The sequence below is a fragment of the Primulina tabacum genome, chromosome 12 (genome assembly GCF_025594145.1).
Source record: "Primulina tabacum isolate GXHZ01 chromosome 12, ASM2559414v2, whole genome shotgun sequence".
Lineage (NCBI taxonomy): Eukaryota > Viridiplantae > Streptophyta > Magnoliopsida > Lamiales > Gesneriaceae > Primulina > Primulina tabacum.
Window position 1 is genome coordinate 23501095 of NC_134561.1, and position 72089 is coordinate 23573183.

The 72089-nt window shown below is 38.1% G+C and overlaps 1 protein-coding gene and 1 long non-coding RNA gene across 3 annotated transcripts; one reads left to right on the forward strand and one right to left on the reverse strand.

Moving 5' to 3' along the window:
• Positions 1 to 25869: 25869 nt before the first annotated feature.
• On the forward strand, positions 25870 to 29236 carry LOC142520838 (uncharacterized). The gene is made up of 2 exons (XR_012814006.1): positions 25870 to 27365; positions 28641 to 29236. It is a non-coding gene; the product is annotated as an uncharacterized LOC142520838 (long non-coding RNA).
• Positions 29237 to 29966: 730 nt separating this feature from the next.
• On the reverse strand, positions 29967 to 33411 carry LOC142521209 (putative pentatricopeptide repeat-containing protein At1g69350, mitochondrial). 2 transcript variants are annotated; one of them, XM_075624432.1, is made up of 2 exons: positions 32132 to 33411; positions 29967 to 32053 (listed from the first exon to the last, which is right to left on the reverse strand). In XM_075624432.1, exons 1-2 carry the CDS (start codon positions 33177 to 33179, stop codon positions 30933 to 30935), a joined length of 2169 nt encoding a protein of 722 aa, XP_075480547.1. In that variant the 5' UTR covers positions 33180 to 33411; the 3' UTR covers positions 29967 to 30932. The 2 variants fall into 2 exon arrangements, with proteins under 2 accessions (XP_075480547.1, XP_075480546.1); XM_075624431.1 differs by having other exon boundaries at positions 29967 to 33411.
• Positions 33412 to 72089: the final 38678 nt, after the last annotated feature.

Here is a 72089-nt window from a genome sequence, read left to right on the forward strand (position 1 = left end):
GGTAATGATTATGATTAAGTATGGTCATTATTCCTTTTATGGTTTATTATGATGATCGTTTGGGGATATGTGATGTAATGGTGATGGTTTATGGCTTCAAGATATGATATGAATGGTATTTAATGATATAGAATGAAACAAAGAATGGATGGGTAGGATAGAAGGTTCATCCTTAGCCAAATAGGTAATAGAAGTGCTAAAACGGTATGAAAATGTGGCAGTAGTTGTGGTTTTTAGCATAATGTTTTGTATTGTGATCCAAATGATGTGAGGCCTCTTTCATTAGAAAGAGAAGACATAAAGCTATAACTTTCATGTTTTGAGTTTTGTTCAAATCATTGTGGAAGACTAGCCAAAAGCGCCCCGAAGTGTGTCCTGTGTATCGTCGTTCCTCCAGTGACACATGTTGGGATATTGAGCATAACGTTTTACTCAGACCTTCAAATGACATGAGGTCAATTGGAGATGCAAGCCAAGATATAGAGCTACAACTTTCTTGTTTACCACTTTTCCAAATAATGACGGGAAAAGGCATTTCGGAGGCGATCTTTGAGGCGGCTGTGCGCAGAGCGGCGCCCGAGCGGTAAGAAATGACCGTCCGAGCGCCCAGCACAGTACAAAAGCGTGTTTTGGGTGTTTTAAGGTATAAAATCGGTTGAAACACAACTTTTCCTCATTTCTCTTCTTTCCTTTCTCTTCTCCAACGATTCCAAGCTAGGGTTCTTCATTTTCTTCTTATCCTTTCTTTCAATCAAGCAATTAATCTTCAATCCGGAGTTCGAACTTCATCTTTTTAGTGAAAGGGACAAAGGTAAGTGGTTTTTCTTCTTGTTCTTGAGTTATTGAAGATGGTGGAGTTAGGGCATGATAGTTGTGATTGATGTATTGGATTAAATGGTCATCTAATGTTGTTATTTTAGTGTTGATGGTTAGTTATTGGGTTTATTATTGTAGGATCACCATCAAGGTTTAGGAAACCAAGTGTTCCAAGTGTTGTAAGTGGAATCATTTCTTCAATGCATCACATGATCCTATATGTATGTGTTTTGATGATTTTGTGATGTTAACTCCTTTCAAATTCCATTCATGATATATATATGTAAATATGTATATATGGTAGTGAAATTATATGCATTTTTGAAGGGAAGGAGTTAAACTTTATATGATGCCTCAAAGATGTTCGATAAAATGTTTGAATGAATTTTTATATGATTGAATGATTGGATTGATAGTGATAGTAGCGTTGTTGCCTCTGGCAATTCTAAATCCGCAATGTAATTGGCCAATTAACGATGAAAACATGTGCTCTCTTATAAGATGCATTTTATGCAGAGGTACGTGTCCCCCCTATAAGATTCGTTTTTACGAAGAGGGTTAGCAATAAATGAACTATCCTATAAGAACTATCAATTCTTCAGTTGATCAATGAAATGAATATCATCCCTATGTATTATTGTATTATGATTCTTGACGGATGATATTAATGATGATTCGACGTTTATGAAATGAAATGGTTAATGTTTTCAAGAAAATGAAATTGAGGCTATTCCTTTTATGTTTTACAATAAAATTATATATATGTATCTTGTTAGTATTGATTCCATTTGCTGAGTTTTATACTCATTCCAGTTATGTTCATGTGATGCAAGCACAGGTAAGAAAGACTGATCATCCTTGAGTTGTCGAAGCAAGAGAAGGGATTATGCCAAACTTTGGAGATTATAATTGGATGCTATTTTGTTTTGTTTTGGTTATGGTTATTTTGGGAAATATTGTAAACCATGTTTTGGTTTTTGAATAAGAAATATGTGTAGATACTATATTAAATGGTATCTGATGTATATGAAAATCTTTTGCATGTATTTTATGTGTTGCTTGAAGCAGGTGGCATGTCCTATTTGTGTGGAGATGCTGCCCAAAATTTTTTAAAAGTACACACTTTATCCAAATTATATTTTAAAGCTTCCGCACTAATTATGCATTTTAGTCACGAGTGTTACATCACCTTTGGGTAGAGGTCTTATATCAGTGAAGTTTGTTACACATTGTATACTGCAGTATGATGGGAATGAGATTGAGCTAGATTGTATTGTACTCGGTTTGTCGGATTTTGACTACATTATCGGTATTGATATGCTGACCAAGTACACAGCTACTGTAGATTGTTTCCAGAAGATTCTGAGATTCAGACCTCAAATGGCTGATGAATGGAAATTTTTCGGTAAGGGTTCTAGAGTTAGAATTCCTTTGATATCTGTTTTGTCTATGACTCGATTATTATAGAAAAGAACAGAGGGATTCTTTGTGTATTTAGTAGACGTACTGAAATCGAGCCCGTCATTGACAGATCTGCCAGTGGTATGTGAGTTTGCTGATGTCTTTCCAGATGAGATTCCGGGTTTGCCTCCAATTCGAGAAATAAACTTCAGTATTGAATTGATACCAAGAACAGTTCCTATTTCTAAAACTCCATACAGAATGGCACCGATTGAACTGAAAGAATTGAAAGAGCAGTTAGAAGATTTAATGGCCAAGGGTTACATCAGACCGAGTGTTTCTCCTTGGGGTGCTCCAGTACTGTTTGTTAGAAAGAAAGATGGTTCAATGAGACTCTGCATTGACTATCGGCAACTGAACAAGGTTACGATAAAGAATAAATATCATTTGCCTCGTATTGATGATTTATTTGATCAGTTGCAGGGTTCTTTTGTTTATTCCAAGATCGATCTGAGATCTGGATATCATCAACTGAGAGTCAGAGATTCTGATATATCGAAGACAGCTTTCAGAACCAGGTATGGCCATTATGAGTTTATAGCCATGCCGTTTGGTTTAACGAATGCTCCAGCTGTATTTATGGGTTAGATTAACCGTATATTTCAGAGATATCTTGATGACTTTGTGATTATCTTTATTGATGATATTCTGATTTATTCAAAGAATTTGAATGATCGTGCTGAGCATTTGAGAACTGTATTGAAGATTTTGAGAAATGAGAAACTGTATGCCAAGCTGTCTAAATGTGAGTTTGGCTGAAACAAGTTGTATTTTTGGGACACATTATATCTGGAGATGGTATTTTTGTTGATCCTAGCAAAGTTGAAACTATGATCAGTTGGCCTAGATCGACATCAGTGCCAGAGATACGCAGTTTTATGGGTTTATCAGGATACTATCGTCGATTTATAAAGATTTTTCCAGTATTGCTAAGCCGATTACTCAAATGACTCAGAAGAATGCCCCATTTTTTTGGTCAGAGGCGTGTGAAACTAGTTTTCTAGAGTTGAAGAAGAGGCTAACCAGCACACCTGTGTTGACCATTCCGTCAGGTATTATTGATTTTGTTGTTTATTGTGATGCTTCTCACAGAGGATTGGGTTGTGTTTTGATGCAGTGAGGACATGTTATTGCCTATGCCTCGAGACAATTGAAATCACATGAGACTCGCTACCCGATTCATGATCTTGAATTGGCTGCCATCGTATTTGCATTGAAGATTTGGCGACACTACCTATATGGTGAGAAATTTGAGATTTATTCTGATCACAAGAGTTTGAAGTATATATTTGCAAAGTCATAATTGAATATGAGGCAACAAAGATGGCTTGATTTACTGAAAGATTTTGATTGTGAAATCAAGTATTATCCAGGAAAAGCGAATGCAGCAGCTGATGCACTGAGTCGAAAGGTATGTTCTTTATCCTTATCGACGATTGGTGTTTCGAATTTGATTGAAGATTGCTGTCTTTCTGGATTGGTATTTGAGACAGATTGTCAACCTCTGAGATTATATGCCATCCAAGTTGAACCTGAGTTGATTGTTCGAATTAAAGAAGCACAGAAAGTTGATCAGAATGTTCAGAACTCGATATTGTTGGTCAGATCAGGACATCAATCAGAATATCAGGTTTGTGAGAATATATTATATGTGAATAATCGTCTAGTTGTGCCCGATGTTTCAGATTTGAAACGACAGATATTGTCAGCAGCGCACAGTAGTCGATTTAGTATTCATCCTGGTGGCAGAAAGATGTACAATGATCTGAAGAAACAGTTTTGGTGGAAACATATGAAATCAGACAATGGAGAGTTTGTATCCAAATGTTTGAATTGGCAACAGGTGAAGTAGAAAGAAAGAAACTAGGAGGTCTATTGCATAGCTTATCAATCCCAGAATGGAAATGGGATAACATTTCCATGGATTTTGTTACGAAGCTACCACGATCCTCCCGAGGTTGTGTTGCTATTTGGGTCGTTATTGAAAGATTGACCAAATCAGCATGCTTTATTCCGTACAGAATGACATACAGATACGACCAGATGGCAGATATTTATGTCAGAGAAGTGGTCAGATTGCATGGTGTGCCGAAGTCTATCGTATCAGATCGTGATCCTCGATTTACTTTACATTTTTGGCACAGTTTGCAACAAGCTCTAGGTACGAAGTAACATTTAAGTACTGCATATCATCCTCAGACAGACGGACAGTCAGAGCGGACTATCCAGACATTAGAGGATATGCTGAGAGCTGTAGTTCTAGAATTTGGCACTAGTTTGCAAGATTCTTTGCCACTTTGTGAATTTTCGTACAACAACAGCTATTAGACGAGTATAGAGATGGCTCCGTTTGAAGCGTTGTACGGCAAGAAGTTCAGATCCCCTCTTTATTGGGATGAGATATCTGAGGTACCTGAATTTGGACCTGATATGATTCGAGATATTACTGAGAAAGTGAAGCTGATTCAGCAGAGAATGAAGACAGCTCAAGACAGACAGGCCAAATAAGCAGATATTCGACATCGACTGTTAGAATTTGAGCAGGGAGACAGAGTATTTCTGAAGATTTCTCCTTTCAGAGACATTGTCAGATTTGGCAAGAAAGGAAAATTATCTCCTCGCTATATTGGGCCATATGAAATTCTGGAGAAGAAAGGTACTCGTGCCTATCGACTCGCTATTTCTCCTTTTCTATCTGTTATACATGATGTCTTTCATGTATCTATGCTGCGGAAATATCTTCCTGATGCTTCTCATGTTCTTCCACCAGACGAGGCAGAACTTGATGAAACTCTGAGTTATTTTGAAAAACCGATTCAGATTCTTGACCATAAAGAAAAACAGTTTAGAACGAAGTCTATTCCGCTTGTGAAAGTTCAGTGGAGTCGTCATGGCACTGAAGAAGCTAACTGGGAAACTGAATCAGATATGAAACAGAAATTTCCAGAGTCATTTCATTGATGTGAGTTTTCTTGTTTAGCTTCTGTTATATCTCCTTCTTGTTTGTGATTTGATTGCCTGTGATTTCGGGGACGAAATCAGATCTTAAAGGGGGAGAATTGTAATGCCCGAGATTTTATTCTATTAATATGAGATTATTGATTATGAATTGCTATGATTATAGAAGGACCACTCCGAGGCACGATTTGAGATAGCATGTGACATTGTAGTGTGCGAGGACAGAAGGTCTCGCGCATATGCACGACACGAGCCGCTCATATGCGCGAGCAAGGCAGAAGACCTCGCGCATATGTGCGAGAAGAGGGCGCGCATATGCACGAGCATGTGAAGAAGACAAGTTCCGAGACAGTAGGTCTCGCGCAAATGCACGGGGACAGGGCGCGCATATGCGCGAGCTGATGAAAGGTAAAATGCCGAGACAGAGAGTCTCGCGCATATGCGCCGATGATGGTCGCGCATATGCGCGAGACGTGTTGTTTGAAGAGTAAGCCACATATCCTTGCCATGCATATAATATGTAATCTTCTTTCATTCCTTCAGACCTTCGGCAAGAAAGAACGAGATAAGTCCATGAAAGAATTTTTATACTTTTCAATTGAGAAACTTGATTGTGCAAGATCCAACCGTCGGATTTTCGATCCAAGCGTAGTTTTGTTCTTCTCTCGTTAAAGGATTTAAAAGGACATAAGTTTTCTTATGTTTCACTATGATTTGAAAATATGGTATTGAAGGAATTATGATTTGATCTATATTATCTGTTCTTGAGATTGTTGTAATCGTATAATCGAAACCGAATCGAAGAACGGATACCGTATGAAATTGTTATCATTTTCGGATTGAATTTGATTGAGATTATACCGATTTGAGAATATCATATTGTGTTTGTTATCGATTATGAGTTATGATTTGTATCTGTTGATATGGTATTGCTGGGTATATTGAGATTGTGCCGTTATGCTTTTGAAACAGAATAAGATTGAATTCTGATCATATCCAGTATTGATTGAGTTGTATGTTGATATTGTACTTCTCGAATGTCATTGCCAGATTGAGTGTTGACAGCTTCGAATTCAAGACTTCGACTTCGTCAGATCGACAAAAGAAAGGTATAAATCAATATTAAACCGGGAAGATACGACTCGAGTCAGAGATAGCTTGAGTTTCTCAAAACCACATACTTTGTTGTATTGCATTGATGTTTGCAATTCATGAGATGGATATGCTTAGTCTATTGATTTATAGCAAAGCATGTATTGAGTCTATGGCAGATGTGCCATGTCTTTAGCAGAGGTGCCAAGTCATTGGATATTTGGTTATATCAATGACCAAAATTCCCTTTAAGGGCCACGTGGAGCGAACCAAAGGGTTATTGGATTTGATCCATACCGATGTGTGCGGTCCGCTTAGCATCATCACTAAGCATGGACATGCCTACTTCATCACTTTTACCGATGACTTTTCGAGGTATGGTATGTGTATTTGATGAAATACAAGTCTGAAGCCTTTGAAAGTTTCAAAGAATTCAGAAGTGAAGTAGAGAAACAGTTGGGACGAAGCATCAAGTCAATTCGATCGGATCGAGGTGGTGAGTACTTGAGTGCCGAGTTCCAAGAGTATCTTAGGGAGAATGGGATTCTCTCAAAGTGGACTCCTCCTGCTACACCACAGTTGAATGGTGTTTCAGAGCGTCGTAACCGGATTTTGATGGACATGGTTCGGTCTATGATGGGGTTCACGGAGTTGCCGCCATCCTTTTGGGGATATGCGCTTGAGACAGCGGCACTGTTGTTGAACAATGTCCATTCAAAGGCAGTTGATAAGACACCATATGAGATATGGATGGGTAAGCCTCCCAAATATTCTTATCTTAGAATATGAGGATGTCCTGCTTATGTGAAGCAGGCAGTGGGAGATAAATTGGATAGTCGATCCATTTTATGTTACTTTGTGGGATATCCAAGAAATTCAGTTGGATATTATTTCTATCATCCCCAAGAAACAAAGATGTTTGTTTCTAGGAATGCAACCTTTTTGGAAAATAAATTTCTATTGTATAGAAAAGGAGAGATGATAGAACTCGAAAAGGTTCGAGAAACACCCACAACTGTAGAACCCACACCCAAAGACCCAAGAGAGGAGATACAAGCTCCTAGAATATCCGAGAGAGTCTCGAGACCACCTGTGAGGTATGGTATGCTTCTTGAAGAGGGCCATGATGAGTGATAAGCCCAAATCTTATAGAGATTTTAGGGATTCTATTTTATAATATTTGTGCTTATCTAGAATTATTAGCCCTAATTTTGTGCTTATCTTAATTAAGTTTATAATGATTGTAGATTTGAATAGAAGAGGAAAAAATGCATAATTTGAGAGATAATATGATTTTGCAAGACTTCAAAGGCAACAAAATACCAAGAGGAATGAAATAAAATATTCTTGTATTTTATTCTTTGATAATGTTGAAATTTTGGAAGAGAATCTGTGCAGATATTGAGAGAAGAAGCCTCAAATTGAAAAATAAAATATTATCTACAATTTTAAACATGAGAAGAGCTTCAAAGATTTAAAGGATGAGGCCCATGAAGAATTATAAAAGAGTAGCGTACGTGAGCAGGGAAAAGGAGGCGCACAAAAGAGAAAAAATCAGCGCGGAAGAGAGAGGCAGAGAAGCAAGGAGGAAGAGAGAGAGAAAGCGTACAAAGACATGAACAGAGAGAGAAAAGAAGAGAGAGGTAGAGGAGAGAGAAGAAAGGAAAGAGAACGGAAGTGAACAGTAGGGAGGAGATCCGTAACACCAGGGAGTAAGAAGAGAAAAGAAATAGGGAGGAAGACAGATGCAAAAGCTGGAGAAATTCCTCATCACACGCCACAAATCACTGAGAATTTTTCTTATTCCTTCTTTCTTTCTTTTTTTCTATGAACTTAAATATGACTTTTCTCTTCTATTTTGAATTCATGGAATAATTTTCTTTAGGCTAATACCACAATAGGGCCAAACAATACTTTATTTGATATTTGTTTTATTTTCATTATATTATTTTTCTATATTTTAATTATTGATTGATGTTAGTTTAATATTTCTTGTTAATAGCCTGATCAACTATTTATATGCATGTTGATTAATCACGAATCGGAAGATGATTGATTAAATATAGCAACAAAGACGTCATCAACACATGGTTAAATTGACTAGAAATAGTATTCGGTTTCAGTGTGCGGTTTTAGGTGAAAACTAAAATTCCACGAAGATTTAATGCATTTAGATCTAATTAATTTCAATAAGAAATAATTGTACTGTTAGATTTAAATAGGTTTATTAACTCGAGTAATCGTTTAATAAATAAATTTGGGGATTTCACCGTGATTGTAAAGAATTAAATAATTAATTGAATTTTAACAAGTGTCAATATAGTAGAGTTTGGTACCGTTGTGTGTCTTAGTTATTTATTTGAATTTGAATCCCTCCTTGATATTTGAATCCCTCGTTTTTAATTAAAATTATTTTATTTAATATTTTAGATTAATAATCCACGTATCATCTTTTTATTTATTTTGTCTAGCTTAAGTTAAGTGATATAAATTCTAGTAATTAAATATTAGTCTCTGTGGGATCGATACTTGGACTCATCATCCATTTACTATAACTTGACATAGTCCGCTTGCTAGATTTATTCCCAACCGAAATCGTCGGTCAAGTTTTTGGCACCGTTGTCGTGGACTAATTTATTTAATATTGGAATAAATTGCTTTATTGAGACTAGACATTTTTTTCCCAAAAAGAAAAGATAAAAAAATCTTCTGTTTTTTTCTAATTTATTTGTTTTATTGCGAGGTACTTCAAGATGGATCATCGGGAAGTGTTCACGAATTTTGCCCAACAATACTTGGAACCATTCTATGTTACTTGGGGGAGATTCAATGATCTTGCAAACAAATTTCGGTTTCATGATTTGTCAAACTACACTCTTATTCAAATTTTTTATTTTGGTTTGGATGAGGCAACAAGAAGTTGGGTAAATTATGGAGCTTTGGCAACTGGTAGTCACTTATTTAATAGAGAATACAACAGTGCTATGCACTTGTTAAATGATATGGCAGATTTCGACTACCACTAGCATTGTGATCCTTCACTGTAGGGTTAGAGTCGCCAATATCCTCCACAATTTTGCCCCGATTTTGTAAACCAACCATTTGAGCAACAAGAAGAGCGTAGTGCACATTTAGATGAAATCATGGTCCAGTGGAAGAAGATGGTCAACTCTTTGTGCTTCATCGATGAACAGATTGAGCTTCTAATGCAACAAGTTTCTGAAATCCGCCAAGAGGACGAAGCGATTTTTGCTGATCAATTAATGACCAATCAGGCATGGGTGAATGATGACAACTCAAACAACCAAGGTTTGGAGAGTGATTCAAATCATGTAGAAACTTCATCTGAATCTGATCTTCCACAAGTACTTGAGCTGAAGGAAGAAGAATTCTTCGAGGAATTCCTATGCGAAGATGAGGCAGAAGTGAAGTACGAGGAGTTCCTATGCAAAGATGAGGCAGAAGAGAAGTTGGAGGATGTAGAAGAACACAAGTCGAAGGATTTGAACTCGTATATGGTCTTAACATATATTCCACCAACAGATTATTTATTTCCATCAACGCAAACTCAAGAATATTACATCCTCTACGAGCTTTATCATGGATTGGATTGTTCTTCCCCTAATAATCAATTTTTTCCGAGTGTTGTTGGAGCGACGAGCTTACAATGTCAATATCATGCCAAGCTTGAGGGCACACATAATCAAGACCCATATGTAATATCGTATGATACTTATTATGGGCGGAAGCCGCTATTTGAAGGCTGCTTCTCCATAGTCTAGCTATAGACAAGAAATTTAGCGCTTGCTGGGAGGCAACCCAGTGATTTATTTTATTTCGTTTCATTTTATTTTTTTTTATCTTTTCAGTCTATTAGGTTAATCCTCTATGATTTTGGTGTGTGTAGAGAATTTTGGAATGAAGTAAGATGACTTAGACTCTGGAAAAGCTAAACTATTGAAATAAGAGATTACCAGCACTGAGGAATTCTACCATCCCCATGTTGTACTCCATGGAATTTAAAGCAACACTGTCAGGGAAGTGTTCTCTTGCTATTCTGCATCCAACTTTTATATTTTTTTTTGAATGGCATGACACTGAGGACAGTGTAAATAAAAAGTGTGGGAGGAATTTGTGTTTGGTTTCACGTCACAACACTGAGCATGTGCTTAAATGTCTAATCCTCGAACATGAAAAAATTTTTTCTGGTTATTCTTTGATAAACCGCACTTGTGATTACATGACATATTAATTGACTTTCTATATTTTTGAACACTCAAGAAATTATATCATACCTAGATTTGATTGAGATGAGCTGTAGTTGTAGCCGAAGGATTTGAGCACAAACTAATTTTGTATCATGTTTTGAGACATCATCTATGCACTTTGAGTCATACTTATATGAATTAATTGTGAATTAGCAAGAGGTGAGCTCATGAAAAAAAAAGAGAAAAAAAAGAAACAATCTAGAACTTGTCTGATTATCTTTCGAGGCGAAAATACGGAGGAGAATGACTTAGGGATGATTTAGGCGATCTTTGGACCGTTTGGGCCTTTCGAGCCTACCCAATGCATCATTCATATCCCTAGTACTCCCTTTTGAGCCTAATAAATCGAATGAAGTGTGTCAAAGACATACAATTAGCCCCCATTCGTATTCCTTCAAAATCCCACATCAACTACCCAATTTTAGCTCATACACTATGTGGGGACCCGGGCTCTAACTCAGTTCTTTACGGGATTAATCGGATCGTTGTTAGAAAACGTGGGTCAAATTTTTGCTTTTTAACTTTAAATGAAATGTATATAAACCAAGCATAAGTATTCTCTTTATTTAATTACAACAAACGTAAATACATGGTTTGTCCTAATACATCCATACCAAACTAAAGTTCCATACCATACAATCTCCAAATCATAAGTAGTACAAGTCTAGTACAATAACCACTAGCAGTCCTCTGTGCCCGAAGCCACCACTCTATCTCAATCTCATCTCGGTCGTGACCCTGATCCTGCCCCACCTGTTGTTATGCACACATACAGACATAACAACAATCGGAAACTCCGGTGAGAACCAAGGTGAAAATGTCAGGATTTAAGCCATTGATGAACTGATCCGCGATGGCCTCGTCATTTCCTGCCACATGGGGTGCAAACCGAAGCAAGGAAGAAAACTTGGCAACATATTCTTCAATGTTCAATTGCCCTTGTCGTAGATTTGCAAATTCTACCCCTTTATCCTTTCGATATGACACTGGAAAGAAACAATGATAAAATTCATCTTTAAATACTTTCCAAGTAATATCGATACCTCGATGTTCTAAGGCTCTTTTTGTGGTCAACCACCAGCTTTTCGCAACTTCTTGCAACTGATGCCCGATTAGCTTCACTCTTCGTTCGTCTGTATAGGCAAGAGATTCAAACAACATTTCTATATCGTCTAGCCAGCTCTCACAATCCACTGCATTCTCCGTGCCCTTTAAGGTAGGTGGATGGAATGATTGAAATCTCTTCAACAAGGTCTCCATAGGTGTCGCAGTAACATCCATCTGAGTACCTGACGTACTACCCTGTTCTGGCACTTGACCTGCAGTCGGTTGTGGTATTCTTCTAGGCGGCATATCTGATTATCAAAAGATTAGTACACAAGCCCTCCTCTGATCATATGCCATTGATCCAGAATCGGTTCTGATTCAGTCTCGACAATTATGTGCTGTAAATCAACTCAGATACAATACAACATATAATAGGGAAAGCATTAAATCATGCTAGCACATCAAAGGCAAGGAAGAAGACTCGATCTACCCCGCTCATCCTATCTTATCTCAGTCTAAAGGACCTATCGCTCTGATACCACCTGTTGTGGGGACCCGGGCTCTAACTCAGTTCTTTACGGGATTAATCGGATCGTTGTTAGAAAACGTGGGTCAAATTTTTGCTTTTAACTTTAAATCAAATGTATATAAACCAAGCATGAGAATTCTCTTTATTTAATTACAACAAACGTAAATACATGGTTTGTCCTAATACATCCATACCAAACTAAAGTTCCATACCATACAATCTCCAAATCATAAGTAGTACAAGTCTAGTACAATAACCACTAGCAGTCCTCTGTGCCCGAAGCCACCACTCTATCTCGATCTCATCTCGGTCGTGACCCTGATCCAGCCCCACCTGTTGTTATGCACACATACAGACATAACAACAGCCGGAAACTCCGGTGAGAACCAATCCCAGTATAAAACATGGTATGCATGCATAAACAAAATATAAATCATGAAACAACTATCATGAATAATATCAAAAGCAATAGGTTCCATAGTCTATGAAACCAAATCAATATAAGCATGCAATATCCATCAAATCATGTCCTTACTCAATTCGACTCTACTCTAGGGATCTCGGTGTGAATAAGACGTCGCTGTCTGTTACCTACCCTCCCAATCGGGGTAACGGTACGTCTCATTCCTAGATTTCGGTCATGTCTGTATCGAGTGTCTACACATGGAGTCGAACTGCTCCAATGCGACGATACTACCGAACATCTAGTTTGACAAATCTGTCAATGACTCCTATCTCAAGGCTTGAATATAATCTATAAACAAGGCATAAACATTCAAAATATAAACATAATCTAGTATGTGATTTTGTTGGGAAACTCAAATTGAATCTCATTTGAGTTGTGTCTCCCCAAAGTCACATGAATTATACCTTTCTTGTTGAACTTTTATCGATGTCGAGGTCTCGAAGTCGAAGTGAGGCACAATGAATCTGAAATGGTAATGTTCAATAGATACAAGATCAACATTCTATTCAATCCATACATGTACGTAACAATATTCATTCTCGGTACATTTTGGACGGCATAACGACGTATTATTTCGATACCGATCAACTCAATAACACATATATGATATCAACAATTCCCAATTCTCAATAATCATCCACCACACTTCAAAATCTGCATAATCTCCTATACACATTTTCTGAAAATACAAAATAATCACATACGATAATCTTTCTTCGATCCGTTTTCAAATATACGTTCGGAGACATCACAAAAATACATAATAACCATCAATATCTGATTTCTTCAACATCTTAACTTCAAACATGTTGAAAGTTAACAATACTTACTTCCTTTTGTAGCCAATAGCAAGAGGAGTACGAATATCACCCCGGATCGAAAATCGGATAACTGAATGTGAGACAATCACAATTCTAAGCTAGGGAGAACTTGGAGCTTTTCTGAATCTCTTTCTCTCGGTTATTGCTGATGGAGATGAAGAAATGAAAGTGTTACACATTATATAGCTCATGCCATGTGTCAACTTAGTGTGCATGCTGGACTTCTCGTGGATATGCGCGCCCTTAACTCGCGCATATGCGCGAGACATATTGTCTCGGCATCAACACCTCGCGCATATGCGCGCTTCATCTCGCACATGTGCGCCAAAGTCTCTGGAGGTGTCGCGCATATGCGCGCCTTATCTCGCGCATGTGCGCCAATGTTTCTGGATGTGTCGCGCATATGCGCGCATTTCTTCGCGCATGTGCGTCATAGCTTCGGCCCTTCACAACTATTTGAATATTTTCTCATCTTTTTCCATGTCTTTCCTATTCCCATCTCACTTAGTGCTTCTCATTTTATATCATGTATACTCATATCTTCCGAGTCTCACATCAATGAATTCTAATAATCTCAAGCCTTACACACTATTCCTCTACCTTAATTTTGAGAGAAATAAACTTTTTAGCGCTTTAAAATTTTCAATAACTCTCATGTGCTGATTAATAAGAAAAATTGGAGGATTTTGAAAAAAATCATGAAGAATGAGAAAGGAGTTGATGAAAAAATATATATAATGAGAAAAAAAAAGAAAGGAGGAAGGAATGTTGTATGATGTGGTGATTGAAACTAAAAAAGAATGTTGTTGAAGATTGAAAAAAGCTGGAGGAAGAAAAAAAAGGGGGGGAAATATAAACGAAAGTACAAGGAATATGAAAAAATTAGATGGAGGATGATGAAACTCAATAAGGAGGAAGATAAGAGATGAAGGAATGCGCTGAAGGAATAATTGTTTATTTTCTCTCATTTTGAATCTCCCAACCTTTATTGTAGCCGTGAGCCGTGGCCTAACATTACAAGCTTGAAAAGACCTATTGACTGGGTCATATTCCTCCAACATTTAGTGGAGAAAGGTATGAAAGATAAGCTTATGGAGAGTTTCTAAAAAATATATATATATATGAGCACTCCTTGAACTAAAACACCTTTGAGGAATATGAGTTTTGACTTCCACACTACACACGTCTCATTATCTTGATCTTTTCTAGTGAATGCTTGAGTTTTGAAGTTGCAACAAAAGTAAATTTTATGATCTTCGAAGTGTGATCTTTTGATTGAGTCTGACGGAATTTGGTAGGTTGAAAAGTGTTGATTGTGTCATGTCTGTGGTGAATCATTGAATATTCCTCGGTTATGTTTTTATTCTTTGATTTGTTCGATGATGAACAAAGGCTAAGTGTGGGGGGATTGATAAGCCCAAATCTTATCGAGATTTTAGGGATTCTATTTTATAATATTTGTGCTTATCTAGAATTATTAGCCCTAATTTTGTGCTTATCTTAATTAAGTTTATAATGATTGTAGATTTGAATAGAAGAGGAAAAAAATGCATAATTTGGGAGATAATATGATTTTGCAAGACAACAAAGACAACAAAATACCAAGAGGAATGAAATAAAATATTCTTATATTTTATTCCTTGATAATGTTGAAATTTTGGAAGAAAATCTGTGCAGATATTGAGAGAAGAAGCCTCAAATTGAAAAATAAAATATTATCTACAATTTTAAACATGAGAAGAGCTTCAAAGATTTAAAGGATGAGGCCCATGAAGAATTATAAAAGAGTAGCGTACGTGAGCAGGGAAAAGGAGGCGCACAAAAGAGAAAAAATCAGCGCGGAAGAGAGAGGCAGAGAAGCAAGGAGGAAGAGAGAGAAAGCGTACAGAGACGTGAACAGAGAGAGAAAAGAAGAGAGAGGTAGAGGAGAGAGAAGAAAGGAAAGAGAACGGAAGTGAACAGTAGGGAGGAAGAAGAGAAAAGAAACAGGGAGGAAGACAGATGCAAAAGCTGGAGGAATTCATCATCACACGCCACAAATCACTGAAAATTTCTCTTATTCCTTCTTTCTTTTGTTTTCTTCTATGAACTTAAATATGACTTTTCACTTCTATTTTGAATTCATGGAATAATTTTCTTTAGGTTAAGACCACAATAGGGACAAACAATACTTTAATTTGATATTTGTTTTATTTTCATTATATTATTTTTTTATATTTTAATTATTGATTGATGTTAGTTTAATATTTCTTGTTAATAGTCTGATCAACTATTTACATGTATGTTGATTAATCACGAATCGGAAGATGATTGATTAAATATAGCAACAAAGACGTCATCAACACATGGTTAAACTGACTAGAAATAGTATTCGGTTTCAGTGTGCGGTTTTAGGTGAAAACTGAAATTCCACGAATATTTAATGCATTTAGATCTAATTAAATTCAATAAGAAATAATTGGACTGTTAGATTTAAATAGGTTTATTAACTCGAGAAATCGTTTAATAAATAAATGTGGGGATTTCACCGTGATTGTCAAGAATTAAATAATTAATTGAATTTTAACACGTGTCAATATAGTAGATTTGGTACCGTTGTGTGTCTTAGTTATTTATTTGAATTTGAATCCCTCCTTGATATTTGAATCCCTCGTTTTTAATTAAAATTATTTTATTTAATATTTTAGATTAATAATCCACGTATCATCTTTTTATTTATTTTGTCTAGCTTAAGTTAAGTAATATAAATTCTAGTAATTAAATATTAGTCTCTGTGGGATCGATACTTGGACTCATCATCCATTTACTATAACTTGACATAGTCCGCTTGCTAGATTTATTCCCTACCGAAATCGTCGGTCAATGAGCCTAACCATGGATTTGATCCAAGGACCTTCAAGGAAGCGTTATCTGATGCCGATTCATCCAAATGGCTCGAACCAAGTGTGGAATCTGAGATGAATTCCATGTATTCGAACCAAGTGTGGAATCTCGTGGATCCACCCGAGGACACTATTCCCATAGGGTGTAAATTGATTTACAAGAGGAAAATTGGGGCGGATGGGAAGGTATTGACCTTCAAGGCGCGATTGGTAGCAAAATGATATACTCAAAGACAAGGAGTTGACTTTGAGGAAACCTTTTCTCCAGTTGCAATGTTCAAGTCTATAAGGATATTGCTAGCCATAACTGCATGGTATGACTATGAGATATGGCAAATGGATGTCAAGACATCTTTTCTTAATGGGGATATTAAGGAAGAGATTTACATGTCTCAACCTGAAGGGTTTACATCTGTCTGAAGTGAGCATATGGTATGCAAACTTCAGAGATCTATTTATGGTCTAAAGCAGACATCTAGGAGTTGTAACCTTAGATTCGATAGTACAATCAAAGAGTTTGGTTTTACTAAGAATACTGAGGAACCCTGTGCATATAAGAAGGCCAGTAGGAGTGTTGTGACATTCCTGGTGCTTTATGTTGATGACATTCTACTCATTGGGAATGATGTAGGGATGTTGCAATCAACTAAAATATGGTTAGCAAGTAATTTCTCGATACAAGACTTGGGTGAAGCATCTTTTGTATTGGGAATACAAATATATAGAGATAGATCGAGAAGATTGCTTGGTCTCACCCAGTCCACATACATTGATACCATCGTGAAGCGGTTCTCGATGGATGAGTCCAAGAAAGGACATCTACCAATGTGTCATGGCGTGTCCCTATCCAAGTCTATGTCTCCCAATACTGATGCAGAGATAGTGGCGATGACACGCATTCCGTATGCATCTGCAATTGGTAGGATCATGTATGGGATGATATCTACACGTCCTGACTTGGCTTTCGCACTAAGTGTAGTGAGTAGATATCAATCGAACCCCGGTCTTCCACATTGGAAAGCTGTGAAAGACATCCTCAAGTATTTGAGAAGGACCAATGAATTGTTCTTGGTCTATGGGGGTGGGGAACTGAAATTGGAAGGCTATACCGACTCTAGCTTCCAAAGCGATATCGATGACTCTAAGTCAACCTCTGGGTTCATATTCATGCTCAATGGTACTGCTATCTCTTGGAAGAGATCCAAGCAAGACAGTACTGCGTATTCCACCACTGAGTCCGAATACATTGTTGCATCAGATGCAGCAAAGGAGGCTGTTTGGATAAAGAATTTCGTCCAAGAATTGTGCATTATTCCTAATGGAGTTGCTCCTGTCCCGGTGTTGTGTGACAAAACGGGAGCTATAGCTCAAGAAAAGGAGCCAAGGTCTCATCAAAAGTCCAAACATGTATTGAGAAAGTACCACATCCTTCGAGAGATTGTGGAAAGAGGAAAAATGTCGATTGACAAAGTCGGCTCCGCAGATAATGTTGCTGATCCACTAACTAAGCCTTTACCTAGACCATTATTCGAGAAGCATAGCGAATCAATGGGTTTGAAGCATATGGGTAGTTGGCTCTAGTGCAAGTGGAAGATTGTTAGAGTAGGTGCCCGTCGAGCCAAGGGTTGGCCGAGTGTTCACAATGAAACTCAATGTATAAACAATCTATATTTTAATAAAATTTGTAATTATTGTTTTGGCACATCTTTATCTGTATACCCATGCTAGTTGCATAGATAAAGTCCTTGAATATACAAATAGTAGAAAGAATATGAGATGCTCATATGATGAGTATCATGAAACTCATATTTGAAATACTGTATATTCTAAACAGTTCCTAGTCGATTCAGCCGCCGCTAAGAAGGATATAGGCCGCTCGAGTTTGAGACTAGTATCTGCGATGTGAGTACCATGTTTCGTTGGTAGGGGACATTGTGATGTCCGAACATGCAGATAGGTGCTCCTTATAGAGTGCACTGAACAACCCTCCATAAAGGACTTTCCAAGTGGTTCTCACTTATCGAGTGGAAACGTCCTAGTTTATGGTTGTACACCATTAGTCCTTATGACCCGGGACAACATTGAGACTCTATATGCTAGCATTGCACTTTGACTTGTTTACCGACTCTCATGGAGTCATCAGGTGGCAAGGTTGGGTGTTTTGTCGAAACATATAGGAGTCGGTGCATTGTAGTCGGGGATTCACCGCTTACCTTCGAGTATGGATATCCTATGTGATCTCATGTATATGTAGTATGAAATCTCTGATCAGAGTATGTTGGTAATTATGAAAGGGGTTTCATAGATTACACCATCGATGCAACTACGACATGACACATAGTATCGATTCATTGACAACTCTCGATATATCAATGGTTGTCGAATCGGTCAGGATATATGAGTTGAAGGGACCGTACTTGTAGAACCCGTAAGTCAGTAGACGTATAAGCCATGCATAATTCTAGATTTTTAAATTTAATTGACCTCATTGCATGATTATTTTAAATGCATTTGTTTGAAGTTAATTATTTCATTATTTCAGTTCAGTAGATTGATTTTTAGCATTTCAGTATTTTCAGTGAGGCCGGACCGGAGTTGGAGTTTTGAGATAGAATTTAAGATTTTGAGAAATATTTCCAGAAGTTAATTTAGCTAGCAAGTAAGTTCATTTAAGTTAAAAAAAGAAGTTTAAGGAATTATTTAAGTTAGTTGAGGATTTTAATTTAATTATTGGAGGTGATTAAGAAATGAGCTCATTTAAGTTACTTAATTAAGGGGTTAGCTCACTAAATTATTTAAAGGATTAGTAAGGCTTTCAAGGATTATTAGTTGACTAGATAATCAACATTTTCCTTTATTTTATCATGCATTTTTCGGCCACCCTTAGTGCTAGAAGATTCATTTTCCAACTCACCAACTTTGACCAATTCTTTGCATGTAATTAGTAGGATAATTCTAGGATTTTTGGGAGCACAATTTAATTAAATAAATGGACATATCCTAGACTAGAATCAAGCCAATATTAGGCCACCTTATCCCCAAGAAGACTTGATATCAAACAACAATTCAAATTCAAAAGGAGGGTGGACTTAGTCTTGATTCATTCCTTATATCTTGCACCCTTTCTCCTCACCTTCCTAACCATTTTTCCCCCTCTCTTTTCTTTCGAAATCTGAGTGAAATTTTAAGCTGAGAACCGTGGGAATCCAGTAGGAAAATAAGGGAGAGAAATCGAGTTCAAGAAAGGTAGACAAGAAGCGCTCCACCTCCTCCGTGCCGAGTCGTCGTTGTTTCGTTCGTTTTCTTTCAAAACGAAACCAGGCATGTCTAGATTTCTTTTAAACCTCAATCAAGTCATATTATCATTTATTTTTCAGTACATGATCATGTTTTAGCAAGCAAAAACCGAGATACATGTCAAAATATTTTGGGAAAACACATGCAGAATTTTCGGCTCTTCATGGCAAGCTTCACGTTTTTCTGAGTTTTGATGGTTTCAGGTATTGGATCGACTCCAGGCTCCCAAGGCGGCTTGTATACATGTAGTAGGATGCATTAGGACCATGTTGGTCCATTCAAACCAGCCCCATGCTTGCTGGAAATTCAGAATGACAGCAAGTCCCTTAGGTGCAGAAAAAAATGTGGTTCGAAAATTCAGTTTCTTGTCTAGGGGTTGGATCTGATCTTGGCTGCCCCAAGGGCCTATAGCCATGGTTGGATCACTTCCCTAGCATGTCTAAGACGTGACTAAGTCGCCCTTTTGGTGGCTTGGTCCATGGCTCATCGGTTTTTAAATAATCAACAAAGAACAGCCCCTTTCCCCATTCGGCCCTTCCATTTTCAGCATATGGTTCGTTTCTTTTGTTGCTTGGTATGGATCTTGGTTGGCCTATGGCCCTTAGCCACGGTTCATATCATGCTCCTAGATGTCTAGATCGTGCCATGGTCAATCAAATGGCCACTGGAACGACGCAAGACATCGATCATAGCATAAACACCACACACGCATGCATGTTGCTCTCGGTTGGACCCTTCGGTTAAGATTTGGTGTGATGCGGATTGTGTCTGGCCTAGGGCCCTTAGCCATGGTTCAAATCATTCCTTGGGATGTTGGTAAGAGTCTCTGGTCGGTGGTTCACGCCCCTAATGGCCGATAGTCTCGAAACCAATGCAAGTCTTGTAGTGCGCAGCTGCTGTATTTTTTTTGACAGCAAGTATGCTGCTGTTCAGAAGCGTTGTTTGAGTTCTTGGTTGGCTTTTAGCCCATGGCCTTGGACTGGACAGTGCCTCATTGAGTTGGGAAGGTCATGTATTTGACCGTTCGTCATTTGGATCATTTTTGAGGTCGTACGAGAATTTACGGTGCAATGTACCAAGTTGACTCTCGAAAGAGCGTTTCGTGTTTTGGCCTCCATTCCACCTAGATTTCGACCCTATCATTTTAGGAACATTATTTTATGATTTTTCAGCGTATTTTAATCATGACTATACGTCGGTTCAGTGTCGGTTCAGGTTGGCTCGGAGTCATGATTAAATGCGTAGTCATTAGGCGTCATAGTCGCATCTTTTGAACGTAAATTGCATAGTTGGTCATGTTTAAGCTATTGCATATTTTTCATGGCACAGTTAGGTTGCAGCGAGCCTGGGAACGATCCAATCCACTCCAGTTGGTAAAATTACAGGAATTTTCATTATGCCAGTTAATTATTTTACGTGCATTAAATAGAAAATGATTATTTTTGAGATTTATGCGATATGGCTTGTGGTTCATTCACTATGTGGGAGTGTTATTTTTATACGGTCGCCAGTGACCGATCAGTTCAGTATGGTACCACCCGGTCGCCAGTGACCGGCCAGCTCAGATCAGTTTCAGCCTCCCCGGTAGCCAGTTACCGATCAGTTCAGCTTAGTGCAGTGGCCACAGGCGTAAAACATAATCTCAACAGAAAATTTTATCAGATATTTCAGTACAGGCTCCAAGGAGCAAATATTTTTACAGTGAATTCCAGTTCAGTTATGCACGTATTATAATTGCTCAGTACAGATTATTTTCAGTATGCCTCAGGACAGGATATTTTATCTCATGCATATTTTAAATTCAGATTTTTACTCGTTACCTGCGATTTATGCATGCTGAGTCTTTAGGCTCACTAGACTTGATTGTTGTAGGTACTGATGAGGCCAGGGCCGAGGGCGGGGACCAGTGAGCCAGCTTGGGTCGGCAGTAGTGGCACCCGAGGACCTCAGAGCAGCAGTTGTTATTTTCTTCGCAAACAATTTTTATCAGTTGTTGGATATTTTTAAATCGTTGTTGTTGGCAAAACTTTGATTTTCTTCCGTTGCAATATTTTGAAATATTGAACTTGATTCACCAGTGATTTTATGAATGAGGCCATTTAAGTTCTTTCAAAAGAAAATTTTTAATTTTCCGCAAATTTTCAAGCAAGTAGTTTGAGGGCCTATCACAGTACTGTATGCTAACCATAATTGAATGGTTCTTGCAGGCACTATCATTTGATACCTAGGGAATCATGTAAGCGATGCTGCTAGGCGTTTAACATGATTGGTTGAGTACTATCAGACTTGAGTTTTGACGTTCTTATTATCAAGGAATTGATAAGTAAGAATGGAGCAATTGGGTATGCTCATATAAGGACATGTTTAGTCCCGAATCACATGGAGATGTGAACTCACGGCTAGTTGTATCATTGAACCATTGAGGATCACACAAGTGCTAACTTTTTAGATCCCGTTGAGAAGTAAAATAGTTCAATGTGTTGAACGGCTTATAAAGGAGTTTATAAGCGTAAGGAAAATTAGAAGTATGACTTCTATAAGGAGAATGTAACTTTTAATTTGAGGAAGTGTTCCTAAATTAAAAGTTGGCCAAATAAATAAAGTATTTGAAAATTGTGATTTTCATAAACATTATTATGGACTAAATTAAATTAATTCAAGTGTTGAATTAATTAAACACTAGTGGGCCTAGTAGAGTTCAAATAATTAAATTAATTCAAGTGTTGAATTAATAAAACAACATTGGACCTTGTAGAGCCCAATTAGAAATAATTATTAAACTAGTGGGCTTGAGCAAAATCAAGTAAAGTTTAAATGATCTCAAATGTGTTTGAGATATTTAAATAAAAGTCCATGGGCCTTGTAATTGTTACAAGCCCAAGTCAAAAGTCATGCAAGAGAGGTGAAAGGTTGGAGACAACTTTTTCATAAAACAATGCATGGCATGCTCATGCATTGAATCACTTTTTCAAGCACCAAAAAAGTTGTTCTCCCTTCTCTCTAGATTGGCATGGCCGAAATTTTGCAAGCTTATTCTCCTCCATTTTTGCTTCTTCACTTGTTGATGAAAGCACATTCTTCTCAATGAAAAATGCTCTAATTTTTCTAGTGCAAAATTAGAGTGGATCTACCTTGTTAGTGGTGGACCTTATTTGAATAAAGGAGTCCAAAAGCAAGGTGAAGCTTGTAGATTGTCTACCTTCAAGAGCTAAGTTATTTATAACTTAGTTGGAGCCATAATCAATCCTTGTGTTATGTTATTTGCTACACATATTGTCAGGTGCTCGGTTTTGTTTTCTTGTTGAAAAACATTTTTACAAAACTTTCATTGCGCAACCGGGCACCGTAACCGATCCCCTTTCACATTGGGGCCACAATGACTATGTTTTAAGGGCCATATAATGCCAAACATAACATCGTGCTTATAAACCCCATAATCAAATCCAATCATATCAAGGTATCCAAGGATCATAGCTCAACGTGCATGTTATGTATCGATGTATGAATAAAATGATGTGTGTTAACAAAATATTTATGTTATACATCGATATCCAATTATGAATGCCATGTATGCCACATCAACTCAACAAATAAGGTATATAGACACATATTCTCAGTCAAATCAATCAGACATTTATCATATGACACAGATATTTGTTGTATATTACTCGGTGCAACATACCTCAAATCTTCGTTTCCAATCAATGTAGCTTTAAGATTTCAGTACATAAATGCTATCTACATAATCAACATCTTCATTTCATTCAATGAATTCAATGAAAATCAACAATTCAAGTTCCAAAAATCCTTTGAAACTTTGAAAATTCATATCAAATTGAAATCATAATATAATTCAATTGCGACTTTGAAAAGTAGTTTCTTCTCGGTAATTCTATCGCATATATTGAAATCAACTTCAAATACATGCCATTTCATCGATTCAAAAAATAAAGGTGCTGAAACCAAACGAAACTTACCTCAAAAGGATGCTCTCGACACGAGGATTCCGAATATATAATTTGTTTCGGGTTCTGACAATGTTTCAATGTAGATTCGTATGCTAGAACATGGTTTTCTCGTTTATCTCTCTTGATTCTTCAAAAGTTGCAGGTGAAAGTCATTTTTATCACATTTATATATTGGTGTGCACGCTGGGGCGGTAAAGAAATGGCGCCCTAGCGCGCCGAACTCTGCCCGGAGCGATTTTATCCTGCCACGCTAGGGAAGTCAAGAAGTGGCGCCTTAGCGCGCCGGGTTCTGTCCACAACTCTTGATAATGTCGCGCTTGGGCGCACAAGAAGTAGCGCCCAAAGCGCGCCATGTTCTGTTCGGAACGCTAGGTTTCAAATTAATAAAAGTGGTCAACATGAAAGTTGTAGATCTATGTCTTGACTTCCATTTTTCACTAATCTCACTCAATTTGGATATTTAACTCGAAAGTTATGCTCATTCTCCCAAAATGTGTCACTGCATGAATTTCAATGCACACGATACAATTTGGGATGTTTTTGTCCCTTTTTTCAAATGGATTTGGACAAAACTCAAAATATGAAATTTCTAATACTATGTATTAGCTTTTCAATGAAATTTGTTTCATTTCATTTGGATTAATACTCAGATAATTATGCTGAAAACCGTCACATGTGTCATTTTTCTATTGCGTTTTAGCATTTTATTCAAATACAATTCAACTATTACTACAATATTTCATTATCAAAACATATTTTCTCTAACAACATGACAATCTCATAAATTATCGATAATCAAAGTATGATTTACGATAATACGATACACGGTCATTACACATAGAGAATTCAAAGAAAGTGAAGCGGTTCTACTGTACAACTCCCAACTAAATTTACCATAACAATAAAAGACACTAATGATGGAATCTTTACTGTCAATGCCTAGAGGTTTAAGCATTATTTGGGTGGTGCAGTAGAGCCACAAATTGGAATCACCTGGTTCCGAGACAGTCACCAATAAGATAGGCATACAATCGAGCTCTAGACTATAAATTGAGAAGTAATTTTTCCCCTTCTTCGTATTTCATTTTATTTAGTTTATTTTATTTTATTTAAAAAAATTCAAACTATGAAGGGAACGCGCCAAGGTGGAAAACTTTGTCCGCCCCAACACGCTTCACCTTTTCAAAGTTAAAAACTGCACACCCCAGCGTGCTTCGCCTTTCCAAATAATTAAAACTGCATAGTGTGGCCTGACACCTTTGTCTGTCCCAACGCGCTTTTCTTTTTTAGAAAATAAAAACTGGATAAGGGGCACGCTAGGGTTCCGTTTGGTACGTGTGATAGGATAAGTAAATGATTAATAATTAGAGTGATTAAAAAATGAGATATATGTATTAATAGTATGGTGGGATAAATAACATTGTGTTTGGTATGATTTTAAAATGATGGATTAATTTTGTAAATTTTATTATAATGACCAAAATGCCCCAAATACTAATTATATATATATTCTTAAAATAATTGGATAGATAATTAAATATTTATAATTATAATTTATATTTATTATAATTAATTTAAATATATTTATTAAAAATAAATTTATAAATACACATTTACTTTAATAATATTTTGAATGTTAATGTTAAATTAAATTTTAGTAATAATTACAATATTATTGTTTTTTTAAATAATTATAAATATTCTTAAAATAATTTGATAGATAATTAAATATTTATAACTAATAATTAAAATAGTAGTAATATTTTGAATATTAATTTTAATGTTAAATAACGTTTAGTGATATTATAATATTATAATTTTTTTAAATAATTATAAATATATTTAAAATAATTAAATAGATAATTAAATATTTACAATTATAATTTATTTTTATTAAAATTAATTTAAATATATTTGTTAGAAATATATTTGAAAATATTACGGTAATCATTAAACACAATAAATTAGAATTTAATAAATATTTATTTTCATAAAAGATAAGAGGATAAAAATGTAATTTGTGGTGTGTTGATAACTTATCCCACTTAATTTGTTAGATTAATAATCAAATAATTAATCATAAAATTAGGCCGTAAATCGCGTCAAAATGATTATTAATATATCTTAAAAGTTTAACCAAATATTAGATAAATATGTGATTATTCATCTATCTTTATTTAATCAAATCATCCAAACACACCCTCGAAATTGTTTTTATAGCATGCCCCAAAATTGTTTTAGTCCCTCTCCTTCCATTCTTCTTCTCTCACGCAAACCCTACTCTTCCTTAGAAAATTTTCACCCCTCCTCTGATTTTAGTGTTTCCCTTGTCTTTTCTCCTTCATTTTTTAGGCCAACAATCGATTTTCTCTTACCATCCAAGGTGCACATCGCATTCAAGTCACAATTCCACTCGATTTCAAATATTCTCCAGCCAATTTCAAAGCATTTTCTGACCACGTTCCGAATGCTGAGGTTTGTTCTTCATATATGAGACAAAAGTGAACAAAGGTAGCCTACCCTTTTTCCTCCTCGTCCAATCTTTCGGGTAGATTTGTCAACGAGGTAGCTAGGGAAAGATATGACCATGAAAAAATAAATAAATGCCCCATTCTGGAGTGTGGATTTGATTTTTCTCAGCATAGATACTCAATATTCCGATTCAGATAAAAAAAAAATAGAGGGTCGGTACGATTTTGTGCACCACCAAAGGCAACAATTATCCCATTTCTTCTTGAATTTTATGCCAATGCTACCGAAGTAGGGATAGAAAGTCATGGGTGAGAACAATTAGTGTCATATGATTCACCAGCAATTAATGAGTTGTCAGGTACGTCACCGGGGGACGATTCTAGATTTGAGGCCTTGATAGCCAACCTGGATTATAATTTGATTGTAAATACTCTTTGTTATCTGGGTACGACTTCGAAGGTGTTTGACACATACACATGTTTTGGAGAAAAATTTTTGAAGGTTGATCCCTCATTGTGGTATGAATTCTTATAAAAGAGGATGATGTCGGTAGGGCATATGAGTGAAGTGCAAAAGGATAGCGCAGTGGTGTTATAGGTGTTGGTGCAGAACATTCATATTAATGTAGGGGGGCTGATTTTCTCGCAAATCAACTTAAGCATCAACAACTGCAACCAGACATTGTATTTCTCTATGATTATAACTGAGTTGTGCACTTTTTCTTGGGTTTTTGCGCAAGAACACAAAGAATGATTGCAGCCTATGCAGCAATTGATGATGCATGTTGGAAGACAAAGTTTGATAAGAGTCTAACAGACTTTTCAAAGTGTGAATCGACTGGGGTGGGAACAAGCTTTCACGCACCACCACCACCACCACCACATACCCAGCCCTGCCATCGTACCGTAGGTGACGAGTTGATGAGTTTTGTTCTAAGGCACACTACCAGACACATTAGCAGTCTGTTAGCAGCGCCTATCAGAACTTTATGGATGCACTGCTACGAGGAATGGCCACACAGATGAGCCTTGATCCCTCGACTTACACACTGCCGTCGACATTCCCTCCACCATTCCAGTTTCAATATGCTTTCCCACAGGAGCAGGGAGCGGGAGTACCACCACGGGAACTAGAGGAGGACCCGCCTTGAGAGGGGGAGTTTTCTTTCATTTTCTTTTATTTATTATCCTTTTGTATTTTGCTTTTTGTGTCTCATTGTTTCTATGTTTTTCATGTGGTCCAGTCTATTGTTTATTGCAATGGAGACATTACATGACTTTAGTATAAGGTGGGGATAGTTTATTTATGTTCTGCATTGATCTATATTGTTTCATAATTGCATTGGTGTGTTTGAAGTGTCAGATGAAAATTTAACTTGTGGCACTAGGAATGGTAATTGGTAGCCAATGATGATATTGATTTAATAATATATTTACGTATTCATTTGCGTTACTTCATTTGCTAGCACATCCATATGGTTGAAACATGAAAATTTTAATTGGTTGATCAATCTTTTAGGCACGTGTGTTGGCAATAGGGGATTGCATTATTTAGTGAAATTTGAAAAAAAAAATTGTGTTGAATTTGAAAGACATAGTGTGAATTGACCTTGAATATGTCACTTGACACACGCACTTACCAGCGGCATGATAAGGAGTTAGGCAAATCTTTCTTGAGCCTATGAATTGTATTGAGCCTACAAAGCAAATATCATTTGATGCAATTCACCTACACATCAAGCTTTATAGTTGCACCTCTTAGAATGAATGAAACCCATGGCATATTCTGTAGACCTAAGGGAGTACACTTGAAATATTGTACTTGTGAAAAAACCAAGTTTCTTGAAAAAAGAACTTTGGGAAAAGGAGATGTAAGGCGTGGGGTGTCAAATAAAGGAATGAAATCTTATTTCTAGGCTAAAAAGAGGAGAATGTATGGAGTTGAAGAAAATCAGATTAAATAAATCTCAATGTGCACAAATTGATGTATCATTGTACTCTCTCATCTTATCTTTCCTTTGGTAACCTTACATACACAAAGCCCTAATTAGCGCTTGAAAAGTCCTGATGATTTGTGCCTGCTTGTTGGTAATTAGTGAAAAAGGGATGTAGTGGGGGGAAATTGTCACCAACATGTCAATTGAAGTCTCTCATAGTTTTGAGAATGAACCTATTTGAAATGTCTGATCCTTGAACAAACATTGCACACACATACACTTAAATTCCATGAAAAAGATTATAGTGTGTAAACTTAAGGGGTGTGCGAACACTGACATTGTGTGTTGATGGATGAGAGATATCTTCGGTATTCGTTAAGGCATCGCGATGAACCATAAATGTACCATTGAGCTAAATTTTTGTTTTGTTGTGTTATGTTATGTAACCTATTTTACCCGAGGGCGAGCAAAAGGTTGGTATGGAGAGGTTGACGTGTTTTCAAGTGTTTTATTGTGTCATTTTGAGTCTCATTCATGCATGTTCCATTTATGTTGTGTCTTCATTTAGTTGTGTTTACTAAATATTCTCCATAGTATTGTTCCTCATGTGTTTGGATTGAATTATAGGCGATCAAATCAAGAAAGATGGGTGTAAGAGTTGAAATTTGAGGAGTGCGCGATAGGGCGGTCAAACTTACCCTTCTCGACGCGCATAAGAAGGAAAAAATTAAAGCAACGACCATAACACGTTGGGTGAGCAATTTCAACCTCCCTAGTGCGCCTGAGTCACGCGGAAAAAATATGTTTGCTCATAAATTGAGCTTGGGTGGATGAACTTACCCGCCTCAACGCGATCAAAAAGGAAAAAATTGTGTGTGATTTCTTCCCAACTTTCTTGATGACTACCTATTTAAAAACCTTAGCACGCGTTTTGGAGGATGATTCTATTACTTTGGCAGCAGCAACAAGGAAAAATGGAGCAAAAGATGCTTGGAGTCGAGGAGGCAAGAGTAAAACTCGAGATTTTCACGCAGTGTTCTTTTTCTTCTTAATTTCTTTTAGTATTTCTAGATTAATAATTTTTGTTTAATTATTATTTTGAGATTTTATTATGTCGTTACTAGATAAACATCTTATTTGTTGGGATTTAAGGGGATCCTACTCATGGACATTGTTTTATATAAATAAACATTCTACTTTTAAGTTGTGCTTGATTTTGTTAATGTTTTTCTTTTAATTATTGAAGTTTAGCTAATTTCGATAATATTTTATATTGAATGAAGTCGAAAGAATAGTTTGCAATTGGACAATCCGTGGATTTACAATTTACATAGATATATGAAATTGAATAATAATTGATAGACCATAGTTCAACATGTTGAAAGCTATGGGATTTCATAGATCATGTATGCAACTCACATTTGATAAATAGTTAAAGCCGTTTAATTATTTCATTGTGTCAAGTTATTTTAATATATCTTTAGATATAATGTTGATAATTTAAGAAATTGTGTCAAAAGCCTGAACGAAAGTTGAGTTTAATTATATAAACTAGTAAAGGATAGATAAACCGAAATTCCCAAAAAATTCGTTTTAAATTGATTCTTAAAATTTATTTTTATATCAAATTTTTTTATTTAATATATGAAGTATATTTTACTTTGAAATGAGAATAAATTATAATCCAAATTATTGTTTATACTCTATTAAAATTAATTTCTGAAAATAACAATTGTGGAACACGATCTTTGTGGGATGATATATGTACTTCAGACATTATCTTATAACTTGACTCATATACTTATGATTTATTCGAGCATAAAAGATTTAATTTTATTCGAGAATTTACATCGCAAGAAAATATGGATCGAGTTTATGGATAGTCAATACCAAAAAGTTAGTCCATCAATACATAAGGTCCAAGAAACCAAAAGTTCTTACTTTATCAGTCATCTATTTGAAGATTCGAATAGCACGAAACAAAACAATTTGAGGTGTACTTATTTTGATTGCGTTCCTACCAAATGCTTGTACAACTACAAAAAGAAACAAATCCCACGTCTTCTTCACTCACCCTGAATACACAAAATCAAAGAAATTAACAAATAAAAGCAATACTATTCTTGAACCTCGTCTAAAAAATTCTTCCAAAAAAATTTCTAAATTGCATGAACAAACAAAACTTCACTAACAAAAAAAATACTAACCACCCTTTTCGTTGTATGATTTGTAGAGGACGGGAGAGAACTTGATCGGCCCTGAGAGAGATGCCTTTGGGGGAATATAGCTTGTACAAGCCTTGAACTGCTGCGTATAACTGAACGGCTTTGGAAGTAGATGAGCTGCTAACATTCTGGAATTCATGTTTTCCGATATCTTTTTAAGGCTGGTGACAATAGGTTCAAGAATCGAAATTGCTTGGTCGATTTCTCCTACACGCACAAGATCCTCCACCACCTCAGTTCAGTCGAGAGTGGTAGCTCTGCTGCTGTTGCTAGTTTACATTGTCACCTCTTTTATTTTTTGAATTGATAGGAATTCTCTTGTTAAGACCCTATAGAATCAATTAAAACCTCAGATTCAGACTGTCTGAACAGAGCATACGAGAAGGGAAATGGGATTCGATTGATGATTACGGGACAGCACGACTGCGGATTAGATAGGATTGGATGTCCATATTTGTGTTCAGTGTCTAAAGTTGGGTAATATGAGCTACCGTGATTGTACCACTCGAACCTTGTGAAATCACATTGTGCTTGTTGTCTGGTTGGGTAATATGAGCTACCGTGATTGTACCACTCGGACATTGTGAAATCACGTTGTACTTGTTGTCTCGAGAGATTCGGCTCACTCTCCATTTCAATGTCCTTTCCCTTGTTTTTCAAGAAAATTCCATTTTACCTAAAAGAAAACCAAAAACTACTCATTGTGAATCCTACTATATCCATGTACCTTTTTTAAACCCATTTGTCTCATCTTGGATCTCACCGTCCTAAATTCATTCCATTTCCCTCCTCCAGCATATACATTAGATAAAAGGGTAAAATATCCAGAATCATCAGCATTCATATTTACAAGGTCTATCCGAATGCTCGCCATGAAATCCATTCTTTGGTGGATTCTGCACCCATTCACCAATGCACCCCAAACACTAGCATCAGCAGGGAACGGCATCGAATTTATGACTTCATATGCACCATTTAGATCACCAGCTCGGCTAAGCAGATCGACCAAGCATGCATAATGCTCAGAATTGGGCTCTATGCCAAAATCCCGAATCATTGAGTTAAAGTAAAACTTCCCTTCTTTGACATATCCAGCATGGCTACAAGCTGATATGATATTCATGAAAGTTATATCATTTGGTTTTATTCCTAATCTTATCATCTCCTTGAAGAGAGAGATAGAATCATCAATATGACCATGAATTGCATAACCCCCAATCATCGTGCTCCATGACACAATGCTTCGTTCTGTCATGTTATTGAAAACTTTTCGAGCCATCTGGAGGTTTCCACATCTAGCATACATGTTAGTCAAAGCAGTATCAATGTACATATCTTTCTTCACACCAAAAGTAATCAGCTTATGGTGAATCCATTTTCCCTTGTCAATAAGCCCTGAATTCCCACAAGCTTGAATTACACTCAAAAAGGTTATTTCATCTATATCAAGGTATTTCGAGTACATTTCATTAAAAAGGCAGATAGCTTCTTCTGAGTAACCATTTTGAGAGAATCCACACATCATACAATTCCATGTTACAACACTTTCTTGTCGGTCCTCATGAAATATCCTACAGGCTGATTTTATAAATCCACATTTTGCGTAAGTATCAATTAAGGCATTTTTTATAAACTCGGTAGGGAGGTATTTCTTGATGACAAAACAATGTATTTGACATCCCAATTCAGAAAGCCCTATAATTCCACAGGCAGATATGGCACTGGACAAGGTAAAGGAATCTGGCTGTATCCCTTGAATCAACAATTGAACAAACAATGAAAGAGCCTCTTCAGCCATCTGTTCCCGAACATAACCTGATATGAGGATATTCCAAGAAACTATATCACTATCTTCAGACGTATCAAATATCAGATGGCTGTAGTTTAACTTACCACAATTAGCATACAAATCAATCAATGCCAATCTAAGATAATCTCTATCGAGGTCAACATGGTGCCTTATAACATATGCATGCACAGCTTTCCCTTCATTTAACCATTGCAACCGAGCACAAGAACAAACAACGGTCATCAACGTGACACTATTAGCTTCAACATCGTATTCTTGCATCTCAATAAGCATCCCTACCGCTTCTCGACAGTATCCATTTTGATTATAGCAAGAAATCATGGTTGTCCACGAAAACACAGTCTCATAAACACCAGTAAAGAAAAGCCTTTCTGCAGTACACAAGTCACCAAACTTTCCATACATCGCAACAAGACAACTCCACAATGCTTCATGATCAATGTTCCTTCTTACCACATAACTGTGGACCGATTTTCCAACTCTCCACAAATCCAAGTCTCCAGAAGCCTCAACTGCGCTAAGCAAACTGACATGGTCAATTTCCACACCTTCTCTTACCATTTCCCGGAATATTTCCAACCCTTCACTTCCCTTTCCTTGCTGAACATAGCTGGATATCATTGAACTCCAAGAAACCATATCTCTAATAGACATTTCATCGAACACTTTCTTTGCATTGCATAAACGACCAACTTCACCATACATACCCAGCAATGAGGTCTCCACAAAAGTATCAGAATCAAACCCGGATTTTATAACCCTCGCATGAACCTTCGTTCCCATCGCTAAACCATTGATTGCAGAGCAAGCCCTCAAAACTGGTGGGAAAATGAACTTATTTAACTCCTTTAAATTATACAACATATTCTGGTACATATAAATTGCTTCTCTAAACAGCCCATTCCAAACATGGCATTTGATGATCACGCCCCACATGAAGGAATCCGGGCTTTGAAAGGCGTCAAAGATCATTCTTGAAGGTTCGACGTGACCTATCTGTGAGTATGATTCAATAAGCTTGGTCGATGCGAGAGGGTCCTTTTGGAGTCCGATCACTATGAGATGAGCGTGCAGTAGAGTCAGCGTTCTAAACGTTGTGCAGGCTCTGAAGAGGGGCATGTACAGAGTCATTCTTGGGCTGATTTCCCCCGTTCACATTGAGCTTATTCCGCCATTTTCTAAGACGTCATTAGAATCTTGGATTTCGCAGTTCGCCCCAGAAACGTTAGCCGGTAGATAGATTAAGATTTGCCTGTGTTGGTACTCGGTGGATCTTGTGCGCCAACAAGCTGCACATCATGAGACCGAACACTGAATTTAAAGAAAGTTTTGCCACCTTTTTTAGCAGAATACTCAATAGTAATGTGAATTGAATCAAATATTTTCTTTTTCAGTACGAAGGGGCAGTTGTTTTTAAATTCGGTACAGAAGATTGAAAATCTAAAAAACATATATGATAATAGAAAATTTTGTAAAAAAATTTGGTCAATTATTTAATTAAAAAAATAAATTTTTTATGTGTATTTAAATACTTGACAAGTAGACATGGGGATGTTATTTTCTTAAGTAAATAGTTGATCGAGGTTAAAAAACAAAATCTCACGTGATATTGAGAAGAAATTGTTTTAGATTTGATATAAAAGATAAAAAGTTGAATATAAAATTAGAACAACTATATTAATATAAATACATACTAAACTTGTTTGTGTGCTCAAATATCATATATTAATATTTCATTTTAAAAAGTTTATAATGAAATATCATATATTAGTACCACATATTTAATGTTTTGTGCCAATTTTGATTTGAAATTGACATGTATCATTAATATCAAAATTTGTATACATGTTTGTGTACTCAAAAATCATATATTAGTATCAGATTTGAAACATTTAGTATTCAAATATCATATATCAATACTAGATTTTAAATGTTTTGTATCAAATTTTCATGCGAAAAAGACTTCTCGTTAATATCAAAATTTATTATACATGTTTGGGTACTTAAAAATAAAATATTAGTGTCAGATCTAGACATACAGTTCTAAAATATCATATATTTATTCAAGATTTTCAATGTTTTGTACTGAATTTCATCTGAAAAAATACATGGGCCTAGAGAATGCGGAACCATTTTTTGGGTTAGACAGAAACTGGAAAAAAAATCGGTTTAACAGAGACTGAACACATATTTAATTATTAGATGAGGATTTATTGATCATTTACTTCTGTAGAAATTCATAAAATTAATATTTTGCTTAAATTAATTGAGTGTCATTTCAACGGTAGACACTGAGATAAACAAGTTGGTGAAGAGCATTTTAAAACTGTTTATCTATATCTAAAAGATGCATTTATGTAAGATTCTCCATGTATCTGCTTATGAGACTAAAAGAATACATAATGTACGTCCTAATTGGTATCAAATACATTAAGCTTCCAATAACTTTCTTGTAAAGTATGTTGTCAATCTTTTTTCCTTTATAATATTTGGTTAACATCAAACCACGCTCTACGGGAGTGCTTGCATAATTGCATATCTCCATCTTAAATCTGCACGGATTTTTTTGTACATATTTCTTTTTGGAAACAAAAATCCCATAAGTAGATTGAACTACTTCAATATCAAGAAAAATAATGCATCTTGTCAAGATCCGACGTATCAAACTCAACTATCATAGACATTTTAAAATTTTCGAACATGACATTATCATTATCCATGAATATATGATCATCAGCATACAACAAAACAATGAGTGTTGTTGGAAAATTGAATGTTCACAATCTTGATTTTAATATTAACAAAACTTGTTATTATATTTCTAACATATTTACTCACGTATGAAGTTGCAAACACAAGATGGAAACTGAAAATGAATTTAGCCAAACTGAATTTCTGGCGAGCTTCAGTTTTTTATTGATATCTCTCAGCTAGATGATTCAAATGACATTCCGTCAACTTGGCTTATCAGAAAATTTAATTTAGAACAAGTCGTATTGCACGTAAGTTTGGGAAAATCGAATGGTATCTAGGTCAAACCGGTTGCTGAATTACCAAAATAATTGCACGAAAACAGCAATCAGTTGGGTATGAATAGTTGCGGTATTTTGACTATATCTCTCAGCTCGGCTATTGAAATGAAGCGATTAAGTATGCGTTGGAAAGATAAGACGATGATCTACAAATCATCATGAGAAGTATAAGTCTGAATCAAAGCTTAAGATGCTGATAAATAGTGATGAAACTATTGTTTCTGCACAACACACCAATTGAGCTGTGGTTGAGATGCTGACCAGATTGAACTGCTGACCAGTTTGAACCACTGACCAGTTTGAATTGCTGACCATTTTGAACCGCTGACCAATCACTGATCAGTTTGAACCGCTGATCAACCTCTGACCAGTTTGAACCGCTGACCAACCGTTGACCAACAGCTGAACGACCAGTTTAAGCTCGGGAAAATGTCCAGCAAGGTGAATTTGACCGTTGCAATTTCAGAAACATTACAAAAACTTTCCAAACGGTCATATTCTTGTGTTTAACGTATATATCATTGTTAGAGCTTATAAATACAACATCTTGAAAGTCACAAGAGTTTTTGAAGGGGATTCAAAGCATGGGCAGCTAGCAGGAAGAAATCTGCTATTTGAGAGCACAAGTGCTCGTGTGATGAAACATTTAAGATGTACACTTTAAATGATAAATTCCTCACACACAATCATTCACACATATACAAGAGAGTTGAACTTCAAATTTTAGTTGAGTGAGTCTTCACACAAAGACATTAAAGATTGTGTTCGTAATCTTGGCATAAGAGACGTTAAACATTATGATGTGGATTGTGCTGTTGCGGCATACAATCGAAAGTGCGCTAAGAGATTCAATTAGACAAGAGATAAGTCCTAAGTTAAAATGGGTTTGTACAAGGTATTGTATAAATCAAAGTCTCCTAGTGGATCATTTCCAAGGGAAAGAAGGGGTGACGTAGGAGTTGTTAATCTCCAAATATCCATAAACAAATTTATGTCTATTTATTTATCGCATTTACTTATTATTTCCGCTGTTTTTAAAAGTGCATTGTTGAAGCATTTTATGTGTTCTTCAAATACCAAAATACTGTATACCAAGTGTTTGATAAAATCCTTCAACCAAAATATTTTTACTCATTCATCTTGCATATATTTTTAAATGTATTACAAAATGTTTAATCGGTTTCTACGAAAGATTATTTTGAGTGTCTTTCGCTTCGTTTGAAAACCAACTCGATTTAATTCGTCGATATTCAATATTTCAAGAATCGAGTTATTGTAGCTCAATGATGACTCCCTTGAAACGTCTGCTTATTCTTTTTCTTAAAATGTACTAATTTTTTTTTAATAACATCACATAGCATCGGCCGAATCATGAAAGTTTGTATAAAATATTTTTGCACCATTTTTAAAATAAAACCACCAACTAGTATTTGAAAATCCCAAAGAAAATAGTCAAAACATGAAATCATCAAACGTTTTACCAAACCTAAAAAGCCATAAATTTGAAAAGTGTAGCACATACTAAACCTCTCAAAAATCTCTCAAAAACATAAATAAATAGTCTTAAAAATCTTTTAACGTAACTCATAAACTTAAATGCGGAAAGTAGAAGCGCTGATCCTCGGGTTATGTGCACCTTCAGTCCAGTCAGGTCAACCATCAAGACCTCCAACAAACTCACCTGCATCAAACACACCTAATGAATCTAAAGACTCAACACGTCATATCCTTGATAACAAATAATACGTATATAGAGCACATACAACAATGAAAAATACTTGTACTTAAAATAACATTTTCATAATAATGCATAAACTTGAATATAAACATTTTCATATCAACATATTCATATTCATTTTAACTTTTTCATATCCATTTAACATATTCATATCCATATTCGTATTCATATTCATAATCAAATTCATGTTTGTTGAATTCAGATCGTGATTGTGACTCGTATTCATATTCGTATTGGGCGATGGATCCATCAACAAAAAACCACAGTATTGGGCGCCGGGGACATCAGCAACACTCTCACCGGTCAACTGAGCCTTGGCCAATATATCAACATATTAACGTATTCGTATTCGTATCAACGGAAACACGATCGTCGGGCTCCCACTGGGACCATAACCCTCACGATATTTCCAACATATCATCGTATTTAGTCACAATCCCTTAACGTCCTTCAACATATCATATTTCCATCACTTAATAAAAACATGCATAATAATATCGTTTTTCTTTTAAACCAAGCATGCAACATATTTTTAAATATCCATAATTAAATCATAAAAATCCATGATTGTTTTAAAAAATAACATTTTAACATATACGTATCCATGAACATTTAAAATAATCATATTAACATATAAAACGGCAATTAGAGCACTGCCATGACGTTTTCTAATTTTTCCAGGTGTAATAAGACCGTTTTACCCCTAGACGTAAAATTTCACGTTTTTGAATTTATCTTAATGTCCTTGAATATAACACGTCTCGAATAATTATTTAAGCCTAAATTAAAATTTCCATAATTTTATTTAGCTTAAACACTAAGCTTTTTAATTTTTTCGTAATTAGTCGTTTTGAAGACGTTTTAATCCCGAAAAATTCCAAACTTTAATATAAAATTTATAAATTTAAAACTTAGTTTTTTATATTATTTTAGCCCTCGTGGACTAGGAATTGACCCCCGGGAGCCGTGTTTTGAATTGTTTAACCACTAGAAACCCTAACTTGACCCTTGAAAGTTCCACCCGAGCCATGTCTCGATTTCCTCGAGCCATGCTGGACCAAACCCTGACCAACCTCCTTAGGCACCCTACTGGATCCGTGAAGCCCTTAGGAACTGTAGAACCCGTAAATCAGGTATAAGCCATGCATAATTTATAATATTTAAATTAAAATGATTTTTATTGCATGAGGATTTAAATTTTTTTCTTTAAATTTAATTCTTTTGTGCAGTAGTTTAATTGTTATCTTTCAGTTAATTAAGTGAGGCCGGACTGGAGTTGGAGTAATGAGATAAATTTAACATTAAGAAAACAGTCCCAGAATTTATTTAAGACAAATAATAAGTTAATTTAATGTAAAAGAATGTTTAGGGAATTATTTAAGTAATTTGAGGTAAGTAGTAAATAAGTTCAATAATTAATTTATTAACTCACTAAATTATTTAATGGGTAGATAAAACTCTAAAGATTTAAAATAAAATATTTAAGAAATATTCTCCCTCCCATTATCTTAATTTTCGACCACTTCACTTTTAAGGATTTAATTTGTCAACCCTCAAACTTTGATATCTTTCCCTATCCATTCATGATAGATAATTCCCTAAATTTTATTCACCACTAATTAATATTTAAGCAATATTTCTACAGTGTTTATCTAGCAATATTTCTCTTCTTTTTAAATGATAAAATCGGCCATCACTCTTTTCTAGATTTAAATAATTGACAACTCATTTCTCTTGATCCCTTCCTTAACCATTTTTGATAGAAAATCCCTATCCTTTTTATCACCAAGTAAATTATTAAGTAAAAAATTTTCTACCCTATTTTGAATAACAAGAATCGGCCATTCCCCTAGTAAATTATCCCTCAATATCTTTTGTTATCAAATCATTCCCATTATCTCTCAACTCTAGGAAAGAAAGATTGACCTTGCCATTTTATCCCATTTTATTTGTAGACTTTCCCTTCACTCCTAGCCATTCTCTCCCTCTCCATTATTTCGAAAATTCAGAGCATACTAGAGAGAAAAATCGTGAGACTCCTAGCAAGAAACAAGAGAGAAAATCGAGTAGGAAAGAAGAACCCTCCGTCTCCTCCGCGCCGCGTCGTTGTTTTCATTTGTTTTTCGTTCAAAACAAATCCAGGCATGCTTATATTTCCTTTCACTCTTCAATCAAGTCATAATATGATTTTTAAACATTACATGATCATGGTTTGATAGCCAAAAACCGAAATTTCATGACAGCTTTTTCGAAAATGAAGTGCAGATTTTCGGCCTCTTTTTTCATGCTTCACGGTCTTGTTGTTTTTGGTATTTACAGGTGGTTGGCTCCACCCTAGGCTCCCAAGGCTGCACCTAGGCACGTACTAGGGTGTGTCGGGATCACGTTGGTCCATTAGTTCAAGCCCCATGCCCGCTGGAATTGAGAAAATACAGCAACTCTTCCATAAAGTCTTTTTGAGTTCGAATGCTCGGTTTTGCTGTCAAGGGGAATGATTCTGATCTTGGCTGCCCTAAGGGCTATAGCCATGGTTATAACAACTCCTTGTTATGTCTAAGACGAGACCAAGTCGGCCTTTCAAAGCTTGGTCCATGGTTGCATCGGTTTTCAAACAAAACAAGACAAACCCCCTTCGATCCCTTCATTTGCTGCATGTGTATGTTTCGAATTCTAGGGGTGGTATGGATCTTGGTTGGCTTTTTAGCCCTTAGCCACGGTTCATACCATACCTCTTGATGTCTAGATCATGCCATGGTCAATCAAATGGCCACCAGAATGGTCCGTGACAGCAAGAACAAGAGAGAAACCCCACGCGTGCATATGCGTTCTCGGGTGGGAGCTTCGAGTTGTTGCTGGTGTTGTTTGAGTTGTGGCTGGCCTAGGGCCCTTAGACATGGTTCAAACCACACCCAAGGATGTTGGTAAGAGGCTCTGGTCGGTGGTGCAAGCCCCAATGGCCATTAGACTTGCAAACGACGCAAGGAAATGCACCAACAGCTGCTGTATTTTTTACAGCAACTGTACCCACGGTTCAGAGGTGTGTTTCGAGTTCTTGTTTGGCTTTTAGCCTATGGACTTGGACTGAACAATACCTCATTGAGTTAGGAAGGTCATGTTTTTGGCCGTTCATGATTTGGTCAGGTTTAGAGGTCGTACGAGAATTTACGGTGCAATGTGCCAAAGTGACTCTCGAAAGAGCGTTTCATGTTTTTGGCCTCCATTCCACTAATTTCGAAGTACTGAAATTTTAGGAGCATTATTTCATCATTTTAAGTGTATTTTAATCATGACTAAATGATGGTTCGGTGTTGGTTCGGTTTGACACGGAGTCATGATTAAATACTAAATCATTGGGCGTAATTGTCTCGTTTTTTTTTTTTTGGATTCAATTACGAAGTTTTGGGCAAGTTAAGTTATTTGCATGTTTCTCATGTTAGATTTAGGTCGCAGCGAGCCTGTGAACGATCCAACCCATTTGGTAAAATAATACAGGATATTTAATTATGTTATTTAATTATATTACGTGCAAAAATATAAAAGTTTATTTTTGAGATATATGCGATATTGCTTGTGACCACCTCACTTCATGGGATAGCAGCTTATCATGGGATTATTACTTCATCTGTTGGTCACTGACCGGTTCAGTTCATGTTCATGTATTGGTAGATCTCTACCGCCCAGTATACTGTGGTTTAGTCTGATCAGACGATTCAGTTTAGTTCGGGGGCCACTTACGTAGAACGTATTCTCAACAGAAAATTATGACATGTTATTTCATGACAGGGCTCTATCGAGCAACATTTTACTTATGATTTTCAGTTCAGTTATGCACGTATTATAATTACTCATGACATGATATTTTTACGTTACGCCAGACTCATGATATTTTTGTTGGGACATCGAATTCTCGTACCCAAGACGCAGCGGAAGTTTAAAAATTTTGTTCTTGGGCGTCGTGTGTTCAAAACATCCATAGGGTGTTTAGAATTATACCTTTGCGTTCTTAACGCTGGACTCCAAACTATTCCGATGTTTAAGCGGATATAGACCTTCTTGTAAATCACTACGAACGGCTCTTCTCCTTAGATCGTCTAATTGGGTCCACGATCAGAAACTGAATTTCTTGTTTGGATTGCACTAGTAATACCAAACAATTTGTGCGTTGAGACTGTATCCTCCGAATTTCCAAAATCCGGAGACGAAGTGGCACGGCGGTGGAAGAAAATCGCATGGCCTAAATTTTCCCCAACCCTTGGTATATTGGCCGAGAGATCCATGATTCAAAATCATGGTTTTTATGCTAATTAACTCTTAATTAATAATTAACCAAAATTATAGTGTAGAACCCGTAAATTAGATTACGTATAAGCCATGCATAATTCTAGTATTTTAAATTAAAATGATTTTTATCGCATGAGTATTTAAATGCTTTCTTTAAAGTTAATTATTTTATGCAGTAGTTTAATTTTTATCTTTTCAGTTAATTCAGTGAGGCCGGACTGGAGTTGGACTTTTGAGATAGAATTTAAGATTTAGAAATCATTCCCAGAGTTTATTTTTAGCTAGCTAATAAGTTGATTTAAGTTAAAAGGAGGTTTAAGGAATTATTTAAGTAACTTGATGTGAGTAGGAAATAAGTTCAATTAGGTTCCATAATTAAAGTGTTAATTTCTTAAATTATTTAAAGGATAGGTAAAGCTCTTAAGGTTTAAAAATTTACTAACTATACAATATTTTCCCTCCATTTAATTGTTCAATTTTCGGCTACCCCTTAGTTGAGTAAACAATTCTTTGACAACTCACCTTTGACCTTTTCTTTATTATTTCTTGGCATGATAATCCTTTCATTTATTAACCACAATTTATTTAATATTAGATCAATATCCTAGCCTTGTTTAGCATGTAGGATTTGGCCACACCCCATCCATTTCCCTTTCCAACAATCATTTCGATATCAAACAAATTCAAATTTCAAAAAAAGGTAGACTTGGTCTTGCCATCCCTCTTATATTGCAACCCCTTCCCCTCACTCTCCTAACCACCATTTCCCCTCCCCCAACACCAAAATTGAGAGCATTTCAGAGTTTTAAATCTTGAGCCTCATAGCTAATAACAAGAGGAAAAATCGAGTAGCAAGCAAGAAAGAAAACGCTCCGTCTCCTCCGCGCCGCGTCGTTGCGTTTCGTTCGTTTTCTTTTCAAAACGAAACCAGGCATGTATATATTCTTCTTTGCTCTTCAATCAAGTCGTATTATGATTTTTAAACACTACATGATCATGATCTTTCAACCAAAACCGAAATACATGACCACTTTTTCAAAAAAAAAAAAAAATGAAGTGCAGAATTTTTTTGTTCTCCTTTCATGCTTCACGGTTCGCTTGTTTTTGTTAGTACAGGTGGATGGTTTGATTCCAGGCTCCCAAGACTACATCTAGACATGTACTAGGATGGATTAGGACCACGTTGGTCCTTTAGTTCAGCCCCCATGCTTGCTGGAAATCGAAATGACAGCAACCGCCCCATAGTGCAGAATTGAAGTTCGAAAATTCTGTTTTGCTTGTCTAAGGATGGTTCGAACCTTGGTTGGCTCTTGGGCCTGTATCCCTGGTTTGAACCCTTCCCTAGCATGTCTAGGATGTGACCAAGATGTCCTTTCATGGCTTGGTTCACGTCCCAATTGGTTTCAAATAAAAAGAAACAAGAACAGTCCCCCCCCCTTCTCGGCCTTTTCTTTTTCCAGCAAGTGTAGTTTTGAGTATGGGTGTTGGTGTGGATCTTGGTTGGCTCATTAACCCTTAGCCACGGTTCATACCATGCCCCTTGATGTCTAGATCATGCCATGGTCAATCAAATGGTCAATGGAATGGTCCATGACAGCTGAACAATCGTAGCACCCCCACGCATGAAAGTATGCTCTCGGGTGGAATCACTTGGCTTGTTTAGGTTGTGGTTCGAATTGTGGCTGGCCTAGGGCCCTTAGCCATGGTTCAAATCATTCCTAAGGGTGTTGGTAAGAGGTTCTGGTCAGTGGTTCAAGCCCCAATGGCCATTACCCTCGCAAACGATGCAAGGAAACCAAAGCACAGCTGCTGTATTTTGTGGACAGCAACTTGCTGCTGCGGTTCAGTGGCTCGTTCGAGTTCTTGGTTGGCTTCTAGCCTATGGACTTGAACTGGACAGTGCCCCATCAAGTTGGGAAGGTCAGGTTTTTGGCTGTTTGTGATTCGGATCATTTTAGAGGTCGTACGAGAAATTACGGTGCGATGTGCCAAATTGACTCTCGAAAGAGCGTTTCATGTTTTGGCCTCCATTCACCAAAATTTCGGCCCTTGTCATTTTAGGAGCATTATTTCATCATTTTAAGAGTATTTTAATCATGACTAAATGATTGTTTGGTGTTGGTTCGGGATGGCACGGAGTCATGATTAAATACGAAGTCGTTGGGCGTAATTGTCTCGTTTTTGGATTCAATTACAAAGTTTCCTCAAGAAATTCATTTGTATATTTTTCATGATAAATTTATGTCGCAGCGAGCCTGGGAACGATCCAATCCATGTCGTAAAATAATACAAAATATTTCATTATGCAAGTTAATTATATTATGTGCATAAAAATATAAAATATTCATTTTTGAGATTTATGCGATATTGCTTGTGGCCATTTCACTATCATGGGAGCATTGGATCATCCAGTCGCTAGTTACCGGTCAGTTCAGTTATGTACCACCCAGTATATTGTGGCATTAGTCTGATCAGAAGTTCATTACTTCACCCGGTCGCCAGTTACCGGTCAGTTCAGTTCAGTTCAGTGCAGGGGCCACTTGCGTAGAACATAATCTCAACAGAAAATTATTTCATGTTATTTCATTACAGGGCTCCAAGGAACAAACATTTCACTTATGATTTTCAGTCAGTTATGCACGTATTATAATTGCTCATGATAAGTTATTTTCACATTATGCCTCATGATATGATATTTTTTGCTCCCATGCAACTTCATTATATTATTTGCTCGTTATTTACGATATATGCATGCTAAGTCTTTAGGCTCACTAGACTTGATTGTTGTAGGTACTGATGATGTTGGGGCCGAGGGTGGGGACCAGTGAGCTAGCTTGGGTCGGCAGTAGTGGAACCCGAGGACCTCGTTTTCAGCACTTGCCATTTTTATGCTCAAACATTTTTATCAGTTGTTGGATTACTTTAAACCTGTTATTTTGCGAAAAATAATTTCTTCCGCTGCTATTTTTAAACATTAAACTTGATTTATCAGTTTATTTTGTGAATGAGGTATCTTAATTATTTTAAAAAGAAAATTTTAAATTTTTCCGCAAATTTTCAAACATGAATTTTCGGGCCATTATAGCTGGTATCAGAGCAAAGGTTCTGTAAAGGGTTGTACTACTACTGACCACGAGAAGCTCATGAAGTCACGCCTTCGGTCTGTAAGTTCTACATTTACCCATTTTATTTAAAGCATGAATTATTTAACCGCATGTTTTCATGAAATATTTTACGTCCAGATTTATTTTATTGTTCAGTATTTAAATTTAAATAAATTATAGAGATTATGCATGTTGGTTACGTATGGGTTATGTATGGAACAGTATGCCCCCTAGACGCATTCTCGAGCGCACTAGAAATGATGAGCCTCGCCAAGAGGACAGGGAGGAGCAGAGGCAGGAGAGAGACTTACCACCTCCACCACCCCCTCCACCTGACATTAATGCCCAGATGCTAGCTGGGATGACTCAATTCTTCGCACAGTTTGCGGGGAACCATGCTGTGGCGACCAGGCCGACAGGGCCCGAGGCTGTCTATAAGAGATTTATGAAGATGCATCTTAAGGAGTTTTCAGGGACGACAGACTCCATGATTGCCGAGGGCTGGATCAAGTCCCTCGAGGTTATCTTCGAGTTCATGGAGCTTGGAGATGCAGACAGAGTCCGATGTGCCACATATTTATTCGGAGGAGATGCCCGCTTATGGTGGGAAGGAGCGTCAGTAGCCCTGAACTTGGCTACGCTGAGCTGGACATGCTTCACGGAGGTATTCTACTCCAAATATTTCACTGAGGAGGTGCGCACCAGGTTGACCACTGAGTTCATGAGCCTGAGACAGGGAGATCTGACTGTTACGGAGTTCATCCGTAGGTTTGAGAGAGGTTGTCATTTTGTGCCCCTGATCGCGAATGATGCTAAAGCCAAGTTGATGCATTTCCTGGTGGGTCTACGGCCGATCTTGCGCCGGGATGTTAGGGTGTCTGACCCTACTACTTATGAGGTTGATGTCTCCAAAGCTTTAGCCACAGAGCAGGATCAGCGTGATATCGAGAGAGACCGCCAGGGCAAGCGCCCAGTCCAGGTACCACACCGCCCTCCTCCTCAGCAGCATCAGCAGCAGAACAAGAGGCCTTTTCACGGGCCGCCTAGAATCAGAGGTCAGCAGCAGCAGCAGCAGCGGGGACGCCCAGCCCCGAGGACTTTTGAGCACTTTGTTTGCCCTAAGTGCTCACGCCGCCATCCTGGAGCATGTATGTTTGGTTCAGGGAAGTGTTATAAGTGTGGTAGTCCAGACCACTTACTTCTGCAGTGCTCTCAGAGGAATCTGCCTACCCAAGGCAGAGTTTTTGCCCTGCATGCCACAGAGACAAACCCGGAGACCATGCTTATGACAGGTATCTTACAGCTTTAAGTTTATATTTGAATTTCAATGTTTTGGGAATTGGGTTAAGATTTTTGAACATAGAATTGCCGTAGGATTGCATGTTCTACTCAGTATTATTTTGGAAATTTAAGTTAGAAGAACTTTGATCTTTACATGTCTATAAGTTAGTTCTTGTGATTATTGGGTTCAGCTTAGTATTCCAAGCTTTCAGGGAGAATATTTATATCTGGTTCCGTTACGAAGGCCTTGATAGATTCAGGGGCCACTCACTCATTTATTTCGGAGCTCTTTGCTAATTTCCTCAAGATCAAGACCGTTGGGCTAGATGTAGCCTATTCAGTAGTATTGCCTTCTGGTGAGGAGATGGCAGCTACCAATGTGATCCGAGACATAGATCTTGAGCTCCATGGCAACCTCGTTTATGCGGATCTGATCGTGTTGCCGATGCCAGAGTTTGACATCATCCTAGGGATGGACTGGCTATTGCGGAATAGAGTTTTGATTGACTTCCAGCGGAGATCCGTTCTAGTCCGACCGCCTGGAATGACGCAGTTCTTATTCGAGCCGGACAGGTACTTTCCCTTACCGCGCATTATTCCTTATGTCCAGGCTAGGAAGCTCATGCATAGAGGGTGTCGGGCATTTTTAGCAACTTTTATATCTGTCCCCGAGGCGCCCAGTCAGTCAGCCGCAGATGTTCCGATTGTTAGAGACTTCTTAGACGTTTTTCCTTAGGACGTCTCTGGTATGCCACCCGAGAGAGAGGTGGAGTTTTCTATCGAGCTTATGCAAGGTACGGTTCCGATCTCAAAAGCACCGTACCGACTAGCACCGACAGAGATGGCAGAGCTTAAGAAGAAGATTCAGGAACTTCTTGACAAGGAGTTCATTCGCCCGAGTTTTTCACCATGGGGCGCGCCAGTCTTATTTGTGAAGAAGAAGGATGGCTCTATGAGGCTTTGTATTGACTACCGGGAATTGAACAGGGTTACAGTGAAAAACAAATACCCACTTCCGAGGATCGAGGATTTGTTTGACCAGTTGCAGGGAGCTTCGATATTCTCCAAGATAGATCTGCGTTCCGGTTATCACCAGTTGAGGGTGAGAGATGCTGATGTTTCCAAGACTGCTTTCAGGACTCGTTATGGCCACTATGAGTTCCTTGTGATGCCGTTCGGTCTGACGAATGCGCCAACAATCTTCATGGATCTCATGAATCGCGTATTTCAGCCGTATCTTGACCAGTTTGTGATAGTATTCATAGACGACATTCTCGTCTACTCCAAGAATCAGGAGGATCAGAACAGACATCTGACCACAGTGCTGCAGACCTTGCAGAAGCACAAGTTATTCGCAAAGTTCAGTAATTGCGAATTCTGGTTAGAGAAGGTGGCGTTCTTAGGCCACATTGTTTCTAGCAGTGGTATTGAGGTAGACCCAGCGAAGGTTGCTGCAGTCAGAGATTGGGTTGTGCCGCAGAATGCATCAGAGATCCGTAGTTTTCTTGGGCTAGCAGGATATTATCGGAAGTTCATTAAGGGATTCTCCTCTATTGCCGTTCCACTCACATCATTGACCAAGAAGAATGCTAAATTTGTGTGGAGCGAGGAGTGTCAGAAGAGCTTCGATACTTTGAAGCAAGCTCTTATCTCAGCACCAGTTTTGTCCATGCCGTCAGGGCCCAGAGATTTTGTTTTGTTTACCGATGCTTCGAAGCTCGGTTTGGGCGCAGTGTTGATGCAGCATGGGAAAGTGATAGCGTATGCTTCTCGACAGCTGAAAATCCATGAGAAGAACTACCCTACCCATGATCTAGAGTTGGCCACCGTAGTTTTTTCCTTGAAGATTTGGAGGCATTATTTGTATGGGGATAAGTGCCAGATCTTTACCGACCACAAGATCCTCAAGTATTTCTTTACGCAGAAGGAGCTGAACATGCGCCAGAGGCGTTGGTTGGAGCTTGTGAAGGATTATGACTGTGACATTAGCTACCACCCGGGTAAAGCTAATGTAGTTGCGGATGCATTGAGCAGAAAAGTCGCAGTGATGGCTCATTTGACGATTCAGAGACCTCTTCAGCTTGAGATGCAGAGGTTTGATCAAGAGTCATATCCTCAAGGTAGAGTTCCCTGTCTATCTACCTTGACTATTCAGTCCTCTCTTCTAGACCGTATTCGTAGTGGTCAGTCAGCAGATGAGCAATTGGCGCAGTGGAAGAAGAGAGATGAAGCCAAGGGCAGTATCTTGTATTTAGTTAGCGACGGTATTGTGAGATACCGAGACAGGATGTGGGTTCCTAGCAGTGGTTCTATTCGAGCAGATATTCTATCAGAGGCCCACATGTTGCCGTACTCTATTCATCCAGGGTGTACGAAGATGTACCGGGATCTGCAGTCATTGTATTGGTGGCCTGGGATGAAGAAAGACATCAGACGGTTTGTATCCGAGTGTCTGACTTGCCAGTTAGTGAAAGCGGAGCATCAGAGACCAGCAGGTTTGCTCAAGCTTCTTCCCATTCCCGAGTGGAAGTGGGAGAATGTTACCATGAACTTTGTGTCCGGATTGCCGAAGTCAGTCAGAGGATCAAATGCTATCTGGGTGGTTGTAGATCGTCTTACCAAATCAGCGCACTTCTTGCCTATTAAGACGATTTTCACCATGTTTCAGTATGCAGAGTTGTATATCCGGGAGATAGTCTGACTTCATGGTATTCCAGTTTCTATCGTATCTGACAGAGATCCCAGATTCACTTCCTCGTTTTGGAAGAGTTTGCATTCGACTATGGGTACAAAGTTGTTGTTTAGCACAGCTTTCCATCCGCAGACAGATGGGCAGTCAGAGCGAGTTATTCAGATTTTGGAGGATCTTCTCCGTGCTTGTGTTATCGATTTTTCTGGGAGTTGGGAGTCGAACTTGCCATTAGTGGAGTTCACCTATAACAACAGCTTCCAGTCGTCTATTGGTATGGCACCGTATGAAGCACTATATGGCCGCAAGTGCAGATCTCTTGTTCATTGGGACGAAGTAGGGGAGAGATCAGAGTTGGGTCCGGAGATTATTCAGCAGGCTGCCGATGTAGTATTCAAGATCTGGGATAGGATGAGGACTGCTCAAAGTCGACAGAAAAGTTATGCAGATCAGAGGAGGAGAGACCTAGAGTTTGCCGTTGGCGACCATGTCTTTGTGAAGGTAGCAACTATGAAGGGTGTCATGCGGTTCGGAAAGAAAGGGAAGCTCAGTCCGAGATTCATTGGACCATTTGAGATCCTCGACAGAGTTGGGACTCTAGCTTATCATGTGGCTCTTCCGCCGAATCTGGCCGGAGTACACAATGTGTTCCACGTCTCTATGCTGAGGAAGTACATGGCAAAATTTTCGCATGTCTTGAACTTTGAGCCGTTGCAGCTTACTCCGAACCTATCTTATGAGGAGAGACCAGTGCAGATCTTAGACACACAGGAGAAGAAGCTTCGGAACAAGCTGGTTAAGCGAGTCAATGTCAAATGGCTCAACCATTCAGAGGAGGAAGCTACGTGGGAGTCTGAGCCAGAGATGAGGAGTCGGTACCCCGAGTTATTCGGTGAGTTTTAATTTCGAGGACGAAATTTCTTTTAAGGGGGGGGGGGGGGGAGAGAGAGTTGTAGAACCCGTAAATTAGACTACGTATAAGCCATGCATAATTCTAGTATTTTAAATTAAAATGATTTTTATTGCATGAGTATTTAAATGCTTTTCTTTAAAGTTAATTATTTTATGCAGTAATTTAATTTTTATCTTTTCAGTTAATTCAGTGAGGCCGGAATGGAGTTGGAGTTTTGAGATAGAATTTAAGATTTAGAAATCATTCCCAGAGTTTATTTTAGCTAGCTAATAAGTTGATTTAAGTTAAAAGGAGGTTTAAGGAATTATTTAAGTAACTTGAGGTGAGTAGGAAATAAGTTCAATTAGGTTCCATAATTAAAGTGTTAATTCCTTAAATTATTTAAAGGATAGGTAAGGCTCTTAAGGTTTAAAAATTTACTAACTAAACAATATTTCCCCTCCATTTAATTGTTCAATTTTCGACCACTCCTTAGTTGAGGAAACAATTCTTTGACAACTCACCTTTGACCCTTTCTTTATTATTTCTTGGCATGATAATCCTTTCATTTATTAACCACCATTTATTTAATATTAGATCAATATCCTAGCCTTGTTAAGCATGTAGGATTCGGCCACACCCCATCCATTTCCCTCTCCAACAATCATTTTGATATCAAACAAATTCAAATTTAAAAAAGAGGTAGACTTGGTCTTGCCATCCCTCTTATATTGCAACCCCTTCCCCTCACTCTCCTAACCACCATTTCCCCTCCCCCAACACCGAAATTGAGAGCATTTCAGAGTTTTAAATCGTGAGCCTCATAGCTAATAACAAGAGGAAAAATCGAGTAGCAAGCAAGAAAGAAAACGCTCCGTCTCCTCCGTGCCGCGTCGTTGCATTTCGTTCGTTTTCTTTTCAAAACAAAACCAGGCATGTATATGTTCTTATTTGCTCTTCAATCAAGTTGTATTATGATTTTTAAACAATATATGATCATGATCTTTCAACCAAAACCGAAATACATGACCACTTTTTCAAAAAAAAAAAATGAAGTGGAGAATTTTTTTGTTCTCCTTTCATGCTTCACGGTTCGCTTGTTTTTGTGAGTACAGGTGGATGTTTCGATTCTAGGCTCCCAAGGCTACATCTAGACATGTACTAGGATGGATTAGGACCACGTTGTTCCATTAGTTCAGCCCCCATGCTTGCTGGAAATCGAAATGACAGCAACCTCCCCATAGTGCAGAATTGGAGTTCGAAAATTCTGTTTTGCTTGTCTAAGGATGGTTCGAACCTTGGTTGGCTCTTGGGCCTGTAACCCTGGTTTGAACCCTTCCCTAGCATGTCTAGGATGTGACCAAGATGTCCTTTCATGGCTTGGTTCACGTCCCAATTGGTTTCAAATAAAAAGAAACAAGAACAGCCCCCCCCTCTTCTCGGCCTTCTCTTTTTCCAGCAAGTGTAGTTTTGAGTATGGGTGTTGGTGTGGATCTTGGTTGGCTCATTAACCCTTAGCCACGGTTCATACCATGCCCCTTGATGTCTAGATCATGCCATGGTCAATCAAATGGTCAATTGAATGGTCCATGACAGCTGAACAATCGTAGCACCCCCACGCATGAAAGTGTGCTCTCGGGTGGAATCACTTGGCTTGTTTCGGTTGTGGTTCGAATTTTGGCTGGCCTAGGGCCCTTAGCCATGGTTCAAATCATTCCTTAGGGTGTTGGTAAGAGGTTCTGGTTGGTGGTTCAAGCCCCAATGGCCATTAGCCTCGCAAACGATGCAAGGAAACCAAAGCACAGCTGCTGTATTTTGTGGACAGCAACTTTCTGCTGCAGTTCGGTGGCTCATTCGAGTTCTTGGTTGGCTTCTAGCCTATAGTCTTGGACTGGACAGTGCCTCATCGAGTTGGGAATGTCATGTTTTTGGGCGTTTGTGATTCGGATCATTTTAGAGGTCGTACGAGAAATTACGGTGCGAAGTGCCAAATTGACTCTCGAAAGAGCGTTTCATGTTTTGGCCTCCATTCACCAAAATTTCGGCCCTTGTCATTTTAGGAGCATTATTTCATCATTTTAAGAGTATTTTAATCATGACTAAATGATGGTTCGGTGTTGGTTCGGGTTGACACGGAGTCATGATTAAATACGAATCCGTTGGGCTTAATTGTCTCGTTTTTGGATTCAATTACAAAGTTTGCTGAAGAAAATCATTTGCATATTTTTCATGATAAATTTATGTCGTAGCGAGCCTGGGAACGATCCAATCCATGTGGTAAAATAATACAGAATATTTCATTATGTCAGTTAATTATATTACGTGCATAAAAATATAAAATATTCATTTTTGAGATTTATGCGATATTGCTTGTGGCCATTTCACTATCATGGGAGCATTGTATCATCTGGTAGCCAATTACCTGTCAGTTCAGTTATGTACCACCCAGTATACTGTGGCATTAGTCTGATCAGACGTTCATTACTTCACTCGGTCGCCAGTTACCGGTCAGTTCAGTTCAGTTCAGTGCAGTGGCCACTTGCGTAGAACATAATCTCAACAGAAAATTATTACATATTATTTCATTATAGGGCTCCAAGGAGCAAACATTTCACTTATGATTTTCAGTCAGTTATGCACGTATTATAATTGCTCGTGATAAGTTATTTTCACATTATGCCTCATGACATGATATTTTTTACTCCCATGCAACTTCATTATATTATTTGCTCGTTATTTACGATATATGCATGCTGAGTCTTTAGGCTCACTAGACTTGATTGTTGTAGGTACTGATGATGTTGGGGCCGAGGGTGGGGACCATTGAGCTAGCTTGGGTCGGCAGTAGTGGAACCCGAGGACCTCATTTACAGCACTTGCCATTTTTATGCTCAAACATTTTTATCAGTTGTTGGATTACTTTAAACCTGTTATTTTGCGAAAAATAATTTCTTCCGCTGCTATTTTTAAACATTAAACTTGATTTATCAGTTTATTTTGTAAATGAGGCATCGAAAATTTCGAAGATCAAAATTTTCATTTACCAAATTTAGAACTTACCATATATGGCAGTTACCATATTTGGCAGCTGCTAGTTTTAGTGAACTACTTCACAAAACAGGCAGTTTCACTCTCTTTCCTTATTTAGCAATCATGCTAACTTCCACTTCTTCCATCCTATGGAATCAGCTCATAAACTCCTTTATAAGCTTCCTGTTTGATCTCCATCAAACTATAGTCGCCAAATTCCAACTCCTTGAAATTTGACTATCTCAACGGGAACACAGAATCCGATACTTGTGTGACCCTCAATGGTTCAGGGATACAGCTAGCCGTGGGTTCACATCTCCATGTGATTCAGAATAACATTTATTCTTATTCGGGTTTACCCTAGTTAACCTCATTCTTTTCATCAACTCCTTGATCAAGAATGTCAGAACTCATTTCTGATTGCACCCATCGGATCATGGTAAGAGCGTCTAGTAGCATCGCCCCATGATCCCCTAGGTATCACTGATAGTGCCTGCAAGAACCTTTAGTCATGGTTAGCGTACAGTACGGTCCCTTCAATACATATATCCCGATCGAATCTGCAACAATTGGTATATCGAGAGTTGCATATGAATTCGATAACGATGTGATTTATCTTTGAGTACTAATAGTGTCATGGCATGTGCAACTAGGAAAACACCTTTCCCTAAAGCACATTTCTTGCTCTGGCCAGAGACTCCTTGCACTATTAACTCATCAGATCACATAGTATATCTTCACCCGTTGGCGAACGGTGAATCCCCGACTACAATGCATTTGCTCTTACGTATTTCGAAACTACACCCAACCTCGCCACCTGATGACCCTCGATGGAGTCGGTAAATGGATCAAAGTGCATGCTAGTACGTATAGCCCCTACATTGTCCCGGGTCAAAGGACTAATGATGTAAAACCATAACTGGGAACTATTCCACTCGATAAGTGGGAACCACTTGGATAGTCCGAGGGAGAGTTGTTCGGTGCATCATCATATGATCACCCATCTGTGTGAATGGACATCTCCATGCCCTTGCCAATGAAACATGACGTTTACACCACAGATGCTAGTCTCGAGCTCGAGCGACCTTTATCCTTGTTTTAGGCGGCTGATTCGACTAGGAACTTGTTTAGAATATACGGTACACTTCCTAATGAGTTTCATGATCTTACGTTGAGACGCAGACCTCATGGTACCTATTGTATATTCAAGGACTTTATCTATGCAGCTTGCATGAGTATACAGATAAAGTATAATGCCATAATCGAATAAAATCGTAAAATATTATTAAAATAAAGATTGTTTTACATTAGAGTCAATAAAGCCCAAGCCACAAGTTGGCTTGCCGAGCACCTACTCTAACAATCTCCCACTTGCCCTATAGCCAACTACCCATAGATTTTAGACCCATTGCTTCGCGATGCTTCTCAAACAATGGTCCTTGCAGGGGCTTCGTCAGTGGATCAACAACGTTATCTGCGGATGCGACTCTCTCTACCGAAATGTCTCCTCTTCCCACAATCTCCCGGATTATGTGGAACTTCCTCAGTATATGTTTGGATCGCTGATGAGACCTCGGTTCCTTCGCTTGCGCTACGGCACCGGTGTTGTCACAGTAGACCGGGACTGGATCAACTGTTTGAGAAATGACACCCAACTCTTGGATGAAATTTCTTATCCAAACACCCTTCTTTGCTGCAGCAGATGCAGTTATATATTCGGCCTCAGTGGTTGAATCCGCTGTGGTGTCTTGCTCGGAACTCTTCCACGAGACAGCACCACCATTGAGCTTGAATACAAATCCAAAGGTCGATTTCGAATCATCCACATCTGATTGGAAGCTAGAATCAGTGTAGCCTTCCAATTTTAGTTCTTCACTGTAATGACCCGAATCCTTGTTTTGAATTAAGTATTAATTAAGAGATAATTAATGAGTTGTTAATTAAGTATTATTAAAGAATTGATAAATCGGGATTAAGCTGTTGGTATCCATTGAATTTTAAATGGATAACCCGATCTACTTCAAATTTCATCATCTCGAGAAATCCAACTAGAACAATGAGATTCTGACACGTGGCAGATAAGATTGATTCGAATTTCTGAAATAGTGCGGATACAACCTATAAATGGAAGCCGAATTCTTTTGTTTCCTTCACCGCATTCTTCAGAGAGAGTTCTAGTTATATTAGGTTTTCTAGCTAGTTTCTAGGGCACTTTGGTGTTGGGAAGTTTCGGAGCTAGTGTCGACTCGAGGAGGGGTCGGTGATCTGAGATCGAGACATCATCAGCGGGCTGACGACGGACGCAAGTATAATCCTAAAGCCTTAAATATTGATTTAAGGATCATTAGAGAGAACTTGTAGCATGTTTGTTCTGGTTTGATAGTGATTTCATTATGTTGGTATTGTCTATGTTTAGAGCTTTCTGTCAGATTGTTTTAGTGCGGTACGTGATGTACTGACTGAGATACCCAAGCGTAGTATACACACTTATATGCTGCATATTTATCTGTTGCATGATACATGTTTTACTGCTTTGGCATATTATGCATGACACATCATGTTGAGCATGATATCTTTTGAGATATACCTCGTTTGTTGGGGCCGCTCAGCCCTATTATGTATTGTGGACGATGGGGCATCGAGAGCTACAGTGTCCGACGGGACCCGCGGGCTCTGATGACCTGGACATTGCATGTCCACGTCTTGATGATGAGTGTGAGAGCCAAAACATGCCTAGGGCAGATCAGAGACTACACACTCAGGCGCCTCTAGATTGAGCATCAGATTCTTGACTTGATCCTTGATATCCGAGCATATTGCATTTTGCATGCATCATATCAGTTTGTATACTCGTACATTATCGTATTGGGGGATTGTCGCTCACGTCCTTGTTTTCATCTTGGGCACCCCATTCCATGGGGCTGGTCTTAGGTTGGACGGTTAGGACGACCAGGGCAGTGGCTAGAGCAGTTGGGTTTTCAGTGGTGATCCAGTGGAAGTTTTCTGTGGTTTATCGTTTTCTCATTCAGAATTATGTTTTCGTTATGGTTGTAATAATGTTTAAGACTGATGTTATTGCTCTGTTTTCGTTTGGGTTGTAAGATGATTAAGTAATTGGTTTCCGCTGTTTAATTGTTGTTATTAAGCTTTAATGTTGTATGTTTATTAGTGTGTTTAGTAGTGGCTCGGGTAAGGGGCGCTACATTTGGTGGTATCAGAGCATACAAAGATTTTTGGGACATTAGTAATTCTGTTTTGAGGATTTAGAGGTTGATTTTCGTTTTCTTTCAGATGTCAGGAGATGGAAGCAGTCACGGAAGTGTGGGACATGGCCGTTATGGCGACGATGAGGCTGGCCGAGAACATCTTCGTAGAGATCGTGAAGGAAGGCGTCACCGAGATCATGATGAAAGGAGACGTAGGAACCGTGGCAACATTAGGGATTTCATGAAGATTGGACCTCCTCCGTTGACCGGAGATGAGAATGCTGATGTTGCTGAAGCTTGGGTCGATATCATAGAGCAGTGTTTTTGAGTGCTGCACTACGACGAGGATGAGAAAAAATGGAGGTAGTCGATTTCATGATTCAAGGAAAAGCTCGGAAATGGTGGAAACCTGTTTCTGCTATTCTAGTTCAACAGCATGGGCAGATTCGTTGGGAACATTTCCGTCAGGCCTTCATCAATCATCACTTTCCGCCAGCTCTTCGTCAGGCGAAGGAGATGGAACTGTTGACCATTAAGCAAGGAGATTCGAACATTGAGGATTATCAGAAGCATTTTACGGATCTGTTGCCGTATGCTCCTCACATCAGTGAGAATTCTGCAGCAAAATATTCTCACTTTTTGAATGGTTTGAACCAGGAGATTTTTGATCGGGTTTCTGTCTGTGATGATCCTACTTCGTACAAAAGATTAGTGAATTGTTGTCGTCAAGCCGAGATCAGTATTGCTAGGAGAAAGGCTATGCAAGCTAGCAAAAGTTCTAGTTTGTTGGGACCAAGGGGTCAGTCTTTCAAGAAGTCTGCATCTTCTTCTTCTTCCGGTTCTGGAGGGGTGCACAGCTTTGGTAGGAAAAAGATGCAATGTGGCCACTGCGGAGGTAATCACCCGACGGAGAATTGTCGAAGAGCAACAGGTGCATGTTTCAATTGTGGTGGTTTTGGTCACATGAAGAGGGATTGCCCTAATTTGGAGAATCAGAGTGGAGGCGGAGGTTCTATGACAGGGTCTTATAGTGGAAAAAAGTCTGAGGTCACTGTGCAACAGAAGGGTTTTCCTGCTCAAGGTTCTCGTCGTGGAGGAATATCGCAAGGATCTCAGCAACGCCCACGAGTTCAGGGGCAAGTGTTTGCCTTGAACCAAGAACAAGCTGAGGAGAATAACGAGAGAGTCATTGCAGATAATTTTCTTTTATGTGGTATTCCTGCATATGTATTGATTGACACTGGGGCATCGCATTCATTCATAGCATCAATGTTTGTTAAGAAGCATAAACTACTCTACGTGTCATTAGATGTTTTGTTGTCGGTGTCTACGCCGATGGGACAAGAGGTTTTAGCTAAGCGATTTGTAGTAGACTGTTTGCTAGAGTTTGAGGGAAAATACTTGTCTGCCAATTTGATGATATTGGTTATGGAAGATTTCGATTGTATTATGGGAATCGACCTATTGACTAAGTATAGAGCGACTGTAGATTGTTATCAACGTCTCGTTCAGTTTCGTCCAGAAGGAGACGAGAATTGGTTCTTCTTCGGTGAGGGAGCTCGACCTCCAATGCCAGTAGTGTCTGCAATACAGGCACAGCGGGCTTTAGCGAAAGGAGGAGAAGGATACCTCATTTATGTTGTTGATGTAGCGAAGGATGTAATCGACGTGAAGAACATTCCAGTTGTCGATGAATTTCCTGATGTTTTCCCCGATGAAATTACTGGATTTCCTCCAGAGAGGGAAGTGGAATCGGAGATAGAGTTGGTACCAGGAACCGCACCTATCTCCAGAGCGCCTTATAGATTGTCACCAACAGAGATGAAAGTGTTGAAACAACAGTTACAAGATCTTCTTGACAAGGGGTACATTAGACCCAGTGTGTCTCCTTGGGGAGCACCAGTGTTCTTTGTTAAAAATAAGGATGGGTCTATGCGAATTTGCATAGATTATCGGCAGTTGAACCGAGTAACAGTCAAGAATAAATATCCGTTACCACGGATTGATGATTTGTTTGATCAGCTGCAAGGGACTTCAGTGTATTCGAAGATCGATTTGCGGTCTGGATATCATCAACTTCGAGTTCATCAACGTGATATCCCTAAGACTGCATTTCGAACAAGGTATGGGCATTACGAGTTTCTAGTGATGCCGTTTGGTTTGACGAATGCTCCAGCAGTATTTATGGATTTAATGAACCGAGTATTCCAGGAGTATCTTGACAAGTTTGTCATTGTCTTTATTGATGACATACTGGTATACTCTCGTAGCCTTGAAGAGCATGCACAACATTTAAGGATTGTGTTGCTAACCTTAAGGAATCACCAACTTTATGCTAAGTTGAACAAGTGCGAGTTTTGGCTCGACAGAGTTGTCTTCTTGGGACATGTTATATCCAAAGATGGGATATCAGTGGATCCTAGCAAGATCGAAGCAGTGTTGAGTTGGGCACGACCGGAATCAGCTCAAGAGATAAGAAGTTTTCTAGGTTTGGCAGGTTATTACCGGAGATTCATTTCAGAATTTTCTTAGATTGCCAAACCATTGACTCAACTGACGTGTAAGAATGTGCAGTTCAAATGGACACATGATTGTGAAAATAGTTTTAATGAACTGCGTCAATGTTTGACATATGCACCAGTTTTAGCTCTGCCATCTGGATCAGGAGGGTACATTGTATACACTGATGCATCACTTCAAGGACTTGGGTGTGTTTTAACCCAGAATGGTTATGTGATTGCATATGCATCCAGACAGTTGAAGAAGCATGAAGAGAATTATCCAGTTCATGATCTGGAATTGGCAGCAATTGTGTTTACTTTGAAGGTCTGGCGACATTATCTCTACGGAGAGAGATTTGATATCTTTACAGATCACAAGATTTTGAAGTATATCTTCACTCAAGCAGAGTTGAATATGAGCCAAAGAAGATGGATGGATTTGTTAAAGGATTATGATTGCGAAATCAAGTATCATCCAGGATCAGCGAATTTTACAGCTGATGCTCTTAGTCGCAAGGTGAGATTATCTGCACTTCAGACAAGTTTCATATCAAGTGTAATCCAAGATTGTTGTTCTCTGGGATTTCACTTCCGGCATAAGAAAGGAATGGAACACATTCGAGTAACGAGCGTTTTATCTGAACCGATGTTGTATGCCAAAATCAGAGAAGCTCAGTTTTCTGATCCGAAGGTGGAAAAGTTAGCAAGGTTAGCTAACGGAGACAACACATCTGGCTTTGCGTTCCAAACAGATGGAACCTTGTGTCTGTCAGGAAGAATCGTAGTTCCAGAAGATTCTAAATTGAGGGACGAGATTTTATCTCAAGCTCATAGGAGTAAGTTGAGTATCCACCCTGGAAGCATGAAAATGTATAAGGATTTGAAGACCAAGTTTTGGTGGAAAGGTATGAAGAAAAGTGTTTATCAGTTTGTAGCCAAGTATTTGGTTTGTCAGCAAGTGAAAGCTGAACATCGACGACCAAGAGGATTACTTCAGAATCTTCCTATCCCTGAGTGGAAGTGGGAGCATGTAACGATGGATTTTGTCACCCACTTGCCGCTGTCTTCTAAGAATTGTGATGCAATTTGGGTTGTTGTGGACCGATTGACTAAGTCAGCACATTTCATTCCGTATAGTCGGGAATATAGTTTCGATCGCATGGCAAGACTATACATCCAAGAGATTCTTAAATATCATGGTGTGCCAACAAGTATAATCAGTGACAGAGATCCACGCTTTACGTCAAGGTTCTGGGGAAGTTTTCCAAAAGCGTTGGGAACGACATTGAGTCTGAGTACTGCCTATCATCCAGAGACCAATGATCAGTCTGAGAGGACTATTCAGACACTTGAGGATATGTTGTGTGTTTGTGCTTTGGATTTTGGACCAGCATGGCATGATCATCTGCCGCTTGTAGAGTTTGCATATAACAATAGCTACCACAGTAGCATTGGTATGGCTCCGTTCGAAGCTTTGTATGGTAGACGTTGTCGTACTCCTTTGTTTTGGGACGAAGTAGGAGAACGACAAGTGCAAGGACCTGAATTAGTGCAACAAGCGAGTGACGTAGTGGAATTGATTAAGAAGAGAATTAAAACTGCACAAGATCGTCAATCGAGTTACGCGAATACCAAGCGTAGACCTCTACAGTTTCAGTCAGGGGAAAAAGTTTTCCTTAAAGTTTCACCATTCCGCAGGGTGATGAGGTTTGGACTCAAGGGAAAATTAGCCCCAAGGTTCATCGGACCTTTTGAGATTTTGGAATGTGTTGGAAATTTGGCGTATCGATTGGATTTACCGTCGTATCTGTCCATCATTCATAATGTCTTTCATGTATCGCTGCTACGAAGGTATGTAGCAGATGAATCGCACGTTCTTAGTCCGACAGATGTGCAACTTGAAGAAGAGTTGACTTATGTCGAGCAGCCGCTTTTAATCCTGGGTAGGAAAGAGAAAAAGCTCAGAAACAAGACCATTCCACTTGTTCTAGTGCAATGGCAACGCCGAGGTACTGCAGAAGCGACTTGGGAGTTAGAGAGTCGTATGCGCTCAGAGTATCCACATTTGTTTTGAGTTGTATTTTATTCAGTTGTATTGTACTTCAGTTTTGATTTCGAGGACGAAATCTTTGTAAGGAGGGGAGGATGTAATGACCCGAATCCTTGTTTTGAATTAAGTATTAATTAAGAGATAATTAATGAGTTGTTAATTAAGTATTATTAAGGAATTGATAAATCGGGATTAAGCTGTTGGTATCCACTGAATTTTAAATGGATAACCCGATCTACTTCAGATTTCATTATCTCGAGAAATCCAACTAGACCAATGAGATTCTGACACGTGGCAGATAAGATTGATTCGGATTTCTGAAATAGTGCGGATGCAGTCTATAAATGGAAGCCGAATTCTTTTGTTTCCTTCACCGCATTCTTCAGAGAGAGTTCTAGTTATATTAGGTTTTCTAGCTAGTTTCTAGGGCACTTTGGTGTTGGAAAGTTTCGGAGCTAGTGTCGACTCAAGGAGGGGTCGGTGATCTGAGATCGAGACATCATCAGCAGGCTGACGACGGACGCAGGTATAATCCTAAAGCCTTGAATAGTGATTTAAGGATCATTAGAGAGAACTTGTAGCATGTTTGTTATGGTTTGATAGTGATTTCATTATGTTGGTATTGTCTAGGTTCAGAGCTTTCTGTCAGATTGTTTTAGTGAGGTACGTGATGTACTGACTGAGATATCCAAGCGTAGTATACACACTTATATGCTGCATATTTATATGTTGCATGATACATGTTTTACTGCTTTGGCATATTATGCATGACACATCATGTTGAGCCTGATATCTTTTGAGATATACCTCGTTTGTGTGGGCCGCTCAGCCTTATTATGTATTGTGGACGATGGGGCATCGAGAGCTACAGTGTTCGAAGGGACCCGCGGGCTCTGATGACCTGGACATTGCAGGTCCACGTCTTGATGATGAGTGTGGGAGCCAAAACATGCCTAGGGTAGATCAGAGACTACACACTCAGGCGCCTCTAGACTGAGCATGAGATTCTTGACTTGATCCTTGATATCCCAGCATATTGCATTTTGCATGCATCATATCAGTTTGTATACTCGTACATTCTCGTATTGGGCGATTGTCGCTCACGTCCTTGTTTTCAACTTGGGCACCCCATTCCATGGGGCTGGTCTTAGGTTGGACGGTTAGGACGACCAGGGCAGTGGCTAGAGCAGTTGGGTTTTCGGTGGTGATCCAGTGGAGGTTTTCTGTGGTTTATAGTTTTCTCGTTTAGAATTATGTTTTCGTTATGGTAGTAATAATGTTTAAGACTGATGTTATTGCTCTGTTTTTGTTTGGGTTGTAAGATGATTAAGTAATTGGTTTCCGCTGTTTAATTGTTGTTATTAAGCTTTAATGTTGTATGTTTATTAGTCTGTTTAGTAGTGGCTCGGGTAAGGGCGCTACATCCACTTCCGTATACTAAGAACAAATTCTTAGTTCTTCTCAAGTACTTAAGAATGTCCTTCACTGCTTTCCAATGCAGTGGACCAGGATTTGACTTATATCGGCTGGCAACAAGCATATGCCACATTAGATCGAGTAGATATCATACCATACATAATACTGCCTATGGCAGACACATCTGGAATGCGGCTCATGGTTTCTATCTCTTCATCAGTCTTAGGGCACATAGACTTGGATAGATTCACACCATGAGACATTGAGAGATATCCTCTCATGGACTCCTCCATAGAGAATCTCCTCAGTATGGTATCAATATATGTGGACTGAATGAGCCCTAGCATCCTTTTGATCTATCATTATAGATCTGTATTCCTAATACATACGATGCTTCACTCATATCCTTCATGGAGAACTTACCAGCTAACCCTACTTTAGTTGACTTCAACATCCCTACATCATTCCCAATGAGTAGTATGTTATCAACATAAAGTACTAGGAATGTCACTGCACTCTCACTAACTTTCTTGTATACACAGGGTTCCTCAGGATTTTTGGCAAAATCAAACTCTTTGATAGTGTTGTCAAATCTGAGGTTCCAGCTCCTTGATGCCTGTTTGAGTCCATAAATGGATATCTGAATTTTTCATACTTTATACTTACTTCCTACTGATGTGAATCCTTCAGGTTGAGACATGTAAATCTCTTCCTTAATATCCCCATTAAGGAACGCTGTTTTCACATCCATCTGCCATATTTCATAATCATACTATGCTGATATGGCTAGCAATATCCTAATGGACTTGAACATTGCGACTGGAGAAAAGGTTTCCTCATAGTCAATACCTTGCCTTTGAGTATATCCTTTTGCTACAAGTCTAGCTTTGAAGGTCACCACCTTCCCATCCGCTCCAAGTTTCCTTTTGTAAATCCATTTGCATCCTATGGGAACAATTCCCTCAAGTGGATCTACTAAGGTCCATACTTGGTTTGAATACATGGAGTCCATCTCGGACTGCATGGCTTCAAGCCATTTAGATGAATCGGCATCAGACAATGCTTCCTTGAAATTTCTTGGATCACATCCAGGAATGGGCTCACCTTGGCCCTCTTCAAGAAGCAGGCTCAACCTATTAGGCGGCCTCGAGATCCTTTCGGATCTTCTAAGAGCTTGTGTTTCTTTGATTGGCTGTTGGGGTGTGGGTTCTGCTACTTGCGTAGTGGGTGGTTCTCGAATCTCATCGAGTTCTATCATATTGCCTTTTCTATCCAATAGAAACTCCTTCTCTAAGAAGGTGGCATTCCTTGAAACAAACCCCTTTGTTTCACTAGGATAAATAGAAGTAGTATCCAACAGAGTTACTTGGATATCCCACAAAGTATCACAAATTGGCTCTACTATCCAATTTGTCTCCCACTGTCTGCTTCATGTAAGCAAGGCATCCCCATATTCTTAGATAAGAATATTTGGGCGGCTTTCCCATCCATATCTTATATGGAGTTTTATCCACTGCCTTTGTATAGACTTGATTCAACAACCTTACCGCTGTTTCAAGCGCATATCCTCACAGGGATGGCGGCAACTCAGTGAATTCCATCATAAATTAGACAATGTCCATCAATGTCCGATTACGACGTTTTGACACACCTCAACTAGGGTGTAGCAGGCGGAGTCCACTGTGAGAGAATCTCATTCTTTTTAAGGTAGTCTTGAAACTCAGTACTCAAGTATTCTCCACCTCGATCTAATCGTAGTGTTTTAATACTCTTTCCTAATTGTTTCTCTATTTCTGCTCTGAATTCTTTGAACTTTTCAAAGGATTCAGACTTGTATTTCATTAAATACACATACCCAAACCTCGAATGGTCATCGGTAAAAGTAATGAAGTAGATATGGCCAAATCTCGTGCTAACACTTAGCGGGCCATACACATTTGTATGGATCAAATCCAACAGATCATGTGCACGTTCCACTTTCCCTAGGAAAAGGGCCTTAGTCATTTTTCCTTTCAGACAGGACTCACACGTCTCTTAGAGAGTATATGTCTGACGAGTCAAACATGCCCTCTCCCACTAGCTTGTGGATCCTTCTTTGGGAAATATGTCCTAGCCTAACGTGTCACAAATGTGCTTGGTTTAGACTATCTTGTTTTCTTTTGGTGGTTGTTGAAACTATGTTTACTTGGACATTCACTTATCATTGCTAAAACATTTCTGGCCTAGATAATTTCTTATGTCCACACTTCTTGCATTCAAATATACATGTTCTAAATTATCGGGTCTTGTCAAATTCCAGGCCCACCACCTTCTCATTAGGCCCAATCATACTTACACCATGCTCATGGGCAAGAGCCCCATCTTGTATGCGTGTAGTCATGTGTTCCTTGAAAGTGGCGTGCATCATTATGTGAGTTTCATGCACTATGCAAATCTTGCATGTGTTTTTGAATGTCAACAACATTCAAAATTTTCTCAAACTGTCTCTACAGTTCATTTGACATAAAAGCAAGCATATTACACTTTAGCTTACACCCTATGGTCCTACCATCTTGCATGTTTTGTCAGTTCAGCAAGACTAACATTAGTGTGTATGCTATTCTCTCCGAATTTAGAACAATTTTCTCAGCCAATCTTGAAAATTAGTGTTTGGTTAGCTTGTTTTAATGATAGAAATGGATTACGTGACGAAACCATAAATATACTGATATGGAAACAGAATAAACGTTACAGACTATTTTAAAATATTTTGTAGGACATAAAATATGGACTTTTGTTTTTACGAATTGCCTACCACTATTTTGACATTTTCACCACCCTCTGATGAAAAACGGGAAATCCAATTTCCTTAGTGAGCACGCAAGGCCCAATTGCAAAATTATGATCCCGAATAATATCAGCTAATCATAACTTCCAAAAGGTAGAGCCCAATTGCAACTCCTTGCAACCCTTACGTAATTTTGCCTCACGTTTGAGGAGGGTCCAATAATATGATCCCCTTTCTCTTCATGTGTCGAGCCCGGCCCATCAATGTTGAACCTTAATGGACGGTCGCCATGAGATCCCCCAATAATATGAGCCGAAGTCATGGGAGTTCCACGTAGTTCACATCAAATATGTCAGTGGAAGTCACAGCTTTCCGGCGTCCAAGCCTCCCAAATAATATGAGCCAGACACTGACCGCGGGTAGCGTTCATCATGCAACCACCGTTGATGGAAGGCAATGAATTATTAAACTTTCTTTTAATTATCCTTTTAATGGGCTTGATTTAAATTTTGGATCTCATCCAAAATGAGGGATTTTAATTTTAAAAATTTGTCTCATCATTAATTTTAAAACTCGTGCGATGATTGTTAGTATGATTGTCGGATTCATGCAACTCTTGTCATTATATTAATAATAATGCACATACTGATTATTCATAATATATCACATACATCATAAATAATAAATGATGATCGATAACCGAGAGCTAATTGATCCGTACGAGCCACATACGGATCCATGTCCATAGCCTAGGGAAATGCAGGGATGCAAATGCAACTATTACGTAAGCCTCCAAAATTTACATGTCTTCGATCTTCAAAACTCTTTTCGAGGATCTCGGGCCCACCGTCTTCAAATCTTGATCTCCCACTAATTCTAATATTTACATTATATATCCATGACACATTGGGATACAAATTTAGGGGGTGGGAACGGACCATAAACTAGGTCCACTTTTAATTATCAAATAATCAAAAATTACAACATGTAAAAACCTAACATACACCTAGCAAATTGGTCATGCCTCTCGATCATCCTTTTAACATATAATATTATATATTATATAAATACGATAATATCACATATTATCAATAAACCGTGTATCTCGTAAATTATCACTAACCGCCATAATTTTCAAATTAAATAAATACTTTTATTTAATTTCAAATAATTAAATTTATTGTAAAACACCTTTTACCATAAATAATTAAAATCATATTTAAATTATTTATTTTGTAAGAAATTGATTTTATAAAAAGGGTAAAATCGTCCGTATTTTGACAACATATCAATTTAACCCAAATTTTTAAAAAATCAGAAAATCGCCCCCGGGCCCGAACAATTCTAGCCCACAACCCAGCGCGGGGCCCGAGACTTTCCCGGGCGCCCGCCCGCCCGCTGCCCGATCCAATCGGGCGCTGGCAGGCGCGCTGTGCGGTGGCCGCGCGCATGGACGCGCAGGCCGTGCGCGCGCGCTGCGCTCCTGCCGTGCGGCGCCTGCGCACGCGCCATGCAGTTCCGTGCGCGCGCATCGGCCGTGCGGCGCCTGCGCGCCCGCCATGCAGCGTCGCGCGCACGCGTCTGCCCGGAACAGTTCAGGACAGACACAAAAAAAATTTTTTTTTTTTTCAAAAACAGATTTTTCAAAAATAATTTTAGGGGCGTTTTTCATAAAAATTCTTACGCGGTTAGAAATAATAAACTCAACACAATTTAATTAAAACACACGATTGAGAATATCCTGGCTCTGATACCACTGTTGGGACATCGAATTCTCGCACCCAAGACGCAGTTGAAGTTTAAAAATTTTGTTCTTGGGCGTCGTGTGTTCAAAACATCCATAGGGTGTTTAGAATTATACCTTTGCGTTCTTAACGATGGACTCCAAACTATTCCGATGTTTAAGCGGATATAGCCCTTCTTATAAATCCCTACGAACGGCTCTTCTCCTTGGATCGTCTAATTGGATCCACGCTCATAAACTGAATTCCTTGTTTGGATTGCACTAGTAATACCAAACAATTTGTGCGTTGAGACTGTATCCTCCGAATTTCCAAAATCCGGAGACGAAGTGGCACGGCGATGGAAGAAAATCGCATGACCTAAATTTTCCCCAACCCTTGGTATATTGGCCGAGAGATCCATGATTCAAAATCATGGTTTTTATGCTAATTAACTCTTAATTAATAATTAACCAAAATTATAGATTCTCAATCCATAATTAAGCAAATCTAATTTGCTTTTGGTCAAAATTTTCTCCCAAAAACTAAAGTGGAAGCCGTGGGTTTGAAACCAAGGGATGAGAGGTTTTGGAGTGGTTTTTGTGTGCAATTTTTCATCATCAAACTATGAGCCATAATATTGTATTTATAGAGTAAGACTCCTAATCTAATTAGGAGTCCATCTCCCTTAAGGACTCTAATAATTTCATTATATTTAAACCCTCATATTATTAATATATAATGTATTTATTAATCTTTAATAATACATGATATAATAATATCATATACACATATTTTATATCTCCATATAAAATATATACATGTATATTAATTAAATTAAATAACCATTATTTAATTAATAAATTAACTCCTTGGTTAATTTAATTCTAGACTCCTCTAGAACATATATGAGAATTTGTGAAAGTTAGTAGTCACCACTACTAGCACAATCATTTAATTAGTAAATTCCAAATTCACTAAAAAAATGATTTCGAACTCATTATAACCTCGAACGACGATCCGAGAGCGTCGATGTACCAAGGATACAAATCTTGTTCATATAATGAAAATCGAAAATTTCGAAGATCAAAATTTTCATTTACCAAATTTAGAACTTACCATAAATGGCAGTTACCATATTTGGCAGCCTGCCAGTTTTAGTGAACTCCTTCACAAAAAAGGCAGTTCCACTCTCCTTCTTTATTTAGCAATCATGCTAACTTCCACTTCTTCCATCCTATGGAATCAGCTCATAAACTCCTTTATAAGCTTCCTGTTTGATCTCCATCAAACTATAGTCGCCAAATTCCAAATCCTTGAAATTTGACTATCTCAACGGGAACACAGAATACGATACCTGTGTGACCCTCAATGGTTCAGGGATACAGCTAGCCGTGGGTTCACATCTCCATGTGATTCAGAATAATATTTATTCTTATTCGGGTTTACCCTAGTTAACCCCATTCTTTTCATCAACTCCTTGATCAAGAATGTCTGAACTCATTTTTGATTGCACCCATCGGATCATGGTAAGAGCGTCTAGTAGCATCGCCCCATGATCCCCTAGGTATCACTGATAGTGCCTGCAAGAACCTTTAGTCCTGGTTAGCGTACAGTACGGTCCCTTCAACACATATATCCCGATCGAATCTGCAACCATTGGTATATCGAGAGTTGCATATGAATTCGATAACGATGTGATTTATCTTTGAGTACTAATAGTGTCATGGCATGTGCAACTAGGAAAACACCTTTCCCTAAAGCACATTTCTTGCTCTGGCCAGAGACTCCTTGCACTATTAACTCATCAGATCACATAGTATATCTTCACCCGTAGGCGAACGGTTAATCCCCGACTACAATGCATTTGTCCTACGTATTTCGAAACTACATCCAACCTCGCCACCTGATGACCCTCAATGGAGTCGGTAAACGGATCAAAGTGCATGCTAGTACGTATAGCCCCTACATTGTCCCGGGTCAAAGGACTAATGATGTACAACCATAACTGCGAACTATTCCACTCGATAAGTGGGAACCACTTGGATAGTCCGAGGGAGGGTTGTTCAGTGCATCATCATATGATCACCCTCTGTGTGAATGGACATCTCTATGCCCTTGCCAATGAAACATGACGTTTACACCACAGATGGTAGTCTCGAGCTCAAGCGACCTTTATCCTTCTTTTAGGCGGGTGATTCGACTAGGAACTTGTTTAGAATATACGGTACACTTCCTAATAAGTTTCATGATCTTACGTTGAGACGCAGACCTCATGTTACCTATTGTATATTCAAGGACTTTATCTATGCAGCTTGCATGGGTATACAGATAAAGTATAATGCCATAATCGAATAAAATCGTAAAATATTATTAAAATAAAGATTGTTTTACATTAGAGTCAATAAAGCCCAAGCCACAAGTTGGCTTCCCGGGCACCTACTCTAACAATTTTTACCTTGCATGCAATTTTATGATTATTACTTGTTACTTATGATATATGCATGCTGAGTCTTTAGACTCACTAGACTTGATTGTTGTAGGTACTTATGAGGTCGTGACTGAGGGCGATGACCAGTGAGCTATCTTGGGTCGGCAGTAGTAGGAACCCGAGGACCTCATTTATCAGTTTACTTATTATTTCTTTTTATGCAAACTCAGTTTATTACGATTAATTATTTTAAGTTGTCGTTTTGAAACATTATTTACTTCTGCTGCTATTTTGAATGATTAAACTTTTTATCAGTTATTTTTATGAATGAGACATTTTAATTACTTAAAGAGAAAACTTAAAATTTTTCCGCAAATTTTCAAGTACGAATTTCGGCAAGAACCATCCTAAACCCAAAACCAAAGCCCCCAACCCAACCTACCAGCTGGCCGAGAACTCCTCAATTGCATGGACTCTACGTTTACACTCCTAGGACTCTAGCCGACCGAGACACCCTTGAACCAACCTATTGTGCACTCACCTAGGACCCCAAGGACGCCCCATAGCCCAACCCACAATCCCCAGACCGAGACATGTTTCCTGCGCAAGCCGCTGAACCCTGCGCATCATCACTTAAACTTCTCGGGTAGGAGTCCTTGTTGGCTAGGACTCCTCGCAGCCCCTGGTGTTCGAGTCCTAGCGTGGCTAGGACTCCACCCTCAACTCAACCACGTCCCTTGCTAGCCCTGACAACAAGCCAAGACCAAGCCAAGCCCCCATGATCGAAAACCGAACCCCTTTGATCCCCATGACAGCAACTTGCTTCCAGCTTATGTTCATGATCGTATGTGGTGTGTTGCTTGAGTTCTAAGACTCTAAACTCGTGTAAAACATTGTCTAAACATGTCCTAATCATGGCAGCCCCTTTATGCACATAAACAACACAATTTGGATCAAAAATCATGCTTGAATTTTCATGTCATGTGCAAAAACGAAATTAAAACAAAAGTGTCACTTGTTTTCCAAACTTTTCATGCATAAAAACATATTATGGTGTGATGATGTTTTGAAGGAAAAAACTATGCGTGCCTTTGCGTATTTAACGCATGAATTCTCATTGACGATTGCGAAGAACGGGGCAAGAACATAGGCTTGAAACTCCCTTGCAACTCTCGAACTTTTTCTTCCAAAAATATTGTGTGTGTTGTCGCGGATATGGTGGAGTTTTTGGGAGAGAAATTTAGAAAAAAGGCGTGTGTTGTGTTCCTAATGGGGAGGGTTTAACATATTATATAGTTAATTATTTTACTAATTAGGCTTAGGCACATTAAGGGTTTGATTAGGCCTATTAGTCTTTAATTAAATAATAAAAATTAATTTATTAAAATAAGTTTGTGAATTTATTAGACGGGTTGTCAAAAATTTCGTATTTTTGTTGAAAAACCAACACCGATAAAATTTACGTCCTGACGTATAAAATCACCTCAAAACCCCCTATTTTCAAAAAAATGAAAAAGCATCAATCATATCTTAAATAATTAAAAACAATTATTTAATAAAAACAGTTTACGCTTTTCAGCCCTCGGTTTCCGTTCCTTGATCGCAACTTGAATAATCCTTAAAAATACAGTTTTATGCATAATGACAATAAAATACTATTTAACAAATAATCATGCATGTCACATAATCAATTAAGCAATTAAAATCAATTAATTAGCCATTCTTCAAAATTCCTAGATTTGCTTGCATGCAGTTGGATTACGTCTTCTTAATTTTGGACCTTACGATCATGGGCCATTAGGCTGAATCAACATGGGCCTCGGCTCATACCCATGCACCACTACTGGCCATGGATCGTTAGGATGGTCCAGCATGGCTCGAGGGTGGCTCGAGGAAATCAAGACATGGCTCAGGTGGAACTTTCAAGGGTCAAGTTTGGGTTTCTAGTGGTTAAAAAATTCAAAACACGGCCCATAGGGGTCGAGTCCTGGTCCACGAGGGCTAAAATAATATAAAAAGACTATGTTTTAAATTTAGGAATTTTATATTAAAGTTTGGAATTTTTGGGGATTAAAACGCCTTCAAAACGACTAATTACGAAAAAATTAGAAAGCCTGGTGTTTAAGCTAAATAAAATTATGAGAATTTTAATTTAGGCTTAAATAATTATTCGGGACATGTTAGAGTCAAGAAAATTAAGATAAATTCAAAAACGTGAAATTTTACGTCTAGGGGTAAAACGATCTTTTTACACTTGGAAAAATTAGAAAACGTCATGGCTGTACTCTAATTGCTGTTTTATATGTTACTATGATTATTTTAAATGTTCATGGATATGTATATGTTAAAATTTTATTTTTTTAAAACATTCATGGATATTTATGAATTAATTATGGACATTTTAAATATACGTTGCATGCTTTGTTTAAAAGAAAAACGATATTATTATGCATGTTTTTATTAAGTGATGGAAATACGACATGTTGAAGGACGTGAAGGGATTGTGACTAAATACGATGATATGTTGGAATTATCGTGAGGGTTATTGTCCCAGTGGGAGACCGACGATCATGTTTCTGTTGATACAAATACGAATACGAATATAAATACGAATATGTTAATATGTTGATACGTTGGCCAAGGCTTAGTTGACCGGTGAGAGTGTTTCTGATGTCCCCACCGTCCAGTACTGTGGTTTTATGTAGATGGATCCATCGCCCAATACGAATACGAATACGAATACGAGTCACAATCACGATCTAAATTCAACAAACATGAATATGAATACGAATATGGATATGAATATATTAAATGAATATGAATATGTTAATATGAATATGAAAATGTTGGTATGAAAATTTTTATGAAAATGTTAATGTTCAAGTTTAATGTTATTTTAAGTACAAGTATTTTTCACTGTTGTATGTGATCTGTATACGTATTATTTGTTATCAAGGATATGACGTGTTGAGTCTTTAGATTCACTAGGTGTGTTTGATGCAGGTGAGTTTGTTGGAGGTCTTGATGGTTGACCTGACTGGACTGAAGGTGCACATAACCCGAGGACCAGCGCTTTTACTTTCCGCATTTAAGTTTACGAGTTACGTTAAAATATTTTTAAGACTACTTATTTATGTTTTTGAGATTTTTTTGAGAGGTCTAGTATGGGCTACACTTTTCAAATTTATGGCTTTTTAGGTTTGGTAAAACGTTTGACGATTTCATGTTTTGACTATTTCCTTTGAGATTTTCAAATACTAGTCGGTGGTTTTATTTTAAAAATGGTGTAAAAAGTATTTTCTACAAACTTGCATGTTTCGGCCAATGCTATGTGATGTTATATAAAAAAAATTCTAGTACATTTTAAAAAAACTAATAAGCAGAAGTTTCAGTTGGTATCAGAGCAATGATTCTTTTAAAGGGTTGTGCCACCATCAGTGCCGGGAAGCTTAGTCGTCAAGTCTCAAGCTGTAAGTTTAGATGCTTTATATGATTTATGTGATGTTACCTACATGTTTACATGATCTAAACGTTTAAGCTACATGTGCATACACGTTTTGAAGTTGATTGACGTTTATGTTTAAGGTTGTATGGCAAATGATTTTTTTTATCCTGCATGGTTACATGACTTTGTTATGCTAAAAGATTATATGTTTTATGATTTTTATACGTGTTACGATATGAAATAAGAAATTATTTGATTTTAATGCATGTTGGCTTTGTGGTGGAATTGGATTATGTTGATTTTTGGGTTTTAATATTGACGTTCTACTTTTTGGGCCATAAGTTAATCGTAAATATTATGAATGTCTTTGGGACACGTAGATTTTTTAAGAAAATATTTATGATTCGTGGTTACGAGTTGAATTAATTTTTGGGAATTACTCATAAGTAATAATGAT

What these genes read in the sequence shown, in the direction of transcription:
- LOC142521209 (XM_075624431.1), bottom strand. Translation starts at nt 33,179, where the DNA reads ATGACTCTGTACATGCCCCTCTTCAGAGCCTGCACAACGTTTAGAACG.